We start from the raw sequence: 72,089 nt of genomic DNA, 5'->3' as shown, positions 1-72,089 counted from the left end.
GAAAGTCCAGATTTTAAGTTTTTCAAAATGAATTTAATAAGAGGTATCCTTAGGCCAAGGCAATACTACATTTATTTAAATGTAGGATCCAATACAACTAGGCATTATGTAGACTAGCACATGAATTCTTCTTTGATAACAACAACTAAATAAAATGTTTTTATTAATTTCAGAGAGAGATGAAGAGAGAGCGCGAGAGAGAAACATTGGTTGGCTGCCTCCTCCACGCCCCCTCCTGGGGACTGAGCCTGCAACCTGGGCACGAATAGAGTGGGAGACTTCTCAGTGCACTGGACGATGCTTAACCGCTGAGTCACACGGGCCAGGGCACAACATTTTTCAAATAGCCATTCAGTTAACAATGCCTGAGTTAGGACAGGAACTTCAGCCTTATTTGCTTTATCTTTGGATCCTTCTTATGGTGATCTTTGTGAGAATGATATTTGCTGCTTCTGTCTAGATTTTAATCACAGAATGACTCCAAATATTTGGTCCCACAGAAGTAAGTGGGAATGGCAAAAGTGTGAAATCATTAGAGCCATCTTAAAACAATTTTTCTTAATAATAAGAAATTGGAAGGCTAAAAGTGATCTGGAGTGGATTTTTTTCCTAGCTTTTATTATTAGTGTTTTCATTTTTTAAAGCAGTACTGCATTTCTATATTAGTTTTAGTTTTAAGAAATTTTAAATCTAATGAAAGGTGTATTGGAACAGAAAGTTAATACATTCAATCATTAATTGAGAAGTATCAGAACCTTATTTGATTCAGTGACTTCTCTATTTCACAATGTGATTAAAAGAAAAACACTGTGGCCTGGCCAGTGTGGCTCAGTGGCTGAGTGTTGACCTTTGAACCAAAAGGTCACGGTTCGATTCCTGGTCAGGGCACATGCCTGGGTTGCAGGCTCAATCCCCAGTGTAGGGCGTGCAGGAGGCAGCTGATCAATGATTCTCTCTCATCATTGATGTTTCTATCTTTCTCTCCCTCTCCCTTCCTCTCTGAAATCAATAATATCTATATCTATATCTATATCTATATCTATATCTATATCTAGATATATATAGATATATATATCTATATCTATAAAACCAAGAAAAAAACCATGCTTGACAAATGATATTTTAGCTCACATTCATCTCTGCCATTGGTAGAATTAGAACCTCATGACTACAATGTGCCTCGGACTACATTGCATATGGTGGTGTTCCATGCATGCTGGTGGCCTTGGTTTGCTGCAGAGGCACCTCAGCTGGACACCATCTACAAGGTGCTTGATCCCTGAAATGCATGCATATCTTTTTATATAGCGAGCCTGTTACGTGCATTTCGAGGTTAGTAGCCCAGAGCCCTTTAATACATTTAATTCGGGTGAGAGGCAGGTGTATATTTGATTGCATCTTATCGTTTGGGAAGCAGCAGCAAACTCATTTCTTAATTTTATTTTCAATATATTATTATTGATTTCAGAGAGGAATGGAGAGGGAGAGAGGGATAGAAACAATGATGAGAGAGAACCATTGATCGGCTGCCTCCTGCACGCCCCCCCCCTTCCCCGCCCCCGCCGCTGGGGATCGAGTCCGCAACCCAGGCATGTGCCCTTGACCAGAATCGAACACCGAACGCTTCAGTCTGCTGGCTGACACTCTATTCACAGAGCCAAACCAGCTACGGCAGAATAAATCACATTTTGTTTATCTGTTGATGAACATTTGTGTTGTTTCCACCTTTTGGTTATTGTGAATAATGCTGCTATGAACATGGGTGTGTAAATATCAGTTGAGTTCCAGCTTTCAATTCTTTATACCCAGAAGTGAAATTGCTGGATCATATTATAAATCTGTTTAACTTTTATTGAGGAACCCTATTGTCATTTTAAGCCACTAAATGTTGAAGTGGTGTGTTACATAGTAATAGGTAATATCCCGTTTATTTACATGTCTATCTTTCTTACTGGGCTGAGTTCTTCGGAAACTTCATTCTTCTGTATTATTAGCTCATAGCAGCATGCCTGGAACATAATTCTGAAATTAGTGAATGGAGACTCTTGCGATCAGATGTGATCTTAAAATATTTATCAATCTAAATGGCAGTAGTTACTGATCAGACATAATGGACAAGTGCATTGTAGGGACAGGAGTCTTGCCTGCCAGGCATCACCACTGAGTTGCTGGGTTGTGGAAATTTCAGAGATGGTGATGATGGATACTGGTCTGCCCCTTTACTAATAGGGAACTGGCTATTTATCAACTGATATGGAAGTATTTCAATATTTTAACAAGCAGAGGGTGGATGCTACACTTCAGCCCTGTCATCACCATTGCTCGGAAGGAGGTAGGGAAGCTTTATTTCCAGTTCTGTAGGTGAACAAAATTATGCAGAGGAGTTAAGTGACTTCTGTAAGGACATGAGGCTAATAACTGGCCAAATTTCTGAAGGCAGGTGCTTTGATTCCAACTTCATGTTCATCCTATATCACAGGCTGCACCTGTGGCCTGATGGTGAGGAAGGTTATAACCTCCTTGGACAGATAGGCTTATGTGTGAAAAATGCGTACTATAGAGAAGTGCAGGCTGGAGTGCCAGAGGCTGCATGGTGTAGAGACAGGAGCACCATCGTCTGAGAAGGGCTCCTAGAAGGTTGACTGTAATCAAGCCTCCAAGGCCAAGAAGGGAGAAGAAGGGAGCGTGAGCAGAGAGATGGGGTGGGGAGGTAAGACTGGGTGTTGATGGAACGGGGTCTGGCTGAGGGAGAGGCCCTCTTTGGTGGGCAGAGAGGCTACCATTGGGGGGAAGGAAAGAATACCCTGCTGTCTTCCTCCTCTGGTCACTTACCTGCATGGTCAGCAGGGAGAAGTCAGGGCACAGAGAAGTTTTAAGAGATTGGCAAGAGCAAGACAAGGGCATTTGTTGAGTAAAACTTAAGCATCCACTGGGGAGCCACATATCTAGCCCTGGTGTCAGGCCGTGGAGCCTGCATCTAAGTGCGGTTACCACCTGCTATAAACTGAGTGTTTGTGTCGCCCCCCAAAGTCAGATGTTGGAATCCTAACCCCGAAATGCAATGGTATTAGGAGGTGGGCCTTTTGAAAGGTGATTGGTCATGAAGGTGGAGCCCTGGTGGCTAGTACTGAGTGCCCTTATAAAGAGACCTCGGAGAGAGCCCCTGGCCCCGGCTGCCATGTGAGGCCCAGGGAGACGGCAGCTGTCTCGGAGTCAGGGAGCAGGCCCTCACCGGAAAAAGAACCTGCATCTTGAACTCCCAATCTCCAGAGCTGGGAGAAATACATGCTTGTTATTTGCTAGCCACTTTGCCCATGCATTTTTGTTATAGCAATCCACATTGACTCAGACACCATGCATGCTGCACGGCATGGTATCAGATTATGTAGCCTGTTGTTCATTGCCTGTCTCTCCCACTAGAATATAAACTCCAGGAGGCTGGGGACTTGGCTTCGTTCACGGCTGCATCTCCAGTGTCTGGGAGACACTTCGTATTTCAAAGAGCAGCGAGGAAGGCTGTCCTTGGAACGCCCTCCCAGCGCGGCTCCCTGGGATGGGTGGAGTCAAGATCCCAGAAGGGCTTGCTTGGCATCAGCACAGGAGCACGCTTGAACTGCAAGACCCAGTGCTCTCCACCTCTGCCTGCTGGTTGAGGCCTTGGGAGCAGGGGCCTGAGCAGCTTTAGCAGAAAGGCCCAGGCTCTCAGACAAACACCTGGCTGTCTGGTCAGCCAGCACCGAACGGGCCCCGGTGCATTTCCCTTTGGCACACTCAGTTGCCAGAAGTGGGTTTTCTCCTGTTTCCCCAAAATAAGAAGCGAGTTAAGCCTTATTTACCTTCCATGGCATCGTCGGAGCTGCTCTGCCAAATTCTCAAGGTTAAGAAGAATATTTTTCTTTTGTATTCATGTACATTTGTGTCGACTCCATTCTCTCCCACAGAACCATTGTGTGCGGATGTGCTTATGAACACAGTTTCAAAAGCACCCCGAACATCTGAATGGGGCTCCCTCTCGCACAAGGACATGTAGTTTCAAGAGGCTCCCCTCATCTTCCTGCTCCACAGTGTCTCCCATCAGCAGGCCGATTGGAGCTTTTCATCAAAGAAATTAGAAAGCTGGGTTCCATGGAAATGTTTCTAGTTAAAGTATTAAATAAATTTGCTCAGAGGTGGTTTCTGATATGAATGAGTAAGGGGTTCCCCCCCCACCCCACACACACTCCCCCCATTCTCATCCCATTTTAAATGTAACATTGAAACAAATCCGAAGGCTTTTCTTGGGCCATCTTTGTAAGTAATTTGCGGGCAGCTTCTCTTAAGGACACTGGGAAGGGACAAAAGTGACTAACAGCTTTGTTCATGGCTAAAGGGCTGTCCTATTTCAGCTCACGGCAGCTACTCTGACCCTCCATGAGGGCCCTTTGGAAAGCAATCATGACAACCGCCTGCCCCCCAGCCAGGGGCAGGACGTGTTAGGTCAGCAGAACTTCAAATCAAACACACTCAGTGCATGCACAACTTCCATTTTGAAAGTTGGGGGGGGGGGGGGGGAAATCAGGAAGCATTTCTTGGCAATTAATTTAAAATATTTCAGCCAAAACCGGTTTGGCTCAGTGGATAGAGCATCAGCCTGTGGACTCAAGGGTCCCAGGTTCGATTCCGGTCGGAGGCATGTGCCTTGGTTGCGGGTGCATCCCCAGTGTGGGGTGTGCAGGAGGCAGCTGATCGATGTTTCTCTCTCATCGATGTTTCTGACTCTCTATCTCTCTCCCTTCCTCTCTGTAAAAAAAAAAAAAAAAATCAATAAAATATATTTAAAATAAAATAAAATAAAATATTTCAAATGAAAACACATGTTCTTGAGAGTAAGGGGGAAAGTACGGGAGCGTTAAACCATGTAAACGACTCTAATAACAATGATATAGACTTCTGGGACAGACCCTCCCAATTCAAGGCTCAGGCAAGGCTGTTCTCTAAGGGTGGCCTGCACCCTTTCTGGAAGCATTCGTCACTCTGGAATCCAAACCCAAAGACAGTTCATCGCAAAAAGAGACAAACAGCCCAAGACGGAGCTTTGAGGCCAACCCTGAAGAATTTGAAATAATTTTATTTATGTGTGTACCCTACTTTAAATAAATGAAAGCTTAATATTTGGGAGCTGGACTCTGTGTGTTGGGACTCGTAGCTTTTGGTCGATGGTTGCATTTTGTACTCCTTTAGGTCAGAGCGCCATGTGCTGTCCCAGGTACAACTGCTTGACTTTCAACGATTATGGGAAAGTCCCCTTGAAAGATTCACATGTGGAACAGAATGTAGTCAGATGGCATGAGGGGCTGGAGCAGGCTGGGCACATGCCCTGTTGCTTTGATATACATTTCAATCCCTCCCATTATATATGTGCCTCACATAAACAATTTGTGAACAAATAGCAGAATCTGAATGATTTTTCAAAGTATTCTGAGGTGTGTTTTTTTTTTCCTCCTGAGAGAAAACTATTCTAAAGAACATTGCTTTAGGCAGAAACATAGGTCCTTCGAAGGGTCTTCAGCTGCTAGGACCTCTCGAAGGTTCAAGTTTACTCTGGTGATCACAAGTGAAGGATGACATTTCAAAAAAACCACGGTGGCAGCCAAGGCAGATTTTGGAGACACCACCAAGAGATGGCGAAGGTTGGAATGGAATACTTTACCATTGGTTGTGTGAAATACTGTAATTTCCAGTTTTACATGATTATAAACAAGTCCAGGCCTCTGTAGAGTAGAAGAGAGTCACTTCCTACCGTACTCGGAGCGGCAGGCTCCGCCGGAAGTAAGGCTGGCCTGCTGCCCTGCCTGGCCTGGGCTACCAAGGCCGGGACTGCAAACCCCATTCTGAAAGGACACAGACCACCTGGGAGGAATCACTCAGCTAAGGGGAACTGTAACATCGAAGTGGGCAATTAAGAGTTATTTTGGCTTCCAGACTCAAGCCTCCACAGGCAACTGTCTCTCGCAGGGAAGTCCTCTACCCTCAGGTTCTGTCCTCAGCCCTGTGGGTAAGGGTGAAGCTGCCCAAACAAAGCCAGGCAGGCCTAAGCCAGAGCCTGACGCCACGTCCTAGTGAGGAAGCCTCTGCCCCTATGTTCCCGACATCAACATCGACATCAACATCCACATCAGCAGGCCCTCCAGCTCCCACTCACCCCGGCGCAGCATGGCCTCGGCAGTGGGAGCTGTGTGTCCCAGGCCCAATGTTGCTCCCCAATGCCGTGGACTCTGCCTGAATGTGCTGTTCCTACAGGGAATGGGCCAAGGTCTCCTTACACTTTAAAAAATAACATAGAGGAGGAAAACTTCCTTCTAGCCTCTTAGGTTCTGTGGCTGGTCTAAGAATTTGACTGAAATAAGGCAGATAAATGGGAGAAAAGCACACACATTCCATATTTTTACATGTACATGGGAATCTTCAGAAGGACAATGAAGACTGCCCAGAAGCCGTCAGGCGCCAAAGCTTATAAGGGAAATCGTGGGTATGTGACCAGACAAAGGCTCTTGGGCTAGCGGCAATCCATTGTGGGGCAGTGACTGGGGAGTACATGGGCGGGCGGGGGTCACACTAATGGAAAGCCAGGGCTATTTTGGTAGGTTTGTCTGTACACGTCCGTTCCAGCGTTGGCCCCCCTCCCATCTCCGGTGATAAGAATGTTGTCTTCCTGAAGCAGGGAGGCCCCTTTGTCGGGGGAGATGTGCGGATCTGCTTTGAGGTGGAAGCAGGAGAGCAGAGAACTTCTCCCGCAGCCTCCAGCTCAAAATAGTCAATATGCCCAAGTGGAAGGTTTGGGGGCGCATGCTCTGAACCCCTTCAATAACAGTGTCCTGATTGCGTGCCTTGATGACAGAATTTAATCTCCCCACACTTCAGATGGCAAGGAACCTGAGATGTACTAAAGGCAGTCAGGTAATGGTGGGGGGAAGACCTTCTAGGCACATTTCTCCTTTAAATGATCAACCCAGACTCGGCGTGGCCCCGTGGACCCTCTTCTCACAGCGGAGACGGTCCTCGGGGAGGACACGGAGCTCCTGTTCATCTGCAATTCAGATTCCCCTGCACTCCCGCCGCTTACCAGCACGTCCTCCAGAGCATATATGTGTAGTCTGCACCTGCTGACAAAACCTGTGTGTTACAGTCCGAAGTCCCTATGGCACCAACGGCTTATTAGTCGGGGGGAAATCCAAAATAAAACACGGTCCAATCACTTACCTTAACAAAAGATTTATTTGAAACAGGTTTGTGCAGACATACACCAGTCAACAGGATTGATCAAAGCCACAAATCACTACATTTTCCAAAACCTCTAAAAATACAAGTAAATGCCCTTCATTTGTATTCACTCCAGGAGGGAACCCCGCTCCGCTATAATGTGCTGCTATAATTTAACAACCAGAGGACATTAATAGGATGTGAAAATGGTAACACTTCTAGAGGGAGGGAACAAAACCCCCACGCTCAACAGAAGAGCTCACCGCTCTGCTGGGAGCCAATTAGACGTGCCCGCACAGCCCCGCTCCTCTCTGCATAACCAGATTAAAACCTCCCCGTCACAAACAATATTTAAGCAATCCGAGCCCAGATGTGACAGCAGGCAGGAGAGCACATGGCTTCACTTGCATGAGAAAACACCACAAAGATGTTGCCTTCAAACAGGGATCCAGTGACCTGCAGGAAGGTTGATCCACGGAGGCCGGCCCTGTGGGCGCCACCCTGCAGCTGGCGTGGCTGCAGCTGCTGGCATTGCCCTTCAGAGGGAAGTTTGAAGGCAGGCAGCACCGCACACCCCCGAGTTCAGCAATCACTGGCAGCATGGGAGAGTGTCAAGCCTTGCATTGAGTTTATTAATGAAAAATCGGAACTGTATTTCCTTGCCCAGCCGTCTGTTTGGAAGGAGAAAGGCTCTATGCCAGGGCAGACTTTCCGTTGCAGTCTTTGTGTTGGTGTTTATTGACCCACCTGCACACCAAGCTACCTTAAGGAGCCTAACGGAATCCAATCCCGGCGGGAGTGGGTTCAGATCCTGGTCTTTGGGCTCTCTCCTGTCTGGCTCTCTTTCTTCCACACCCGAGAGCTTGCCCATAAAAGGCTCTTGATAAGCTCTCTTGACCCCTGAGTTTCCTGGGCAGCACTATTTGGGTAGTGCCATTACTTCAACTTTCTTCTTCCTATTTCTGTCATAAATCAAAGCTACCTGACACTTGGTTCCTGACTTTTAAAACGAACAGGACGCCTTTCTTTCTTTAGCCAGGACAGAAGAAATGCCGATAGACTAATCTTGTGTGTTTTTCTTGGTCTGATGCCTGGGAGAAAGCAGAGTAGATATCTCTAAGGCAACCAGGGCAAGAGATTGTCATTGGAAAATGAGCCAGCCTGGGTGTAAAAAGAATCATTCCTTTGTGTCCCCTAAGTCAGGGGAGCAGAGGTGTTTGTCAGACTTAGCAGCTATGCATCAGGCTGGGGGTAAGGTAACGGGTGAACTCGCCCCTCCTTTTGGCTTCCATTTCTTTTGTAGCTTCTGGCCACTTCAATTTATGTTGGTTCAGCAGCCTTTCCTTCCCACTGAACACTGCACCCCGATTCACAAGTCACCCATACCCAAAATATGAAGAGAGAGTTTCGAACAGACTACCAGTATGAGCTTTGGCATTAGATGTAGCTGCTGTGATGGAGAATGGAAATGTGTACTGTGGGGTAATTTGGGGTGCTGAGAAAAGAATACATGAAGAGCACAAACATCAGGTCTAGTATTATAGGTCTATTCCTTTTGAGAATACTTATTAACATATCATTATGGGGGGGGTCTATGACCCATGGAAACCCTTCTAATGGTTCTTCTTGCCCTTCAAGATGGACAAATGGCTGGAATGAGGCTCAGTATTCTCCCCCAAGGCTACCCTGACACAAACACAGCCCTCAGCAACAAAGCCAAGTGATGTTGCTTCCTCCTTGTGGGGGCGGGGGGAGGGGGCTGGCTTTATTTTCACTATCTCCATCACTACTGTATTTGCCAATTTAATCATTTGCATAAAGAGAGTATTTAGTGAATAAGATGGGGGATGCCACCTTTTGACTTGACCCGATAAACATATTTCTTTGCAAATTATTACTTCAGGTTCTGCTTAATCATAGCCACAGTTTCCCTATTCACATTTTTTTTTTTTTTATGGTTCCCAGGAGATGAGAGCTACATTTCAAATGCTGAGGCTAAATCACTTCTTGAATTACGTTGGGACAATGACCCTGGGCAGTAATTCAAACCCTGGCTGAAATGTGTGCAGTTTTTTCACATGTTCAAAACCAAAGACAACGTTCTATTGCAAACATTCTATTCAACTTATGGTCTAAGACATAAATCCCCAAAATCTGATAGAAAGTTCTCTTCCTATGCTTCAAAAATAAATAAATAAATAAATAAATAAATAAATAAATAAGATAAAGGGTCACTGTTATAACAAATGGAGATTATAGACTAAAGCTTTATTTTTTTAAAAAATGCAACCTTAAAGTCGGTAATATATACATCCATATGCATTTTCAGATGTTAGTTACCTACACTCACTTTTTTTTTCATTATTCACTGCTTCCTGACACGTTATTACTGATTTTCACTGCCAGCTCCCTACAGCAAGACCTGAAGCCTTGTCAAGGAAAAGGAAATGTCAACAGAGTTCTCAGTCTTGCTCTGCTGAAACCCAGGCTCCCGTTTTAGGCTATTACTCCACGAGTGTTAAAGAAACAGCACCCCCTTTATACAAACACAGGTCCTGTATGCTGTACTGATCCAGAAAAGGGCCACACACATGTGCACCTGTGTGGGAGATGAAAGAAGGTACCACTGGTTAAGAAGCCTGGAATATTCTGCCTAGAGACAGGATAGACACATCAGCTACATCTCCCAATTATTTCAAAGCCCATTCTGATCAGCAATGAAGTACTAATCCCAACAACCAAGTAGAAATGGTTGGTTTATTCTGCTCGCTCCTCCTCACTTTTCAATGTGTAGTTTCCACAGTCACCCTTGCCTGCCCATGCCCGAGTAGAGCTGAATTCAGAACCTAGTACTCCGAACCATTGGTCTCCCTCTGCAGAGTCAGCAGAACAGGACAAGGGCTCAGACGAGAGTTGGCAGTCTGTCTGTGCAACTCTAGACTAAGGCTGAGCCTGCGTGGGTTCTGCCCCTTCAGCCCAATCCAGAGACAGGCCCCGTGTGCTGCCCGAGTGTGACCTGCCATTCTGCGTGTCACTTACCCTGTGGCAGAGTGACAAGTCCCATGTGGCATTTCCACTGAGCTGACAGCCAGTGTATGCAACTTAGTCCAGTCCACCCTGCTCCCTGGGGAGGGGTTGTGTGCGACACTTTGACCTCAATTTAAAGATAGGACAAATGACACAGCCCCTGAGCCGCCCTGTCTAAATATTCTACATCACACATAGTGACAGCTGCTCCTCCTAGAAGCCCAATTTAGTCATCTGGCTACAAGATAGCTTAATTGCATAAGAGAATAAATAGAAAGGCATCACATCTACTGTATTCTGCGTGCGTATTTCATTATTGCAAAGAGTCTTTAGTCTACTTCTCAAGAAAATTAGAAAATATACTTACATCTCAGAAAATTTGAACTGTATTTAATGTGGAAAATAAAGTAAAAAACAAAAAACCCCAAACACCACACACACACACACACACATTCTAATTCACAAATCTGATTCAGAAGGTTTTCAGTTCAAGAGAGAGCTAAGTGTCTGACAAAGAATTGAGTATGAGTTGCCTCTTTCCAAACAGACTTAGTTCTAAATGAAACCAAATAGCCAGGATGCCTAATGCACATTCAATTCCCATTTTCATTTTTCCTCTGTATTGAGACCATCATCTTTATGGGTGTGCAACAAAGACATGCACCTTGGTTTGTGTTGATTATCACACTCCCCTGCTCCCTGTCATGGTAGTCCTTCAATGATTCACTTTGCTGGGTGCTGTAGTATTTAAATGTTTCATCACCTTGGGGAGGCGGAAGTGGCAATTTTCTGAGCCTCACCTGTTAATTGCACTGTCTTGCTTCCCCTCAAGCCCTGTACCCTGGTCACCTCTTAAGTGAGGGATTAGTTTTCTTAGTTGATGCAAATCATAATAATTTCAATGCCCAGTAAGATGTAGATGTTCTAAAAATAAAGGGTTCGGAAGCAAAGTGCACTATTGTTTTATTTCCTAATTTAGCACAGCCATTCCCAGAGGAACTGTGTCACTGCAGCCAGGAACAGCTGCCCACAAGTATTTATGTTAAGCTATCCAAAAATCTGGTTTGGCAACCAAAGCAGAGAGGAGAGAACGTGCCTCCAGGCTGGTCGTTTATTAAGGGCTCCCGGTGCTCACAGGACCGCCTGAAGGCACCCAGGTTCTGTCCAAATTTAGAACAAGGGACTCTGCAGTTTGGAAAGTCAATGACTTCCCTTCCGCATCTCAGACTCAGGGTGCTTCCTCCTGTGAGCGGTGCCTGTAGCTAACACTGACTGAATAAGGAAGGAAACCTTGTCGATATAAAAAAGGCTGTTGAAATGTTTGGATTTTTTTTCAATTAAAACTGCCTGTCAACATCTTGTTTAACCTCCTGAACATATTAGGCTGATCAGGACGTTTGTCTGGGCTTCAGGGCTTGATTTCAGAGTTTCTCCTCTGACTTGGTGGGAAGTGTCCTCGAGGCCCTCCTCCCTGTGTCTGTGTCCTTGCTTTTTGCTTTCTCCTTCCCTGGTCATCCTCCTTCCCGCACTCCGGGGCCCTCTCTCTCAGCTGGGCTTGCACATCCTCTCTGGTTCCAGAGCGACAGAGTGACAAGTGTGTTCCTTCACTGGGGAGACATGCTCCAAATTCATTCATTTTCCAACAATGAAAATCCAAAATGTGCTCTCAACTCCTAAGAAGACAAGCGTGAGTTCTAAGTGAAGAGGATGCTGAAAGTCCAGTGGTCTGAAGGCTGGGAAGTGCGTATTGGGAGCCTGGCTAGCAGGGTCCCCACCAGCGTCCTGACCTGCAGGCTTCCCTGTCAGCACAAAGAGGCAGGCAGGCTTTAGAACATCTGCAGAAGAGTTGCTTTTCCCCTTTAGTTACAGAAGGAGAAGGGCGGTGGGAGAAGGGACTTCTTGCATCTGTGTCTGTATCTGCGGCAGAGAAAGGACGGATGCGGACTGGGGTTGTTGCCCGCCAGTGGCCATGCACTGAGCACAGCGGCCAGCCATGCAGAAGGTGTGAGGCTGAGAGGCCTGGGTGGCTCTGGGAGGCCTGGGCCGACCCCTTGGGGAGGGTGCAGAAGATGGTGTTGGAACACAGATGGTTTGCCCCACTGGGAATGTGGCTAGGAGGGTCACATCAACATTCTCAGATTTCCCACCCAGATATATATATATATGAAACCATAATATTTGTGATTTCATTGTAATCAATAAATTTATGCCAACTTCATACAAACATAATAGGAATCAAAGCAAGACAGTAACCTGCCCAAAGTGAAGTCTCCATGCTGTCCGAGGACCTGATCTGTGAGGTGAAAGGACAGGAAGCAAGTGTGTCCGGCTCCCTGCCACGGGACGGGCTTCTCACGCAACATAAAACTCTTTTATCTTCGCTCCCACAACAACTAGTACTGATGTTTAAATATCGGTGGAACATAATGTTTTTAATTTCACACCTCACAGAGCACAGCTGAATGCTTCATAACAACGTAAACAAAAGTTAGGCCAAGCACTGCAGACAAATTGGGAGGAACGCATGGCTTCTCCCGCGGTATATACTCCAGGTTTGCGCAGGAACACATAACTAACAAACCGGTTGGCTAAGGCCACAGAAATGTGTTTTCTCAGATTTTGGCTGCTGACACCAGTCTCTTCCGACAAAGATGTGTTAACACGGGGTACAGCAATCTGCATCTCTTTCCCAGGATCAATCAGGAAAACGCGACTCTGAGTTCTTCCTCACTTTCCAGTCTTATTTCTGCCTCGATTTCTTTTTGGTGGTGTCATAAGCACGAACAACTTCTTCCTGAGAAACAGCTCCATGCTCTTCTTGAGAGAAGGCGTACCCATCTGAAAGAAGCGCACAGGAGGAAGTGGGTCAGGGCAGAACTGGGGGAGCACACGAGGTTTGGAAGGAGCTGCTTTTGAGGAGACTACAGCTGAGCTTCCACACATGGGCCTCATCACCCTGGGGTCGGTGGGAGCCTGAGACGGGGAGCCTGTGACCCAGAAGGGGAGTGTGGGCAGTGTGGGTGTGTGGTGGCAGGATGCAGCCTGGTGGGCTGGGTGCTGATGCTGGGATGGGAATGGCTCTAAGGGGCGGCCTCCCATTTAGGAGCTGCAGCTGAGCTCAGCCTGGGAAGCATAAACAGTGGGTCACTGGTCCATGTCTGCACTTTCCCACCACCAATCAAGCTGTTCTGCTCCGGAAATGTCCCAATGCGCCTGAAGCTGCAGGCCGGCCGGGTAATTTATGAAGCTGTAACGTGCCGGGGAAAACATGCACCAGCTCACAGTGAAAGCTGGTAAAGGGCACGCTCGGAGCGGTCCTGTTTCTAAATTGGGCTGGTAATAAGAAATTAAAGTGGGTAACACATCTTATTTTTGTGTAAAGAAAAAAACCACAAGATAAAGGCAAGAGGAATTTAGTGATTGGCCCTGTGGCCACAGCAAGACTGGTTCTTACAATCAGCTCCAGTAATAATAATAGAAATAATAATCATAATCCTATATAATAAAAGCCTAATAAACAAATTGACCGACAGGCGGAATGACCAGTCGGTTGGGGGTGGGGCCAGTGAGCGGGCGGTGCCAGGCCAGCCAAGGTGGGTGCCAGCGGGCAGAGGGAGGGGACAGCAATCAGGGGGCAGCGGCGACTGGCAGTGGCAGAGGGGCAATGGGGGGGGGGGCGTGGAGGGGAGGGGCTGGCTGCTCGCTGGCCAGCGTTATCCCCCAATCACCCTCCCGGGTTGCCTCCTGCAGAGGGAGCCAGACTGCAGCTTAGACCCACAGTGAGCAGGCCTAAGCCATCAGACGAACATCCCTTGAGGGCTCCTGGTCTGCGAGGGGGCGCAGGCCGGGCTGAGGGCCCCCCCCACAAGTGCACAAATTTTCATGCACTGGGCCTCTAGTAATAGTAATAATAGCAGCAGCAGCCAACAATTATTAAACACTGTGTGTACCAGGCACTGTCCTATGTACTGTGCACAAATGACTCATCTATTCCTCCCAACAGCCCTATGAGATAGATGCTAGTATTCTTCCCATTTCACAGATGGGAAAACTGAGGCATGGAGTGATTTCACTATCTGCCCAAGATCACAGACCTAGTGAGTGGCAGTTTGGAGCCAGACCCAGGCAGTGTTTCTGCAGGGCCCACACTTTCTTGCATCACCAGCTCTTTAAAAGGTTTAGCAATAGTGGGCTTTCCTTCTTAATTGGTTCTGCCCACAGATGGGACATTTATAAGACTCCCTCTCTGTTGGCTAACCCTTCTGGCTCAGCGGTGCAGAAAAGTCCCACAGCTGGATGAGACATTCTGACCAAGACAACACAGTAAAAAGCCTAACAAAGGTGACTCCCACCCACACCTATTTATGACTGATCAATAGAGCTGTTAGTTAATCATCATAGTCTTTAAAGGAGAAAAAGAAATCAGAAATTCTCCTGGATTATAATTATTCAGCTCAGACATCTGGCTTAAAAAGGGGAGTTTCTGGAGTATAAAGACATACAATCACAATGTGTAAAAGAGTCTTAGAGGGGATGGAGAAGAAGAGACTTCAAAAGATTCTCAGGTGACTTCCTGCTCTGTGTACGCCCACAGACTCAGAGCTCCGTCCCTGGGCTGGCTTCCCAGTTCTTCTGGACAGCCTGCCTCTCAGCACCTCCCGAGAAAGCCCAAGGGCAGGAGGGCCACCCTGGGAGGCCAGGGCTGGTCTCCAGAGGTGGGCTTGGGGCCTTCTGAGGACACGGCGGGGCAGCAGGGAGCGGGTGGGTGTGAAAGAACAAGCAAGCAAGCCTGACCCAGAACAGAGAGCAGTCTTCCACAGGGGACTCTTGTCTACTCGCTTCCCTCCATCTCTAACAAAATCGAACCCACAAACCCAAAACCCCACTCTGTGTGGTTGCCAGAGGAAGCAGCCACCGTCTAGGCCAGTGTGAGCAACACCTAGCTGGGCACTGAGCAGGCATGTCACATGTCTGGAGCAGAAACACAGAAGCAAGCCTGGAGAGGGGCTGCTGGCTTGTTCGGGCTCTTCTCCTGAACCCCCCCCTCCCTCCCCGCTACCTCCCCTTCCCCCCTCCCTCCTTCCTTCCCTCCCTCCCTCTTCCTCCTGATGCTGGGCTGCCAGCCTGTCCCAGGACAAGTGCTCTTTGTGCAGCGTCTTCATTGCAGTCCTAGAAGAGACATCTTTCCTAGGGATGTTTCAGAGAAAAATCTAACAAATACCACTGTCTCCTCCTGTAACGAGACTGTGTCCTGTGGTCCACTGGGACCCTGCCTTCTGCGGTCTTTGAAAGGCAATGTTTCCAGTAAACACATGACGTTTTTGGGAGGGGCCCACAGCTGTCTTTGGACCCAATGTGCTGCCAGAACGACAGTCCCGCCAGGGCTCTGTGCCCCCAGGTGGCTGCTTCTCACCTGACAGAAATGACTCTGGCCCCAAGTAATGGGAAGGCCTTGGGGGTGCTCTTCGTGAACCTGCCTGGGGCAGGCTGGGCTACTGCGTTCTCTGCCCTGCAGATGGCTTTCCCAATCGGCTCTGCTTTCACCATGGATCTGGACCTGGGGCTGAGGCACTGGGGGCAAAGGGGCTGGTTCTAATCCCTGCCCGGCAGTAGCTTGGTCACAGGACTGTGGTCTCTAAGCTTTCTGGGTCTCCTTGGTTTACGTTCCTGTAAAACAAACGGCTTGGACCATGAGGTCCAGGTTCTCACAGCTCTTGGGGCGGAGGGAAGGGAAAAAAAGGAACTTGTTGAGACAGAAACATTGTTTGGGAGAGTTCTTTTGGGAAAGGCATCATAGCATTTGGAACTGTCCACTCCCTATTAACCAGAAGGAGCAAAAATCTGGCCTTTCATTTGCTCTGCTTTTCATTCATACCCTGCCTGTGCCTACTGGGAAGCCAACCGCAGCGGTTTCTCTGCTTGTAGCTCAATGGCGCCCTCGCGTCTATCTGCCTCACTGGCATGAGGGCCTTGTAGTGCATTACTCCGCACTCAGTTTCCAGCAGAAGAGATGGCAGAGGGGGGCTCCTGGTCCAACAGCAAATCTTCTGTCGGGGTGAGCAGAGCACCCCTCGGTCACTACCTCACTACCAAGTGGTTTCTCTGCCAGTTCCTATTAGTTGCCTCTGCCATCATGTTTCCAAAATGTTGTGCACTAAGACTTTCGGAACCAGACTTTCTTAATCTCAACTGAGACTTACGGTGGACTTTGCAATTCAAGACTAAAAGGAGGATGGCCCCATAGGACTACCCCGGGGGTGGAGATAAACTATTTCCCTCTCAGAAACCAGGTCTGGTTATAGTTAGAGTCACACTGGAAGAAGTTTCAGTGGAACAATAGCATTTGTGAGCCCAAAGTGGGGCTGCACCCCTCAGCCTGACAAAGACACATCAGTTCACCAGCTTCTGTCTGATGACCATTAACCTGCCCCTGGCATCCAAACAGGAAGCTCAGAGGGAGCCCCCAGCTCTTAGCAATTCCCATGCTCGTTCATCCTTCAGGAAGTCCTGACAGCCAGAAAGTACTGATGGGACCTGGAGAAAGCGCTCAGTGGTCCAGCTCTGAGCTCTCCCTGGCTGGCCTCCTAGAGCATCTGCCTCCACAGCCAGAATCCAAGGGCAGAATGAGGTAGGTGAAAGGAGATGGAAAGGCAGGTGAATCTCTTAGTTATTTTGTCTAATAAGGACATTTGGTGAAGTCTATAAAATTATGTCTTTTTATCCCATTATTTTGGAATAAAACTCCCCGTAAGTAGCATTCTTTTGAATCTGAGCGCTGATAATATCTTTATGTAAAAAAAAATACATTTTATTGATTTTTACAGAGAGGAAGGGAAAAGGATAGAGAGTTAGAAACTTCAATGAGAGAGAAACATCGATCAGCTGCCTCCCACACAACCCCTACTGGGGATCGAGCCTGCAACCAAGGTACATGCCCTTGACTGGAATTGAATCCGGGACCCTTCAGCCCATGGGCCAACGCTCTACCCACTGAACCAAACCAGGCACTGATAATATCTTAATGAAAAGAGCAGTTTTCTGCCTGGGAAAATATTCCTAATAGCAGTAGAATTGGGGAATACCCTGGGACGATAAGGGTATTAGACCATATAGGAAACACTGATCTTGTGTGTTGGTTCATAAGGAACCAAAAGTACTGCCAAGATTAGAGTTTCCCCCCCAGTTTCCTGGGAAGACTGAGGCCCAAGACAGCTGATGGTTAGACCCAGGAGGACATGTAGGGGCCCGGACAAGCTACGCAGAACTTCTCACATCCCAGGAGCAGTTCCAACTGCTTGATAGCCTCGCATAGTTGTCAATGACAGAAACATTCTACTATCAACCAGGTCTTACTATGCATTTTGGGGTGCTTCTTAAATATGCTGTGATTTTAGAAGCTTTTTCATTTTTTTGTACTTGCTCATTAGAATTCTTTTGTCCTTCAAAATATTGGGAATTCAGCAAAATGTTTAGTTGTTGTTTTAAGACATTTTATGACTCTTCCTCAAAAGTTCTCACTTGGTCTTTGATCTACACAGTTGACTCTTGAACAACATAGGCTTGAATTGTGTGGGTCCACTGATATGGAACTTTTTTCCAATAAACCCTCTAAACATATTTTCTCTTCTTTATGGTTTTGTTAATAACATTTTCTTTCCTCTAGTTTACTTTGTTATAAGAATATAGTATCTAATACATATAACATAAACAATATGTGTTAATCAGCTGTTTGTGTTACCAGTAAGACTTCTGGTCAACAGTGTTATTAGTAGTTATGTGTTGAGGGAGTCAAAAGTTACATGCAAATTTTCACCTGGGGTCGGCACCCCTAACCTCCCACTGTTCAGGGTCGACTGCCTCTATTCTTTCTTGATTACTTTGAAGCATATGTAGTTTGGAAACCAGCATGTGTTTCTCTGTGTCTGGTATAGAGAAGGCGCTTTACATCCATCATTGGGAACCCTCACAAAGACTAAGTAAGCTCATATTATTATAACTCTGTTTTCCCCCAGAGGATAACACAGAAGTTTCGAGAAATATTTAAGTTGCCCCCAGTTACTCAACTGTGGCAGAAAAAAATAGTGAATGCCTAACATTTATTGGACTCTCTATTGTCAGGCACCATTCTAGGCACCTTATGATCTCATTTAATCCTCCCAACAACCCCAAGTAGGTTCTCATATAATCTCCATTTTACAGATGTAGAAACAGAGAGGTCAACTTGCTTACGATGACAAAAACGTTGCCCAGCCGGGACAGGACTGAAGGCAGCTCGGCTCCAGGGGGGACCTCACACGCCTCACTCCTTGGACTTCCCTACCAAGCCTCCTGACCACTCTCTCGGATCAGAAACACCACAGCTGTGATTCTGATCTCCGGGCCATGCTGGGCCAGTTACTGTACTGACCGGATCCTCTGCCAGGTGCTCTGGGGCTGACACCACCTCTCTCCAGGGGCAGTGGAGCACTAAAGGACACACCAGGCAGGTGAGGCCCATGTGGAGCTGGCCTCAGGCCCCTGTCTCTCATGTTGGTATTCCAGTGGGAGAGTGAAGAGAGGAAGTGGATTACTAAGAGGGATGCCGTTCCTCCCTTCCCTTCCCTCTCTGTATTGCCAGACACCACTAATATAGGTCCTTGAGCACCTGTCCTGTGGACGCAGTGATTATTTTCCCTAAGCTGCTCTTGGTCTACCATCGCTTCCTTCTCACCTCCTCGGGAGGAATGGGAAGCAGGAAGCGAGGCCTATGTGAAGAGATGACATGTGAACGTGTAAGAGCAAGTGCGGGCGGGAGAGATTGTCGGGTTCAGAGATGTAGGGGCCCACAGGCCTACAGGCCTCGGCACAGGAAACCTGCACTCTAATGGCACCCCTCAGCTGGGAGCCCAATGGCTGGATTGCTGAAATAAGCCCACAGCTTCCCCATGAACTCTGGCCGGGATCCCATCTGCTTTCATGGCCTCCCTTCTGCTCCTTTGGGCTCCAGTGAACCTCAGAGACCCTGTTCAGATCGGGTGCCTTCGGCAGAAACCAGACCGGGGCTTTAGTGGTCAGAGTGGGGACACCAGTGCTAGACATGGGGTGGCCTTCCTGGATAAAGCACAGAGACTTTTTTCCAGTGATTGGCATTGTTTTAATTAATATACTAATCCTATATAATAATACCCTAATATGCAAATCGACCAAACGGTGGAATGATCACGGAACAACCAGTCGCTATGATGCACACTGACCACCAGGGGGCAGACGCTCAATGCAGGAGCTGCCCTCTGGTGGTCAGTGCGCTCCCACAGAGGGAGCGCCGCTCAGCCAGAAGCTGAGCTCACAGCTGACGAGCGCAGCAGTGGTGGCGGGAGCCTCTCCCACCTCCATGGCAGGCGGGCGGTAAGGATCGAGGGGTCCCGGACTGCGAGAGGGCGCAGGCCAGGCTGAGGGACCCTCCCTCCCAGTGCACGAATTTCACACACTGGGCCTCTAGTATTAAATAAAACCCTGCATATTGCTATCTTTGGGGAAACCAATTTAAAAGTAACATCACTTCAACCTTAGAAAAAATGCTACTGGGAGGCTGACAGAGGATCTTAACCACATCAGGATTTTAAGTTTAAGAATTTTGTCATTCAGGCATTTGATTGGGTCCCAGGGAACTACCTATATGCAAGCTGTACTCGCCTCAGGCCAAACACACGAATTTCACTTCTAAACGCGGTGCTGCAGCTTGGCAGCTGTCTCCTTCCCTATTAACAATGCCCAGGCCTTCATTAAGCTTCCCACCTTCCTGCGTGGGCCAGGTCTCGCTGGCCTGCGTGGGCTGTGGTGACTACTTACGTGGGACACTCTGCTGGAGGGAACCTCCTCGGAAGAGAGTTGGGGGGGTCTTCCTGCTGAGCCTCTTTAACAAGTGGTCTCGCTCATTCATCCTGCAGGTAAATCAAACATGTCAGTCTCTAATTCACCTGGATACATCTCAAAGGTTCTGGCTGAATGACTTCCGGCTGTAAAATAAAACAAACAGTGGGGGTGGGGGAGGGGGAAGCTTCCTTCCCCACGTCAAGACAAATGCCCAGTTTTGCACGCCGCCCACTGTGGACGGTAGATGCTATCTCGACACTCGGAGCGCACAGCCCTCTCTTCTAAAAGGCGCTCTGTGTTCAGCTGTCCTGCTCACAGCGCCTCAGCACTCTGCCTCCCTCTTAATTGAAGTGCACTACAAGTGCCCTTTCATGCCGGCAAACCCCGGCTTCCCGGAACGCGTTGGAAGGAGTGATCTGTTTCTATGGTAAATGTCTTAAAAGCCTCACTCCCACCTGCAGCCTCCTTTCCTCGAGCCAGTAAATGGTACCGGGGCCAGAGCCTCTCCCCGGTGCTCCAGGACCCCCGCAGGAGACAGGCTTCTCTCCACAGAACCTGATGCTTATTATGAAACACAATAAAAATCAAGGTGAGCTTTCTTTGAAAACATAAGGATTGGGAGCTCTTCCTGCCTTTCCAGAAATGATTCCCTCTAAGGCGGCCACAGCTGTGAACAGACATGATCTATCCCAGAGGACAGCCGTCTTCCTGCCTGTCAGCCGAGTGGGTGCTTGAGAGCTGTCCAGGCGGCCAGAGTGCTCTGATTCCTTACCATCACTCTGCTTGCTCCCAAAGAGATTTCTGGTACACAGCAGTTTGCCAGTGCCCTCTATTATGGGGTGAATTGTGTCCCCCCACATTCATGGGCTCAATCCCTAACCTCCAGCACCTCAGAATGTGACTGCATTGGAAGAGGGGGTCTTTAAGAGGTGATTGTGTTAAAATGAGGTCATTAGGGTGAGGCCTTAATCCAGTGCCACTGGGGTCCTCATGAGGAGAGGAGACTAGGACACACACAGAGGAAAGACCACGTGAAGACAAAGGAAGAAGACGGACTTCTACAAGCTGAGGGGAGAGGCCTCAGGAGAAACCAAGCCTGGCCACACCCTGATCGTGGACTTGCAGCCCCAGAACTGTGAGACAATAACTTTCTTTTGTTTAAGCCCCCAGTCTGTGGTATTTTACTATGGCAGCAAATACACCCCCAATCTGCTGTCTGTGGGGACTTGAGGGTTAAGGAGCTGCAGTTGCTTGTGATCCAAAGCACCTCCCCTGGCCCTGGCCATGAGCCTCAAGCCCAAGGAGGACCTTCTCCTGACCAGAGTCCATGTCACCACTCCCCCACGGGCCTTTGAAAGAGGAGCAGGGCCCTGGGTATTCTTAGTAGTTCTATGAGCTGAAGTTCATTTTGCACTTGGGTTTCCAAAAGAGAGCATTTTCTGATTCTCTTGGTTGAAAGGACAATGTTTGACTCATCACCAATTAAGGGTGAGCCTGCGCTAGCTAAACATGTGTGCATAGGTCCCTTCCCAGTGCAGGACTGAGCCACGGTTGGAAAGTGAAGGTGAAATACCCGTCAGCTCATTCTTCCCTGTGCTACCACCTGCACAGAATCTGGGAATCACCAAGCACTGCCATCTTCATGAAGGTATTCACTGAGGTACAAAAGTTTTTCATCAAGATACATAGCTATCTGTTACGTTGATTTAAAACTTTCACATACTTAGACATGGTATGTACATTCCATCGCACTCGTGCACCAAATCCTGCAAATGTCAGGAGTGGACCTGGCTGTGAGAACTACTTCAGATTTTAACCAAATAATAAAATCTCAAATATAAAGTCCCCTTATACTCTTCTCTGATTCCATTCTTCTCCCTTCTACTATAATAAAGTTAGAAATAATATTTTGTTCATATTTCATACTTTGTTCTATATATATGCATTCACATTAATATATAATTTTGTTTTAAAATATGTCTAAATTGAATTATTTACTTTATACTTCTAGTTTATCCTATTTTTGCTTTGTTCCTTTTCTCCTTTCTTATCATCTTTGCATCATCTACTCATGTAGAGGACAAGTTAATCTCTTTTCCTTCTGGACACTTAAAACATTTTTTTTTATTGATTTCAAAGAGGAAGGGAGAGGGAGAGAGAGAGATTCGAACATCAATGATGAGAGAGAATCATTGATCAGCTGCCTCCTGCACGCCCCACACTGGGGGTAGAGACTGCAACCCCAGGCATGTGCCCTGACAGGGAATTGAACGGGGACCTCCTGGTTCATGGGTCGACACTCAACCACTGAGCCACAGCGGCTGGGTTCTTCTGGACACTTTTGTAATTCTCTTTGTTTTTGGTGTTGTACAGCTTCATAACAACACTTAGTATGACCAGGTGTAGATTTGTCTTATATTCTGCTCATTAGTCATTTGGAAAATTTAAATCAAATAGATAGCACTTAACAAATATTAGGATGGCTATAATAAAAAACAAACAAAAAGCAGAAAATAACAAATATTGGGGGGGGGGGGAATGTGGAGTAATTGGAACCCTAGCACATTACTGGTGGTACTGTAAAATGGTGTGGCCATTGTTCTTCAATTAGTTCAGCATGGAGTTACTGTATTAGCCAGAAAGTCCACTCCTAGATATACACCCAAAAGAATTATAATCAGAATCAAATAGATACTTGTACACCAGTATCTGAAGCAGTATTATTTACAACAGCTCCAAAATGGAAACAAGTTAGATATCTATTAACTGATAAACAAAAATATTGTATATCCACACAGTGGGATATTATGCAGTCATGAAAAGAAATGAAGTACTGATATATGCTACACTGGCATAAACCTTGAAAACATTATGGTAAGTAAGAGGATACAAACCAAAAAGGCTATATATTGCATGATTCCATTTATAGGAGATCTCCAGAACAGAGATTTCCTATGTAGAGACACAAAGAAGAGGAGTAGTTGCCAGGGACTGTAGGTTGGGAGTGTGGGGGAGGGGAATGGGAGTGACTGCTTAAAGCAAACAAAGTTTCCTTTTGGGGAGATGAACTATGTTCTAGGATTCGACAGTGACGATGATTCCACAACCTTGTGACTATACTAAATGCCACTGAATTGTACACTTTAAAATGGTAAATTTTATGTTATGTGAATTGTATCACTGTATTTAAAAAAGAAAGATCAATTAAAAAAGCAAAAAGGAGCCCTGACCGGTTTGGCTCAGTGGATAGAGCATCAGCCTTCGGACTGAAGGGTCCCAGGTTCGATTCCAGTCAAGGGCATGTACCTTGGTTGCGGGCACATCCCCAGTGGGGGGTGTGCAGGAGGCAGCTGATCGATGTTTCTCTCATCGATGTTTCTAACTCTCTATCCCTCTCCCTTCCTCTCTGTAAAAAAATCAATAAAATATATTAAAAAAAAAAAAAGCAAAAAGGAGGGGAAAGGGCCCTGAATTAAGGTATATTTCCTCCCATCACCTGCACTGTTGGTTTATTTCTCCAGTGGTGGAGTGAGAAGGTGCTGTCTTTGATTTTTTTTTATCCTAGCTTAGCAGGTATGCTGACCGGGACGTGCAGATAGGAAATGTGCATGTAAACAAAAATTCACCCGAGGTACATGCACTCTTAGTGCCTCCCAAACCATAGTGATGAAACTCAGTCTCACACAAGTCCGTCCACCAGGCTCTGTTTAGAAGCTGACATGAGGAGGTGGTGTGCTTCTGTCTCAAAAACTGAGCAGTGTTAAGAAGGAGCGGAGAGCTGGGAAGCCAGTGTTGGGAAATAATAAACTCTTTTGTCCACAGCTCTGTCAGGAGGCTATTCCTGCAAAAGCTGCGCACGCGTAACTGCCAAAGCTCAGGAGCATGGAGAATATAACAAATAATTGCACCTTTGTTTTTAAGTCTTGTCAGTAGTTAGAGCTGGTAGGAATTGCAGCTGACACCTCAACAAATCCAAAAACAAATAGGTATTTCTAGAAACCTACCAGTATTTTTAAATTAATGCTGAACTGCCTTCAAAACATAAATTTAATAGGTTCCTCAAGAAAAAAAGCTTGTCCAAAATTCCTTTTCCTTGAGGCAAGGCCAAACATCTACCAACTGATAAGAGTGTGGAAATTCTAACCTATTTTTAAGGATCGCTAGAAAATGAGATTTCACAGCCTCAATCGGTAACTTATTTTACTAATTATAATCTAAACATTAGGAAATGAGGACCTTTTGGGCTCATGTGTACTCCAGGCCTACCTAGGCCTTTGTAGGATCACTTCGGTCAGTACACTTATGTACAGGGTGGGTTAAAAGTAGGTGTACAGTTGTGAGTATGTGAAACAGAGTTTATTCTTGTATTATTTTTAAAATATATATTTTTATTGATTTCAGAGAGGAAGGGAAAGGGAGAGAGAGATAGAAACATCAATGATGAGAGAGAATCATTGATGGGTTGCCTCCTGCAGGTCCCACACTGGGGGTCGATTTTTATGGTTTCACATCGAGCCCACAACTCAGGCATATGCCCTGAGCAGGAATCTTATCGTGACCTCCTGGTTCATAGGGTGACGCTCAACCACTGAGCCATGCTGGCCAGGCAATTCTTGCATTATTGCTTATTAATTATTGTATTATTAATTAATTATTGTTAATTAATAATTTGTATTGTATTATTTCCCACATGAACAACTGTAAACCCACTTTTGCTCCATCCGGTAATGAGGGAAAATAACAAGAATAAAACTAAATAAAATAGGTTTTCCATGCAAACATTCCAATAAGATAGGAGTTACACCCTGGACTAGGAGCCCATCATTAATTTTCTTTTATTATATGGTAGTAAATTATTTTCCTTTTTTCTTTCTGCCAATTCATACCCAGCCCATTTTTATATTTATTTTCTTATTTTTTATTTTTGGTGGGGGTGCTTTTTGGGGTTCAAATTTCCCTACTATGTCCTTTGTACTTTTTTAAAAAAATCTTTATTGTTGAAAGTATTACCTATGTCCCCCTTTCCCCCCATTGACCTCCTCTAACCTGCCTCCACCCCTGCCCCAGGCCTTCACCACCCTATTGTCTATGTCCATGGTTTATGTATATGCGTATACAAGTTCTTTGGTTGATCTCTTGCCCTCCCTCCTTCTCCTTCCCTCTGAGATTCCACAGTCTGTTTCATGCTTCTATGTCTCTGGATCTATTTTGTTCAAGAGTTTATTTTGTTCTTTAGATTCCACATCTGAGTGAGATCATGTGATACTTGTCTTTCTCTGACTGACTTATTTCACTTAGCATAATACTCTCCAGTTCCCTCCATGCTGTCTCAAAGGTTAAGAGATCGTTCTTTTTTACTGCTGCATGTATTCCATGGTATAAATGTACCACAGCTTTTTTTATCCACCCATCTACTGATGGGAACTTGGGCTGTTTCCAGATCTTACACAAATTGTAAATTGTGCTGGTATGAACATAGGGGTGTATACATTCTTTTTGATTGCTGTTTCGGGTTTCTTAGCAGTGGGATCACTGGGTCAAATGGCAGTTCCATATTTAATTTTTGAAGAAACTCCATACTGTTTTTCAGAGTGGACGCACCAGTCTGCTTTCCCACCAGCAGTGTACTAGGGTTCCCTTTTCTCCACATCCTCGCCAGCACTTGTCATTTGTTGATTTGTTGATGGTAGCCATTCTGACAGGTGTGAGGTGATACCTCATTGTTGTTTTATTTTGCATCTCTCTGATGATCAGTGACATGGAGCATTTTTCACATGTTTCTTGGCCATCTGTATGTCCCCTTAAGAGAAGTGTCTATTTAGGTCCATTTTTTAATTGGATTGTTTATCTTCCTTTTGTTAAGTTGTATGAATTCTTTATATATTTTAGATACTAAACCTTTATCAGATGTATCATTGCCAAATATGTTCTCCCATACAGTGTGTTCTCTTTTAATTTTGTTTGTGGTTTCTGTTGCTGTGCAGGAGCTTTTTATTTTGATGTGGTCCCATTTGTTTATTTTCTCCTTAGTTTCCTTTGCCCTAGGAATATCTGCAAACATATTGCTATGAGAGGTGACTGAGATTTTGCTGCCTATGGTTTCTTCTAGAATTTTTTAGGTTTCATGACCTACATTTAAGTCTTTTATCCATTTTGAGTTTATTCTTGTGTATGGTGTACATTGGTGCTCTAATATTTTTTTTTGCATGTATCTGTCTAATTTTCTCAACACCATTTATTGAAAAGACTGTCTTGATTTCATTGTGTACTCTTGCCTCCTTTGTCAAATAAATTGAGTGTTATAGCTTGGGTCGATTTCTGGGGTCTCTGTTCTATTCAATTGATCTCAGCCTATGCATGTGCCAGTACCAGGCTGTTTTGATTACAGAGGCTTTGTAGTATTACTTGATACCTGGTCTTGATACCTCCGACTTTGTTCTTCTTTCTCAAGATTGCTGCGGTTATTTGGGGTCTTTTCTGGTTCCATATAAATTTTTGGAGTATTTGTTCTAGATCTGTGAAAGATGCCATTGGTAATTTAATAGGGATTGCATTGCATCTGTAGAATGCTTTGGGTAGTATGGACATTTCAATGATGTTAATTCTACCAATCCATGAGCACAGTATATTCTTCTACTTGTTTATATCTTTCTCTATCTCTTTGTTTCCATTGTCCTATAGTTGTCTGAATATAAGTCTTTTACCTCCTTGGTTAAATTTATTCCTAGGTATCTTAATTTTATTGTTGCAATGGTAAATGGGGTTGTTTGTTTAGTTTCTCCTTCTGAGAGTTCATTATTGGGTATAAAACTGCCATCGATTTCGGGGTATGAACTTTGTATCATGCTACATTGCTGAATTCATTTATTAAATGTAGTAGTTTTTTGGTGGAATCTTTAGGGTTTTCTATTACAACATAATCTCATCTGCAAATAATGAGAATTTTACTTCCTCCTTTCCAATTTGCATGCCTTTTATATATGTTTTTTTTTCTTACCTATCACTGTGGCTAGGGTTTCCAGTACTATGTTGAACAAGAATGGTAAAAGTGGGAATCCCTGTCTTGTTCCTGTTCTTATGGAAATGGTTTTAATTTTTGCCCCTTGAGTATGATGTTTGGTGTAGGTTTGTCATATATGGTCTATATTATATTGAGATATGATCCCTCTATTCCCAATTTGCTGAGAGATTTTATAAAAAACTAGAGGCCTGGTACATGAATTCATGCATGGGTGGGGTCCCTTGGCCTGGCCGGCGATTGAGGTCTATTGGGGGGCCAGCCGGCCAGGTGGAGGGACCCCAGGAGGTTGGCTGGCCAGCCCCGTGATCGAGGCCTATTGGGAGGGCCAGCTGGCCGGGGTGAGGGGCCGTGGGAGGTTGGCTGTGGGGTCGCACTGACCACCAAGGTGCAGCTCCTGCATTGAGCTCCTGCCCATTGGTGGTCAGTGCACGCCATAGCAACTGGTCAACCGGTCGTTCTGGTCATTTGGTCATAACGGTCGTTTAGGCTTTTATATATATAGATGGGTGTGGGATTTTGTCGAATGCTTTTTCTGTGGCTATTGATATGATCATGTGATTTTTGTCTTTCAATTTGTTTATGTCATGTATCACATTTATTGATTTGGGAATATTGTACTAGCCTTGCATCCCTGGAATAAATCCCACTTGGTCATAGTGTGTGATCTTTTTAATATATTGTTGGATCTGGTTTGCTAATATTTTGTTGAAGATTTTAGCATCCATGTTCATCAGGGGTATTGGTCTGTAATTCTCTTTCTTTGTAGAGTCTTTATCTGGTTTTGGAATTAGGATAATGCTGGCCTCATAAAAAGAGATTGGAAGTGTTCCTTCCTCTCACATTTTTTGGAATAGTTTGAGGAGGACAGGTGTTAGTTGTTTGACTTTTGGTACAACTCTCCTGTGAAGCTGTCTGGACCAGGGCTTTTATTTGCTGGGAGTTTTTTGGTTACTGCTTCTATTTCATCAGTTGTTATTAGCCTATTCAGGTTTTCTGATTCTTCCTGATTCAGTTTTGGGAGACTATATTTTTCTAGAAATTTGTCCATTTCATCCACATTGTCCAGCTTGTTGGCATATAATATTTTCTTATAGTTCCTTGTATTTCTGTGGTGACAGTTGTTACCTCACCACTTTCGTTTCTGATTTTCTTTACTTGGGTCCTTGCTCTTTGTTTCTTGATGAGCCTGGCTAAAGGGTCATCAATCTTGTTTATCTTTTCAAAGAAGCAGCTCTTGGTTTTATTGATTTTTTATTGTTTTTTTTTTAAATGTCTGTCATTTATTTCTGCTGTAATCTTTATTATTTCATTCCTTCTACTTACTCTGGGATTTTCATATTCTTCTCTAATTATTTAAGTTGCAGGGTTAAATAGTTCGTTATTAATTTTTCTTGTATTTTTTTTTTTTTTATGTAGGCCTGGTAGAACTTCCCTTTCATGAGTGCTTTTGCTGTATCCCATAGATTTTGGGTTGGTTCAAGTTCATTTTCATTTGTTTCCAGGAAGTTTTTGATTTCTTTTTTAATCTCATTTGTAACATTGTTTAACAACATGCTATTTAGCCTCCATGTGCTTGAATGTTATTGAGTGTTTTTACTGTAGTTGATTTCCAATTTCATTCCACTGTTATCTGAGAAGATGCTTGATATGATTTCAATCTTCTTGAACTTGTAGAGACTTGTTTTGCATCCTAACATGTGGTCTATATTTGAGAATGACCCATGTGCACTTGAGAAGAATGTATATTCCGCAGCGTTGGGTGAAATGTTCTATAAATGTCTATTAAATCCATCTGATCCAGTATGTCATTTAAAGTCAATGTTTCCTTGTTAAGTTTTTGTCTGGAAGATCTATCCAGTGAAGACAGTGGGATGTTAAAGTTCCCTACCATGACTATATTGCTGTTCATCTCTCCCTTAAAGTCCTTCAGAAGTGTATATATATATATATATATATATATATATATATATATATATATATGGATATATATATATATATATATATATATATATATATATATATATGCTCCTATATTGGGTGCATATATATTTGCCAGGGTTATAGCCTGTTGTTGGATTGATTCCTTTAATATTATGTAGTGACCTTTATTGTCTCTTGTGATGGGCTTCATTTTGAAGTCTATTTTGTTAGATATGCATATTGCTACCCCAGCTTTTTTTGTTTCCATTTGCATGGAAAGTTTTTTTCCCCATGCCTTCACTCTCATCCTGTATGAGTCTTTTGTTCTGAGGGGGTCCAATTAGCTACCCTATGTATTTTGATTGGAATATTTAATTCATTTACATTTAAGGTTATTATTGACTAGTGGCCCAGTGCATGAAATTTGTGCACAGGGTGTGTGTGTGTGTGTGTGTGTGTGTGTGTGTGTGTGTGTGTGTGTTCTTCAGCCCGGCCTGCACCCTCTCCAATCTGGGACCCCTCGAAGGATGTCCCACTGCTGGTTTACAGGGATCGGGCCTAAACCGGCAGTCGGACATCCCTCTCACAATCCAGGACTGCTGGCTCCAGCCGCTCACCTGCCTGCCTGCCTGATTGCCCCTAACCACTCTGCCTGCTGGCCTGCTCACCCCCAAATGCCCCCCGCCAGCCTGATCACCCACAACTGCTCCCTTGCTGGCCTGCTTGCCCCCAACTGTCCCCCCCCCTGCTGGCCTGCTCACCCCCACCTTCCCTCCCCACTGGCCTGCTCACCCCCAACTGCCCCCCCTGCTGGCCTGCTTGCCCCCAACTGCCCCCCCTGCTGGCCTGCTCGCCCCCACCTTCCCTCCCCACTGGCCTGCTCACCCACAACTGCCCCCCCTGCTGTCCTGATCACCTCCAATTGACCCCCACTGATGGCCTGCTCACCCCCAACTGGCCTCCCTGCTGGTCTGCTTACCCCCAACGGCCCCTGCCATCCCATCCTGGCCTGATCACCCCCTGGTGACTCAAGGTTCCAGCCCCTCCTTTTTTTCTTTTTCTTTTCTTTTTTTTTCAGCGCCTCCTTGAGTGGAGGCCAGGGCTGGCTGGAAGCAAGTATCTAGGATTTATTTATGTTCTATATTTGAAACTTTGTAGCCTTGAGCGGAGGCCAGGGCCGGCCAGGGCGGGCGGGAAGCTTGGCTTCCTCCATTGCCGGGGGCAACCCAAGCCTCCTGCTTGCTCCAGCTCTGTGGCCGGCCGCCATCTTGGTTGGGCTAATTTGCATACTCGCTCCTAATTGGCTGGTGGGCGTGGCTTGGTGTAGTGGAGTGATGGTTAATTTGCATGTTTCTCTTTTATTAGTGTAAATAGGTACTTATTTGTTGGCATTTTAATTATTTATGCCTATGTTTATCTCTCTCTTCCTCTCTCTCTCTCTCTCTCTCTCTCTCTCTCTTTCTCTTTCTCTTTTTCTCCCTCTCTCTTCTTCTCATTAAAGCATTCCCTTTAGCATTTCTTTCAGTGCTGGTTTCAGTGATAAACTCTTTTAGCCTTTCTTTGTCTGGAAAGCTCTTTATTCCACCCTCTATTTTGAATGATAGCCTTGCTGGATATAGAATTCTTGGTTTCAGATTCTTGCTTTTCATTACCTTGAATACTTCATGCCATTCCCTTCTGGCATGTATAGTTTCTGATAAAAAATTAGCTGACAGCCTTATGAGAGCTACGTTGTAGATAACAAAATGCTTTTCTCTTGCTGCCTTTAAGATTCTCTCTTTGTCTTTAATTTTTGGCATTTTAATTATTATGTGTCTGGGTGTGGGCCTGTTTGGGGTCTTCTTGTTTGGGACTCTCTGTGCTTCCTGAATTTGTGTGACTTTTCCCTTCACCAGGTTAGGGAATTTTTCTGCCATTATTTCTTCAAACACATTCTCTATCCCTTGTTCACTTTCTTCCCCTTCTGGCACTCCTAAGAATTGAATATTGTTACATTTCATGTTGTCCCACTGCTCCCTTAAATTGTTCTCTTGTTTTCTTTTTGGTTCTGTGACTGAGTGATTTTTTTTCTACCCTGTTTTCTAATTCACTGATCAAATCCTTGGCTTTCCTTAATTTGCTGTGTATTCCTTCAACTGTGTTCTTTCTTAGTTCTATGTCCTCCTTCATAGTTACTATATCTTCCCTCATGATGTTGAGCATCTTTGCCATCATTATTCTGAACTCTCTGTCTGATAAATCTCTTATCTCCATTTCATTTAGCTCTTCTTCTGGTGGATTTTCTTGTTCTTTCATTTGGGGCTTGTTTTTTTTCTCTCCGCATTTTGTCTGCCTGTTTGGGTTGGTGTCAGTGTATTAGGTAGGTCTGCTATGACTCATAATCTTTAGTGCAGGACAAGGTCAGACACTGTTTGTGACTGGTCTTGAGTACCCTGCTTGGAGCTATCAGCAATTGACAGCTTGTGACTCCCTCTGCTGGGGCTCGGTGCCTTTGGAAAGGAACAAGATGTGCACCAGGCTGTGCTTTTCCTAGACCAGAAGTGGATCAGGCATAGACTCCAAGCCTCCAGAGATCCTCCTCTACCTTCAGTCCAATTGTCACTCAGTCTTGATTAGCTTCAGGCTATTGACCACAGGGTGAGGGGAGAGGTCTTCCAACAGGATGGGGCAACTTCCTTCCCTCCAGACTAAAACCACCTGGATAGCAATGGTTCGCCAGAGAAAGATGCCCTCTGCAGCTTAAGGGAATGACTTAGCACAGGAAAGCTGGGTGGCTGCCCTCCGAACTCTAACCTCAGAGCCCCAATTCTGGCTTCTGCTCACACAGCAGCAGTCCACTCTGCCCTCCCTCTTCTGGAGTCCAAGGTGAGTGGCTGCACGTGAAATTTTGTGCATTGGCTCTTTAAGAAAGTGCCTGCATTTACAGCCGTCTCTCTGGAAACAACCCTTCTTCTTTTCATAGCCAGATGTTCTGTGGGCACCTTGCTTAGTTCTGGTGCTCTAGACTGGGGAGCCCAGATATCTTAGTGGGAACTCCCCACAGCTGATATATCTCTCTTGAACTTCAGCTGCTGTCTGTGGGAGCCCAGCCAGCCCTTTTGCACCTCTGCACTTCCTACCAGTCTCTATGCAGTCTCCACTTTTCATCCTTTACAAAGATAGGATATTGTATTTTGTTAAGAATTCAGCTTACATAGAACAATTAGAGAACAGCCTGGCTGAGAAAAGAATAGGATTTAAGGTTACCTAACTTAATATAAACTCCATTCCAAAATAATATAGATTCCTCTAGTTCTTCCTGGTCTCAATGACTCCTCTGACCATCAAAACTAGGAACTGGAGGGAAGAAAGGTTTGTACTAGCACAGATGTCACATTCTTACCCAGCAGGCATCAGTGGAGGCCAACTAGGGAATCTAAATTATCTAATGCTGTCAGGAGGAAGGCTTTCATAAAGTCCAGTAGTAAAATGGGAACTTCCTCAACTTGCCAAAGAACATCTACAAAAAACGTTCAACTAACACCATACTTTATGATGAAAGACTGAATGCTTTCCCTCCAATATTAGAAACAAGGCAAAAATGTCCATTCTCTTATTCAACAGAGTGCTGGAATTTCTAGCCAGTGCAACAGGCAAGAAAAGGAAATAAAAGACACATGGATCAGAAAGAGGAATAAAAGCACTCCTATTTTTAGATAAAATGATTGTCTAGAAAATACCAAGAAATATAAATATATAAATATGAAAACAACCACACATATACACGCAAAACTCCTAGACTGAATAAATGAGTTCAGCAAGGTTGCATGATGTAAGATCAACATACAGATATCTGCTACATTTCTAAGTATTAGCACATGGATCCTGAAATTAAAAATACAGTGCAATTTATGAATACTCAAAAAATGAAATACTTAGATGTAAATCTAGCAAAACATATACAGGATTTGTATGCTAAAAATTGTACAATGCTGATGAAATAAACCTAAAGGGCCTGAGTAAATAGAGAAACATACCATGTTCATGGATTGGAAGACTCTATAGTAAAGATATTAATTCTCCCCCAAATTATACATAGGTTTAATGCAATTTCTATCAAATGTCAACAAGATTTTTTTGTACATATAGACAACACTATTCTAAAAACTACATAGAAAGTCAAAGGAACTAGAATAGTTAGAATTTTGAAAAAGAATAAAATGGAAGAAATCATTCTAGCTGATTTTAAGACTTACGATATACTAATCAAGACAGTAGGACATTGGTTGAGGAATAGATAGACAAATACCCAGAACAGAATAGAGAACCCAGAAATAAACTCATCAAAGCAAACCCATCTAATTTTTGACACCGGTAAAAAGCAATTCAATGAAAGAAACGTTCTCTTTACAACAAATGGTGCTGGAGGAACTATGCATCCATAGGCCAGAAAAACCTCAAAACAAACCTCTATCCAAGTGTCACACCTTATACTGGTACAAATAGTAATTCACAGACTTAAAAGTAAAACATAAAACTATACAACCACTAGAAAAAAAAACAGAAAAATATCATTGGGATCTAGGACTATGCAAAGAGTTCTTAGACTTTACATGAAAAGCATAGTCCATAAAGAAAAACTGATTAATTTTGCTTCTGAGAAAGAGGCTGAAAGAACAAGCTACAGAGTGGGAGAAAATATTTGTCAACCACATATCTGACAAAGGACTAATGTCTAGAATATATAAAGAACTTGAAACTCAACAGAAAAAATCCATAGAATCCAATTAAAAATGGGCAACAGGTATGGAGATGTTTTACTAGAAAGGATGTACATATGGCCATAAGCACATGGAAAGATGTTCAACATTGTTAGCAAGTAGGGAAATGCAAATTAAAACCACAACGAGCTATTGCCACATACCTATCACAAACACTAACAACAAAAAAAGTGACACCACCAAATGCTGGCAAGGGTATGGAAAAACTAGATCACTTATACATTGCTGGTGGCAATGTAAAATGGCATGCATGGCCACTCTACAAAATAGTTTGGCAATCCCTTAAAAAAACAAATACCACATCTGTGTGGCTATATTAACAACCACTGAATTATATATTTTGAAAAGGTGAAGATTATTTGAATCTAAAAAAAAAAAATCAGATAAACCTGGATTAATGTGTAGCCAACCGACAGAATTGTAAGCTAAATAAATGGTTATTCTTTTTAAAGGAAAAATCGCACACCTAAATATGCAACTACCACAAACCCAGCGGTTCTACTCCTAGACATTTACCCTAGGGAAATGAAGACTATGTTCACACAGAAACCTATATACAAATATTTATAAGAGCTTTATTCATAATAGCCCCAAACTAGAAACCCAGATATCCTTCAACAGGTGAATGGTTTAACATAATGTGGTCTATCTGTACCATGAAATACTACTCAGCAAGAAAGAGGAAGAGCCAAGCCGGCATGGCTCAGTGGTTGAGCTTCAATTTATGAAGCAAGTCACAGTTTGATTCCTGGTTAGGGCACATGCCTGTGTTGTGGGCTTGATCCCCAGTAGGGGATGTGCAGGGGGCAGCCGATCAATGATTCTCTCTCATCATTGGTGTTTCTATCTCTCCTTCTTCCTTTCTGAAATATCTATATACTAGAAGCCTTGTGCACGAAATTCGTGCACGGGGGGTGGGGGGCGGTGTCCCTCAGCCCAGCCTGCACCCTCTCCAAATTGGGACCCCTTGATGGATGTCTGACTGCCGGTTTAACGGGTGGTCGGACATCCCTCTCACAATCCAGGACTGCTGGCTCCCAACTGCCCTCCCCTGCAGACCTGGTCTCCCCCAACTGCCCTCCCCTGCAGACCTGGTCTCCCCCAACTGCCCTCCCCTGCAGTCCCGATCACCCCTAACTGCCCTCCCTGCTGGCCTGATTGCCTACAACTGTCCTCCACTGCAGGCCTGGTCCCCCCCAACTGCCCTCCCCTGCAGTCCTGGTCCCCCCCAACTGCCCTCCCCTGCTGACCTGTTCTCCCCCAACTGCCCTCCTCTGCTGGCCCAGTCAACCTTGACTGCCCTCCTGGCTTGCCTGATTGCCCCCAACTGCCCTTCCCTGCAGGCCTGGGTCCCCCCCAACTGCCCTTCCCTGCAGGCCTGGGTCCCCCCCAACTGCCCTCCCTTGCTGGCCTGGTCTCCCTCAACTGCCCTCCTCTGCCGACCTGGTCACCCCCAACTGCCCTCCTCTGATGGCCTGGTCACCCCTTACTTCCCACTACTGCCCTCCCCTGCAGGCCATCTTGTGGTGGCCATCTTGTGTCCACATGGGGGCAGCCATCTTTGACCACATGGGGGCAGCCATCCTGTGTCTTGGTGTGACGGTCAATTTGCATATTACTCTTTTATTAGATAGGAAGGAGGATAGAAAAGCGTAATATGCAAATTGATCAAATGGCGGAACGACCGGTTGCTATGATGCGCACTGACCACCAGGGGTCAGATGCTCCATGCAGGAGCCAACCTCTTGGTCCCTCCCACCCCCCGGCTGGCAGGCTCTGATCGTCCAATGGGGAATGGGGAACCGGGGGTGGGTGGCGGTGGATGTGGATGTGGGCATGGCGGGGGTTGGGGGGACAGGGCTGGCTGCTGGCTGCCCGTAGCCGGGGAAGATCGACCCTGAGTGCAGGCCAGGCCTAGGGACCCTACCTGTGCATGAATTTCATGCGCCGGCCTCTAGTTTGTATGAGAAACTATTGATGTATACAACAATCTGGATGGATCTCCAGAGAATTTTGCCAAGTGAAAAAAGGTCACTACCCTAAGTTTCCATATGGTAGGATTCATTCATATAACATTCTTGAAATGACAAAATTATAGAAATAGGGAACAGATTAACAGTTGCCAGGGGTTAAGGAGAAGGCCGAAAGTCACTGTGGCTATAAAAAGACACGAGGGATCCTTGTGATGCTGGACATGTTTTGTATTTTGACTGCCTTAATGTCAATGTTGGGGTTTTAATACTGTACTGTAGTTTTGCAAGATGTTACTATTGGGGGAAACTGAGTAAAGGGCACATGGAATCTCTCTATTATTTCTTTCAACGCCTGTGAACTTGCAATTATCGCAAAATAGAAAGTTTAAATAAAAAAAGATCCCTCTCAGTTTTTATGCATTCCCTCTATTTCATGTTTCTTTGAAGTCATCCTTTTTAAGCAGTGTGAAGAAATGCTACATCACCGAGCTGCGTTTAACAGGGGGCGGGAGACCTCATCCATCTCCTGCAGGTACCCTACCCGAGGGAGATGCTGTCCACCACAGGCAGAGCCGTCTGACCTCATTAGCCAAGCAGGCAAAGTCAAAATTGAATGACAGCCCTGGCACATGTGGAAACCATTACCCCATTCCATGACTTTGCAATGAGATGGTGAGATTCCTCTTAAACAGGCTGAGTTCTCTGGTCCAGTGCGTGAGCCTACGAAAGGTCAGGTCAGAGTCACGGGGCTGTTAGGAACAAATAAATTAGCAGGGCACCTGGCTGACCCAGAGAGGCCTCTGGGCGGTGCTGTGTGGGGCTGAGAAGCCCCAGGTGCAATGGAGGACTAGTTAAGGCTCTGTGCGTCTCCTGATAGGGGCATTTGGGAAAGGACAAGACAAAACAACACCACAGTGGTGACGCACCACGCTAACCTGGGAGATGCAGCTCAGCAAACAGAGAAGTCTACTGAAGTGTTTCCACCCATTGGACTGTGCTCAAAATCATATGCTTATTGCAAGACGCTCTCAAGCCCAGGTTCCCACGGTGCTCCCCTCCCTCCCTCTGCCCCAGACACATGGCTTTCCTTGCCATTCCGAGAATACTCGTTTCCCACCTTTGCACTTGCTTGCTCTCTGCCTGAGACGTTCTTCCCATGGGGCTCTCTCCCTGAGTTCTCTCAAAGCAGCCTCCTCTGTCCAGCTTACTGTATAACCTCTTCTCCTCACTGTCTATCCCTGTACCTTGCTTCTTCTTTTTTTTTTTAATCCCACTTTTCACTACCAGAGTCTACTGTCTGTGTTCCCCACTAACATGTAAGTTCTACGAGGGCCAGAATTTTGTTTTTTGTTCACGGTTATAGATGCAGAACCAAAAATTGGTGCCTAGTACACAGTAGATGCTCAAGAACTATTTATTGAAGGACTGAAGAAATGAAGAGATGAATAATGAGTGCAGGTGGGGCTAAAGTTCAAAAGCAAAGACAAAGATGGAAAGGACAAGGCCATGGGGCCCTTCTCTTTCTTTTTCCAGAGGCCACTGTGAGCACCCCTCTGGCTGAGGGAGAGAGGAGCTAGCCTCATCTCCCAAGATCTTGTCAAAAGGAGCTTCTTTTTAAAAAGCAGAATTCCCAGGGCCACAGGACTGCCAAGTCTGCATTCTAATTTTGCCAAAAAAAGAGTTGACACTTGTCAGACAGATGCAGTCTGGCTAAGAGTGACTTTCTAATACCATGCACGGGAAATGCGCACTTCAGCCCAGGTGCATCAAAGCTCACCATCATGTGAAGCTTGAGCACAATAGCCTGTTAAATTAATAAAGCAAGAAGGCCCTTTAGACTGAGGTGGCTCTAAGTCCACAGCAACTTACATAAGCACCCCAAAATGTAAGCCTGCAAAATGCCTCAACTTTACAAATTTGAAACCTATGGACAACCAATCACAGATAGCCAGTTGGGCTTTAAGACACACACACACACACACACACACACACACACACACACACACGCACACACACACACTCTCAATAATTTCCTTACTGTGTTTCTCCCTTTTCTCTGTAAAAGTCCTTCCTGAGCTCCTGTCCCGGGAGTGCTCTGGCCCACTTCCGGTTTCGTGCTGCCTGGCTCCAATTGATTTTTGCTCACATAAGCTCTTAAATATTTGAATATGCCTCAGTTTATCTTCTAACAAGAGACAAGTGTGTGAATATAATGAAGGAGTGATGAAAAAACTCAGAAGAGTGGAAAGGTCACTTATACAAAGGCTATTTAAAGTATTTGATGGTTACAGATAATAACTGGAGGAGAGAAATGGCACAGGGTGCTCAAAAGAAGCAAAGGGGAATTTAAGCCAGGTATTAAGAACAGTTTTTGAACAGTGAAGCATACTGGGCTGGAATGTAATTTCCCGACGTTAGCTGACAGCTTTATCATGTAAAGTACTGAAAATTAAAATGTTGGAAAAGCATCTCATATATGATGGTAAGGATATACAGATAATGATTGAATTTTATTTCTTAATCAATTAAATTCCATTAATGTGAAGTTGCCCTTATATATAAAAAATAAAACAAATTTGCCTAGTAGAGCATAAGAAGATTTGGATCAAGTTTGAAACCATTGTTATTTCTTTTCAAATAACAAACTTTCTGGTAGGCCCATTCTGCAAATTAAGTACAATAAAAGTAACTTTCCTGGTACTATTTCTCTTCTTTTCCTTACAGTTCTCTAACACACAGGGTCTGGGTAATAAACATCTGACTTTACAAATTCAAAATAGGCATCCAAACAAACTGAATAATTCAAAGCTGGACACAAGCCCCCCCTGACTCAATTGTTGAAGTAATTAAAGAAAGATGAACTTCATTACCAATTAACCTCCTAAACACTAATTAAAGATAATGAGGGATCAAGGTGCCTGGTACAGCCCTACCTCTGTGTTCTCCGAGTTCATATGTGGGCTGGTGGCCCATGTAGGATGCACTGAGGAAAGGGATAAAGTGGATGCAGGTGCTTGCTTCATGCTGTCTTCCTGGGAAAATGCATGGCCCAGTTGAGGGAATACAATAAACGCTCTTGATAAGAATGACATAGAGGAAATCTTGCAGATCTCAGCCTAGTGTATTTGTTTATAGGACTTCAGATCATGAGTGAGTCACTCAAAGTTCAGCCCAGCTCATGGAGGAAGCTAGAGGACTTCAAGAAATTGTTTTTTAAACTATAGACTTCAGTCATGTTTTTGAGTTGCTTAAGCCCATTCTAGAACCAGGTGTGTGTGTAAATAAGACATTATAAAGGGCTGAATGGACTCACGATCCCGAGTACTCTGGAGTCTAGCCATGCCACCGCCAGCATTTGGAAGTGTTTTCCTCTCATTCTTCTCTACCTCCTCCCACGTGGAGGGACGTGATATTAACAATGAAGTCCTAGGCAGACTCAGAAAAGGCCATAGGAACAAGTAATTTGTGTGCACTTGAGCTTCCCTCCCTTTCCTGGTGAATGCGTTGTAAGTAGGATGTGGCATGGGGCCGAGACATTCCTACAGTTACTGCAGTAACTGCAGATTGGTGGCTGAGCTGAATGAGTAAAAAGTGTGCGGCTGCCACTCTCATCACATGTGAGTCAAGGCCTCTCCTGGGTTTCACATGCCGGTGCTGGGGCCCAGTGTCCTCACTCTCAGGTCAGAGAAGGCATCTGAGTGTGTGATGCTACAGGGCAGGCTGTGAACACGTCCAGCGGAGCTGATGCCCATACGTAGTGAGCCAGGGCTGGCTGGTCACCTAGGTGCTTGAGCTGGACCCTCCTCAGTCACTAACCTGTGACAGGTCTCCATTAACTAGCTGAGCTGCTTTGGAGTTGGAGTTAAAATTTCATTTTTCATCCAAAATCCTGTATAGATACATACACAACTTTGTTTCCTGTGGCCAAGCAGCTTCGCTAAATATCTGAAAATGTCCCTGGGTTAAAAATTAACCCATACTCCTCAGTAGAAGATGACTATAAACAGTGGGTTTTCAAATCAGCAATGCGAAGAGAGCAAGTGTGGAGTAATTTTAAATTGAGGCCACACCTGAGGTAAAGTTCAATGTGGAACAAGCAAGAACCATACCACAGATGCCTTTTTTATGCTGATTTTTGAGAGTTGAGGTAAATGAAAAGGGAAAATTAACATTCTGGTGCCATTTGAGGGCTGATCAGATGGAGACCCGGATCGACAGCCTGGATTGCAGGGGGCTAAGAAATGTAACCCCGACTCCACTTGGCTGGTGGCCATGGTGGTCTTGGCAACACCTCAGACCCTCTCAGGTCCCCACCATGAAGGAAGTGCTGTCCAGGTGGAGATGGGGAGTGAGGTGATGCCGCGACTTCTCCAGGGCCTTCTCTCATTCTTTTAAAGCAGAGTTTAGAGAACACTGATAAGCACATGGATAGCCAAGAGCTAAGCTCTTCAGAGGTCAGGCCCTTGCCTTCTTCCAGGTAGAATAGCTGTTAAACCTGCCCACTATTTCTGGCAAACCATTTATTTTAAAATTGCAAAATAAGATGATTGTCCACATCATTGCTTGCTCATGTTTTCCAGTTTGAAGAAGAGCCCTCATTGAAAAGACTAACCTGGATTCCACAATGCGAGGCTGTCCTGACAGGTCTGGCTAGATTACTTTACACTTGTTACCTAGCAGTCTGAGGAAAGATTCATTGCAACTGATGTGGGGATAGCGTTGTGAAAGACATGGTAAAAAATAAAAAATACACAGGGCACAGGAGGGGGAACCCTCCCCCCGCTTAACTTTCCCAATGGGGGAAAAAAACCTTTGTATTACAATTAAAAAAAAAGAATTGAATGTTTGAAGTTATTTATATATTATTACTTAGCCTCTCCTTGGGTCATCCATAAAAATTATGAAATAGCAACTAAAAGACACAATTTATCCCCAGTGTTTGACCACTGTTCTTCCTGAAGAAGTACACAGTACAGGAAAGTGCTGAAATCTAAGGGCAAGATGCATTTCTGCTCCGAGAAGAGTGTTCTTTTTCTAAGATAAAGAATGACAGTTGTTAGGGGGTTGGCGGATCCTTTAAAAATCTAATGCAAAGTTGACATGGAGGGATGTGGGGCATCGCTCTCATCAGGTTTGGCTCAGGATGGTCCCATCAAGGAAAACAGGAACTTGTTAACTGCTTATCAGGGGCAAACTCCCCCTCCATTGGTTTCGAACAAGGTTGCACATGGGGTGACCTCCCTGTAATCAGAACAGGGGTGTGGGGCAAAATGATTATAACATGTTGGAGCAAAATGAAAAGATGGAAAAAAAAAACTGGGTCCTTGATAACATTCCTGCTAGGGACCACAGCCATGACTGCCCTACAGCAGTATGAGCCAGCGACTTCTTGCATCCTGAAGGGCATTTTGAATTAGGGCCTCTGCTATTTGCAACTGAAAGCATTCTACCTGGATACAGGAGTTCTTTTTCCAAAATAATGAAGAAGCATTGGCCCAAGGACAGACTTTAAGGAACCAAGACTGTATGCTCAGGACAGAGAGCAGGAGAGTGAATGGAAAAGATATAGAGTGGAAGAGAAACAGAATGTGACCTTGGCCTTGTGACCTTGAGATATGCCTAGTGGGTATTTTTTAAAGTACACTTTTTAGATGTAATTCATAGCAATAATATGAATTGTATCAGCTTTTTATTCTTGTAACCAGCACACATTATTTCCACAGAAGGAGGAGGTCTTGCATGAGGAACTGAATCCCACATATTAGCAGTGTCATGAACTCCAGCGCTGGAGAGGGGTTTATGATCAGCCCAAGGGGCATCATTCTAAATTTGCACTTTTGGTTACTTAGTGCTTATCTGCCAGGCCCTATAATGTCCTTTTATCCTCAAAAAGGGTGTGGGGCCACTATAAGAAAACTTTTCCTCAATTGTAAGTTGTTTTAGAGTAGAGGTGAGAGGTAACTTCCAAACACTTTCAGATGAAGTATGCACGTCCCAATACAAACCTGCATGTGGGAGAGGAGTCCCGGGACATATAAACCTTGCAGTCGCAAGGACAAACTGTAGAGACCTTGGTGAAGACAGGTCAAGTGGCTCTTTTTTCATATTTTCTATTCAAAGATCTCATTCTAGAGTTATTTCTTATGTGAGACTTTGGATAGCTCCCGGTGGCTTTCAGAATAAAGCCCCAACCTCATCACAGACCATATGATTTTGCTCTTACCTACTTATCCAACCTAACTTCCCACCATCCTGAACGCTTGTCCTATCAGACTGAGCTTTTCATTGTGCCTGGAAAACTCTTTACATCTGCCCAGTCATCCCCTGCAGCTCAATTCCCTTCCCCTGCTGGACTCCCTGATAAATTCTATTTTACCCTGGGCTCTGATGGTAGTTTCTCCATCACTCTATCAAAACACTTTTCACACTGTATTCCTGGCTCTACCTATGCATCTGTCATCATTACTTGATTCTTTTTCTATTTTTTTATTGTCTAGCATGATCTCTGGAAAAATGCAAGGATTCAATACATGCTCATGCCTGAATTAGCATCACCATGAAGGATGACAATACTGGCATCTTTGAGTTAGCGAATACATATGAGCAACCACGTGTAGAAAATTCTCAAAAGATCTACTTTTATCCGAGCTGACCCCTGATGATTTGGAGAAAAATGCACCAAGTTTCTGTCAGAGAAACCTATTTAAAACTTCAACAACGGGATATTATCTACTCACAGGCCTTAAAAAAAAATCATGATCCTACTTGCTCAGTGGATGTTTTGTGAAAATAGTTTGTAAGAGTTTAGACCTAAATAGGTAATGGTTCATAGAAGAACATAAAAATTAAAAGCACACTGTGTCCTGCGCTGCTTACAGATGGGTGGACAAAATGTTGGGAGAACAGATTATAAATTCTATGATCAGGTTTTTCTTTTGTTGTTGTTACTTCATTTTCTTTTATTTTTGTAAATGGTAGAAGTAGATGGGAAATGCTGCTCACTCACACACACATCTCAGTTGTCAGAAATGTAAAAATATTTACTGCTGACACTAACATGAACAGCAGCACAGAAAATCAGAATGGCTAAACAGAAGGTGCATCTGAGCCTGTACAACATTTCTAATGATGTCATAGGTTGGACGTGCTCCAGCAGAGCTATAAAAGAACAAAAGTCTGAAAAATGAAACCTAGGCATGGTATAAGCTGCTGTATTCAGGAAAGGAATCAATGCAAGGAACACAGCAGTGACACAATGATGAGGTCAACTTGAAGGAATGATGTGGTTATGTCCTCTGAGAATATTATATAAAAGGGAAGAAGAAAAAGTCACCTGTAAGAAACAATAAGAACCTAGGATCTAAAGTACATAAATGAGGATGTCTGCTGGGCCTGATGGGAGAAGTTCCTGAAGGTCTTCAGAAAAGTTCTTTCTCTGGGATCACACAGTGTACTTTGCCTGTGGACATTCCTTACAAAACAGCACAGATACAAATTAGTTGTTTTTGAGGATAAAAGTATATTTTCATTTTCAAATACTGAAGAAACTAAAGTCAAAAACTTTTGAGGAGCAGCAGAAATGTGGTCTTCAGCCAGCTGAATTGGGGCAGCATGATTATGGATACAAGAAGAGGCCATAATGGAGCAGAACCGTGTAGCTGCCACATTTCTCTGGGTTATCAAAGGCATTGTGTCTCAAATGCTCCATATACAGAATATCTGTAGATGTCTTGGCAAAGAATACAATTGATTTGTCCAGCAACATGGCAGTAGCAAGGCTTGCACACAGCGCACGGACACCTCTGTGCCTTTGAGTGCTGTGGTGTCTGTCATCTCTGCCGCGCATAAAAGACGGCATGAACTAGGAGCATGCCAAGGATGCTGTCTCTGGCCTGTGGCAACTGGGGTAGTTCTTCACTTTTCAACAGATTTATGAAGATGGAGAAATATGAGAGCTTGAACAATGGGCCAATGAGCCCAAGTTCCGCATAATAAAAGTACTTTCAGCAAGTTCCTATCCTCCCTTCTTTTTAAAATAAATTTTTATTGATTTCAGAGAGGGAGAGAGAGATAGAAACATTAATGATCAGAGAGAATCCATTGATCGGAACAATCCCCACTGGGGATCGAGCCTGTGCCCTGAATGGGAATCGAACCATGATCTCCTGGTTCATAGGTTGACGCTCAACCACTGAGCCTTGCTGGCTGGGCCTCCCTTCTTTTTAAAAAAGCAAGTGCTTTTCTGAGTAGGTAGGACATAGCCAGGAGGACAAAAGATCTTGGTAATATGCCAATGCTTTAATAAACAAAACAACTATCATTCTAGTAATACACTGAATAGCTAAAATTTCTTCCATCTGAAATCCTCACTATTTCTTTTCTTTTTTCTTTTCTTTTCTTTTCTTTTCTTTTCTTTTCTTTTCTTTTCTTTTCTTTTCTTTTCTTTTCTTTTCTTTTCTTTTCTTTTCTCTCTCTCTCTCTCTTTCTTTTCTTTCTTTCTTTCCTTTCTTTCTCTTCCTTCCTTCCCTCCTTCCTTCCTTCCCTCCTTCCTTCCTTCCTTCCTTCCTTCCTTCCTTCCTTCCTTCCTTCCTTCCTTCCTTCCCTCCCTCCTTCCTTCCTTCCTTCCTTTCTGTTGCAAGGCAAATATCTTTACTTCTGCAGAAGGTTGCACAAACACATGGTCTGGGAGCACACACACTGAGGGGGCTGTCTGCTCACGTTTTTATTTCTGACACACGTGATCTATCCCTCACTCTTGATTGGAACAGCTTAGGCTCACACTCTTGTGAGATTGGTTAATTTAAAGGAAGGAGTTGACCTTTGCCATTTCAAAATGGCAAGTCACATGAGCCAAAATGGCAGCTGCCTAAACTCCTTTCTTTGACAGAAAAGATTATTTGTTTATTCTCACAATTCCCCCCTTTTCTTTACTTAATTCTTTTTCTTCAAACTCTGCTAACATTCCTTTACTTTCATGCTCTGCAGTGTCTAGGAGAAGATTATTTTGCTGTTGGTGAATGTTGTTTCAATTAACCTTTGCATAAGATCTCTCATACATGGGATGATAGATATAACAATCCCATTAATGTAACTCCTAATCAAAGGGGTGACTATGGATCCCACCATTCCCTTCCACTTTCCTAACCATTGCTCTAGTGAGCTAGAGAAAGGATCCTCAATCCTAGGATTCTCAGCTGACTCATTAGCCAGAGTTGTTAATCCCTGTGGGGCCTTAGTGATGGTCCATTTGGCTGTGTTGTTGGGGATGAATGTACAACACTGGCCCCCCAACATTACACAACTCCTCCTTTTTCTGTCAGAATCCTTTCCTAGGCCAGCCCATTCTCCTACATCATCCTGCTGGTGGTATCTAGTTTTTCAGCTATACCTTTAACTGCATCTCAAGTATAGTTAACAATCCTTTGCTGGTTATTGTCAATATAATTAATACAATCCACATTCTTGTTTACAGTGGGCCACCAGACAGGACAGATTCAAATCCTGCAGCAATCTGATGAAATACTCACTATTTCTGATTCTGATGAACTGGCTGAAGACCACATTTGTGCTGCTCCTCAAAGTTTTTGACTTTAGTTTCTTCAGTATTTTATTTTTTATTTTTTTTGTTGTTGTTGTTAATCCTCACCAGAGAATATTTTTTTGCATTGATTTTTAGAGAGAGTGTAGGGAGGGGGAGAGAGAGAGAAACATCAATCTGAGAGAGACATATCAATTCAATGCCTCCTACATGCACCCCTACCGGGGCCAGGATCGAGCCTGCAACCAAGGTGCATGCCCTTGACTAGAATCAAACCCAGGACCCTTCAGTCCATGGGCCGATACTCTAACCATAAAGCCAAATCGGCTAGGGCTCTTCAGTATTTTAAAACTGATGGCTTTAATTTTTTTTTATCCATTAGTAATAAAAAGTTATATTTATCAGTAAATTCAATGAGTATATATATAATTCTTGTCTAAATGATACTTTTTAATTTAAATACCAAAATTCTTCATTTTATATTCCTCAACTAGATGCATAAGTAATATTAAAATAATTGTGCTATTTCCTCTCTCTAAGGTGTATACTCTTTCCAAAGACTTCAAAGCTTTTGAAGAATGTGTGTGACTGAACTTTGCAACTAAATTGAAATACAAGGATAACATATGCTTTAAAGATTACAGCACTACTTACATTCTTTCAAACAATAGTTTTTAAACCACATTCTATATATATTAAGTATTTTTAAAATATTTAACTAAAATATGAATATATAAATATTTCACATAATTCAGATTAAATCTGAATTTTAAAGTTTTAAAGTTAACTTGTTTCTGTAAAGATTTCAGATTAAGGTTCCTATATTTGATCTTAGGAATAGGCTTATTACAAAGGTTATATTAGGTATTGCTTTTTCTAAGAAAGCATTTTTATGTGTTCACTCAAATAAAATAATACTGACAATGCACTGCTTGACCTATGCTCCAATCTGAATATGTCAGTCGAGTAAGAGGAGAATAATCCATTTATTACATGATGCTATTTTAGGGAGTTTTAGTGCTTACATGAATGTTGATCACGTCTTCATATGACTCACATATTTATGATAAGAAATTTAAGCAAATTTATAAATTATTTATGTATTATTTATATTTATATATTAATAATTATAAGATGATTATTTAATATTATTTACACGTTATATTATTTTACATTTGAAATATAATCAAGAATAAAAAATAAATTTTCTGAGATTACAAAGTGAACTGTGAAACTGTTAAAACTGGCAACTAATCTTGGTACATCAGGATTTTTCTCAATACAACCCAATAGAAAATAGAAAAAAAATAGATATAGATGACATCTGTCCTCCATAACACTTATTTCAAATTTTTGACATTCTGAAAATCATTTGTTACCACTGGCTTTAAAACAAAGAAATGTGTTAATTTGATCTTTTATAATAAATTTATACTAATAAATATTTTCTGTTTTATATGTTGGGATTTTACTTAACTTTAAAAAATATTTTTATTAATTTCAGAGAGGAAGGGAGAGGGAGAGAGTGATAGAAATGTCAATGATAGGAGAGAATCACTGATCAGCTGCCTCTTGCATGCCCCCCACTGGGGATTGAGCCCGCAACCCAGGCATGTGCCCTGACCAGGACCTTGACCAGGAATCAAACTGTGACCTCCTGGTTCATAGGTCGACGCTCAGCCACTGAACCATGCAGGTTGGGCTTTACTTAACTTTTTAATTTGAGAATGGGATTCTATGGCTTTAATATGGCATGGGAATCACATCTTCTAGAAAACAAGGTCATACATTTCCCTTGCTTAAACCCTTTCCATGGCTCCTGGTGGCTGACATCTGGATTCCAGTCCTGCCCACAAACCCCCCAGTGTCTGCCCCTGCAGCTTCTTAGATGATTTTGCCCCATACTTTGTAGGCACCAGTCAAATAGTGTGTGCTCCCGCCTTGGGCCTTCCCACCAGCTCTTCCTCGGCCCGCCGTGCTTCTTCCCCCGATCTCCAAGGAGCGGGCAATGCCTTCTATTTGGGTCTCAGTGTAAGTGTCACCTTGAGAAACGTTCCTGACCTCTAAACACTGTCATCCATTCTCCCTTAGAAACCCCTTTAATTTTCCTCCTAACAGTCATCACTGACTCTCGTGTATTCACTTGTTTGTTCATTGTCTGTTACTCCCACTAGAATATAAGCTCTAACAAAGTGGGAACCTGTCTGTCTCATTCTCTGCCACACCCGGGACTGGCATGTCCTCAGTTTTCAATACATGTCTGTGGTGTGGTTGAATAAATGAGTTGTCCCGTATAAGTCAACCACTGATTCTATTTGCTAGGAAGCCAACGTGTTTACCCATCAGTAAGTGTGAATTACCAATTACCACCACCTAAGGTGCCTTGAGCCAATCCTAATTGCTAGAGAAAGAGAAAAAACATTGACAAACTGTACTATCACTGCCTTGTTAGAAAGGGCAGACTTAACTGGTACTCACTGAGTGGCTAAAGAACAGGCTTTATGATAAGTATTCCTGTGTTCTAGTCTCAAGAAGGATTTAATCCTAGGTGCACTACTGGAGACACACCAATTTTTTTCTGCTTTTATTAAAAGAGAAATCTCTCGGACTTGCATTACCACCATTTGTCCACCATCCAGAGCTGAAAAATCAGTGCCGACATGTACACATAAGGAACTGGTGGACATTGAAATTGGGTCTCAAAAGAACTGTTGGTCCAGAAAGAAACTCACTACAGACTGATTCATTTGCCTGTCAGCATAACTATTATTGCTCGTCTCACATTCGGTTCTTATAAGTATATTTCTAGTAACACATGATCTCACTCATCTAGGGGAAATGATGAACAACATAGACTGATGAACAAGAACAGACCCAGAAACAAGGAGGCATCGATCGGGCCTCAGAGGGAGGGTAGGGGAAGGTGGGGGTAGGGGGGAGAGATCAACCAAAGGACTTGTGTGCATGCATATGAGCCTAACCAATGGTTAAGGACAACAGGGGGGTGGGGGCATCCATGGGGAGGGGTGTGGGATGGGAATGAAGGGATGAGGACAAATATGTGACACCTTAATCAATAAAGAAATTAAAAAAAAAAGCAGACCAAGCAAAGAAATAGTAGGCTGAATAGAATTAATAGCATCATGCTCTTCAGTTTATTTATTATTAACAAATAATGCAATAGTAGGATGGAGAGAGGAGTTTGAAATTATATTCTATCAAACTGTAAGAACAGGCAGTTCTTTGTCACTTTTTTAACCAAAGAGTAAAAGAAAAATAAATTAATATGCAAGCGAAAAAAAATAAAAATAAAAATCGCATTATCTTCCAAAAAAAAGAAAAAAGAGAAATCTCTCCAAAAGTCCAATAAACCTATTATTGCTAAGTACAGTGATTCCCACTGCAATGACCATCTCCTAGCTATAACTTTTACATTTTCTTTATGTTCATCTCAACCACGAGGTCAAAGATATATTCACCTGTGACCAAATGGGTCTTAATTAGCTTTCCCAGTGGCAGACACAGGGATGGGGACCACCGTGCCTTACAACAATGACCACGCCCGGGACTGGGGTCCGCATGTTCAGAGTAGTGTCGGTGCAAAAGCAGACACCAACTGTAAATGAAAAGTGGCTAGCACCGATTCTTGGGTTCCTTTTCCTTCTGAGTCCAGTACATCCAAGAGATTCCATAATTCTCTTAAACAAACTACAAAAACAACTTTGAACCTGTGCTTTCAGGGTGCCAGAAAGTCTACACTTTGCTCTTTAGCTTCCTCAAGGATTTAGGCGTAGCCCACTGAGAAATGAGCAGTAGAATCTGGTTATTCCTGGGTTAGGTATAAACTGTAACTCAGTTTCAGAATGGCTGTACCTGGTCACCTGTTTTCAGCTGCTTTAAAGGGAGGGGAGGAAGGGAAGTCAAACTGAAAAGCAAACAGGTCACTGATAATGAAGTAGAAAAGTGCTTAACCAAGATCCTCTAAGAATCTCTTGAAGAACTAATCCCTGCTTGGCATGTGGCATATCAGTATTCAAGTCATAGGACCTATACAAGGAAAAAAAAATTTAATCTACCTTTGACTATTTCTATTATTGCTCATATGGGTTAAATAAAAACAAATTCCAAAAAAAGGACTGAAATATTTCATATTACTTTCAAAGGGACATAATGAGCCATCAGTACTAGTTAGTTACTGACATTAACTTCATGAGTAAAAATAATTTTTGAAAAGGGGTCTTATTGGCAAATAGAGAAAGTGGACATTAACTTAGGTTTTAATCCAAAAATAAATTTCTTCAAGGCATCCTAAAATACAGTCTGAGGACGTGTTATCAGTGCAGCGTTGAGTAACAGCGCACCAGCTCCCCTCCCCCTCTCACAAGGAAGCGCTGTTTCTCCCAGTTCCTCTCCAGACATTCGATAAAGATGCTGTAATCCTTTTATTACAGCACTGGGCAGTGGCTAAGCTCCCGGGCAGATGCCTAGTACCGTCAGCAGCACCACTTAAAGGTGCACAAGACATTCTTTTATTACGTCACAACAAAGAACACATGGTATTTATAAAAGTTTAAATTATTAAACACTAGCCTATAACAACAACGATGAGGACAAAGGCACTTGGGATTTAACAACCATAAAATAAGAGAGGATCGGTTATTTTTAGTTGACACAGGCAGCGTAAGCATTAACTAAATGCTAATTAGGCGTTTTGCTTCCTTAACAGTTCATTTTCCTCACCCTCTCCTGGTGCCCAGGGTGCAGTCACCAGAAACCACCCTTTGGTGACCAGTCAGCCTTTCTGTAATTTCTCGGATCATTTACTCCCTTTGTCCACCAACGCATTTCCTCCTCTGTTCTGCGCACTTGGCAGCAAGGCTAGACTAAGATATTTGCTGGCATCGGGCCTTGCCCAAGGGTCTTCCCTACTCAAGGTGAAACACATTCAATTCATTTCTTTTATGGACCGCACCAGTCCCCATGAAGGTGATTCTGGCCAGAGATCACCTTTCTCTGTATGTCTTCTCCTTTCTGAGCTGCACGGAGGCAGTCACAGCGTTCACAAACCCCTTTGCTCTGAAGTTGTCAGATTGTTTGACGTCTGTATTCCTCCAGAGGAGGGTGTGGTTTCTATGTCTGCTCCATGCTCTTTCTACATAGAGGGATCTGAAAGGCAACAGCATTCAACTACCATTCTCTAGCTTCCTTGGAGTTTTGCACACGATGTTGTCAAATTAGCAGACTTTGACATTTTCCCTGCCTGGTCCCTCTAGGACTCCACTGCTTTCCACGCACTCTAATAAAGATGACATTGAAAATGGAAGCACCGGGTGACTCTCAGTACCTTGGCTTTATGGAAAGAGGCCTGGCATTCGAAGATGGAGGTCCAGCCTCTGTCTTCAGCTGGGGGGCACTGGGAAGGTCCCTGAGACCGCACTCCCTTTTCCATGTGGGAGGAAATGCATGAGCAGGACATGCTAATAAGCATTAGGAGAAACAGAAAATGAGGCATGATTTCTGTTAAGCCCGTGGCATTGAAAACAAGAACAGCCAACCAAATTTGGATCTTTCCTAGATCCTAATACAAACCTAATAAAACCCTAAAAATATAGGATTGAGACAATCCAGAAAATCTACTTTATAAGCTAAATATTAGTTAATACCAATAAATTACTGTTAGTATTTCATATGATAATAGGCATTGGAGTTATAGTGTTTACATGTAATAACACAGACAAATATAATATGTACTAGCGTTCCCGTTGTAGGAAAAATCCTGCAATAGGGTTTCCTGCTGCACTCTACCCCACCCTGCCTGCTCTCCTCCCTTGTCCCCCGCCCCGCCTTCTCCACCAGCCCGCCTGCTTTTCTCCCTTCTCCAACAGCCCGCCCGCTCTTCTTCCTTCTCCCCCGGCCCCGCCTCCGCTCCTCCCTTCTCCCCAGGCCCCGCCTCTGCTCCTCCCTTCTCCCCCACCCCGCCTTCTCCGCCAGCCAGCCTGCTTTTCCCTTCTCCCCCGGCCCCGCCTCTGCTCCTCCCTTCTCCCCCGCCCTGCCTTCTCCGCCAGCCTGCCTGCTTTTCTCCCTTCTCCCCCACCCCGCCTTCTCCGCCAGCCTGCCTGCTTTTCCCTTCTCCCCCGGCCCCGCCTCTGCTCCTCCCTTCTCCCCCGCCCTGCCTTATCCGCCAGCCCACCTGCTTTTCTCCCTTCTCCCCCTGCCCCGTCTCTGCTCCTCCCTTCTCCCCCCCCCCCGGCTTGGCTTGCTTCTCCAAAGCTTTGCTCCCTTCTGCAGCTCTTGGCTTCTTTCTATGCTGTCTTGATATGCAAATTAGCCGCCATCTTTGTTGGGGTAATTTGCATACTTGTCCTGATTGGTTGGTGGGCGTGGCTTGGCTGGTGGGCGTAGCGAAGGTGCGGTCAATTTGCATATTTGTCTATTATTAGGTAGGATTAGTTATAATACATGTTAAAATACTTCATGTGATATTTAGAGCTATATCCTGCAGTGTGTAAGGGTAAACTGCTGTAATGTCTAGGATTTGCTTTATATGCTACAGCAAAGAAAAAACAGGAGCAAAACGAGGCTAGATGAAGCAATTATGGCAAAATCTTGGTAAGTGTTCAATCTGGGCAATGAGTATATGTCAATTCATTGTGTCTCTCTGCTATTGTGTATGTTGAATATTTGAATAACTTAAAAAATGCTTTTTAGAGGAATGTATTGAGGGAAGTCCAGGCTGACACTACCATGGTGGGAAAAGCCAGACACAGTGGAGTGATGTCAGAGAGCAGGCCTGGAGCTGGAAGCATCTGCTCCAGGACAGGGTCTGTCTCCTCTGTCCCCAAGGACCCAGAGCTCGGCCCAGCACCGACAGAGCGGTGTAAAAGCAGTCCACAGAGAAGGGCCGAGGACAGCATAAGGCACAGAGGAGTAAGGGCCAGCTTGGTGCGGGGAGCTAGGGAGGGCAGGGAGGCAGGAGGCTAAGGTGCACACCGGTAAAAAGAGGGAGAGGAGGCAGAAACCATTCTGCAGCCCTGGTCTGTGCTTGATTCAACAGGGAGTGGGAAGCCATCAAAGGTTTCAGACCAGAAAGTATCATGGCTAGGGCTGTGCTTGGGAAACAAGGTCTTCAGCTGTGTGGGGGATGGAGCGAAGAGGGAAAGGTGTCCCAATGGCAGACCAGCTGGGATCACAGCATGGGATCAGTAACTGACCTACAAAACAGGGCTGTGGACAAGTGGGTGGAAAGCCACCCATTTATGGGAAGGCACATGAGACTGATGTCCCTCAGGATGCAAAGATGAAGAGGAAACAACATGAGGCCGAGAGGGAACGACCTGTCATCGCAGGGGCTGAGAACCACAATGAAAGGGCTGGTTCTGAGGGGAGAAGGTGAGTTTTGGTGATGCCCTGCATTTCAGGTGGATGTCCTGAGAGCAGTTCAGCAGGAGATTCTGGACTGGGGGAGGCGGCCTGACTGGTACACCCTCCTCTTTGCAAACAGGGTGACTTGGGAAATGGCCAGGATTTTGAACTCTCCCCAATCCCACAATCCCAAAGCTCACGGCTCACAGGCTTGCCCACACTGCTCTGATATGCCTGGGATTCAGCTGATCTCTGCCTGCTCCCTTAGCCTGAGGTGTACCCCAAAGATGTACCCCAGAGAATCTGCTATTCTCACACTCTGTCTGTGTGCTCTGGGTAAACCCATCTGAATTAAAATGGCCAGTGAAACTTAATTTTGACTCAGCTTCTAAGTCAGCAGATGGACATATGAGTATTAACACTTTCTGAATGTCTACATATGCTATCGATTTAATATGTTCTATTTCATTTAAACCTTAAATCAAATGAATAATGAGAATACTAAAATTCGGAGAAGTTAATAACCCAGCCAAGGTCACGCGGCTAAGTGAGTGGCAGGGCTTGGACTCCAACTCAGGTCCGTGTGCCTTTACAGTCTGTGCTCTTTTCTCTACGTCATGACCCAGCCACGGGAAAAATGCAGCTGGAAGTGAAATAAATCTTAACCAGGTGTTGGAAGCAGACATTTGCCACCTGGCCTGGAGAGATTTGCCAAAATGACACCATAATTTCCTACCCTTTTAGCTAATTAAAAAAATAAGAGAGTCCTGGCCTGTGTGGCTCAGTTAGTTGAGCACTGTTCCATGCACCAAGAGGTTGCTGGCTCAATTCTGGGTCAGGGCACAAGCCCGGGGTGCCAGCTTGATCCCCAGTAGGGGGCGTGCAGGAGGCAGCTGATTAATGTTTCTCTCCCTCTCCCTTCCTCTCTCTCTAAAATCAATAAAAACGTATTTTATTTTGTAAAATCTTTATTGTTGAAAATATTACATATATCCTCCTCCCCCCTATTGACACCTTCTAGGCCACCCCTGTCCCCAGCCCCAGGCCTTCACCACCCTATTGTCTGTGTCCATGGGTTATGCATATCTGCATTCAAGTTCTTTGGTTGATCTCTTCCCACCCACCCACCTTTTCCTTCCTCCCCTCTGAGATTTGCCAGTCTGTTCCACGCTTCTATGTCTCTAGATCTATTTTGTAAAAACATATTTTAAAAAAAATAGATATTTTAGGGGAAATAAGTGTGGGAAGCAGTGAGAGGAAAGCAAAGGGAAGACAGAAACTTGCATTGCCAGTGCCAATATGTTAAGAAAAAGATTTTGTCCCTGAAATAATATAAAGTTTATATTGGAGAAATACTACACAATAAAGCTGGTGTACCTCCTATTTGGGGGTGAGCTTATATCTATTTTTGACCAGGCAGTTGTACAAATTTTGACTTGTAGTTGTGACAACACCAAGAAGCTCTTTAAACATTAGTTTAAAGAACAAAGGATTTCCGCTTAAACGTCAAAGCATATTGGATATATTTTAGGTGAGTACTCACTCCAAATGTTTGGGGAGGGGGTTGTTTGTAATATAATTGGTTTTAGGAAGAGCACGAGGAGAGTGCTGCCCAGAGTGAGGGATAAGCTCTCATTGGTTTGAGATCTTGCTGATGTGTGGCAGGCTCTGTCCTGTATCAGGATTCCCAGGTCACCAGCGTGGACCGGCGCCCTGCCTCTGCAGCAGGAGTCGTGATGAAATGGAAGCCGGGTGAGCACAGGCTCCCAGACAGAGGAGTGACTCAGATTTCTTTCCTGAATTTCCAAGAGGCGGATGGGCTGTGTACATTACACTGTGTGCGCCAGCTCAGCCCTGGGGTCAGGAGCCCATGTATCAGCGTTCAGGGAGAACATAAAACCAAAGGGGAGATTCAGTGATCGCTCACCATAAAGTGGTGACCTTGACCAAAGGCAAAGAGTAAGCTATACTCAGGCAGGGAAAGCACTTAAGGAAAGAGAATCCCACCACCTTGCTGGCAAAAAGCAGGGGCAGCAACCAGAATTCCTTGACCTTGAAACTGGAGAAAATCAGCCCAGTGCCTCCCCCCCCACCTCCCGTCAACTATGGTGAATAGAAGGAAGGTCTACAACAAAACAAGCGTGTCCTTGTTGTTTATTCAAACTAAGTATAAGTGAAAAACTAGATGTTTTCATCAAATGTATTCACCTTGCTTCTTGCTTGACAAAATACCTAAAACTCAGAATACTCCCTCCCCCACACCAAGAAAGAAAAGCAATTCGAGGAGGAAAAATGCTCGTTTGTCCTCTTACCTGACATTTTAGGCATTTATTTAAATGCTATTTTTAAAGGTAAATGGCCACTAATGGGTCTTCTTCCACCAGAAAAAAAAAAAAATTGCATATGTTGCACTTTAGGAATATAGAGGGGGGAAAAATGACCTAAACATTGAAAAAAGGAATTCTTCTAATTAGCTCCTCATTTTTTAGACATGTGCAAAGTAAGGACATGCATGATAGACTGTTCCACACAGAGAGCAGCGGGGTGACCTCTGGATAAAGGTTACTGGGACGATGCTCTGGGGAAAGGCCTTCCACACAGTTCACATGTAGAAATGGGTCTGGCCACAAACAGCACAGCCCAAAAAAGGCTCCACCAAAAACAGACACACTAAAACCAAGAAAAACACTGTTGTCATTACCTTTAGCATTTTTGTACTTTACTATACTTTCTAGTATAGAAAATATAGTTTTATCTAAGTCATGAGAACAGGCTTATTTATGCATAAATTATGCAGGTTAATTTCAGAAGACAAGATTCATCAATGCGACCGTGCAGAAGCATTTAATAAAATTTTAATGCTTACCAAAATAGTGCAAAAGTTTGGGGCTTAGACAAGATCGATAAAATATTCAAGTATTTTACTGAGTAAATAATGGGCCTAGAGGGATGCATAGACTGCCTAGCTACCATTTCAAATTGTAATTGTAAATCTGGCACACGAGGGTTTCTTAAAAGACTTTTGTTGTATTTCTTGTGAGTACATTCCTGAGAAAAACTGCTAGTATATTTGCCAGTGACTTGGACCTGGGTTTTCTGACTTGGCAGAATGTCTTAGAGGATTTCAGAATTGAGCTGAGTAACCCTGGGATGGCGGGGATGCTCAGAACACCTGAGGTGGAGAGGCTTTGCTGGCACCCAAGGCAGGATGGCCGTGGGCTGTTGGGAGGACCCACCCCACGACTGTTCAACTTTGCTAGCACTAAACGTCTCTCCGTCTGTGAGCTTTTGTTAGCTTTATTCTTAAGCCATGAGATAAGTGTCTCTCTCACTGGAGCCAAGTGACCACCTGCAAATCTCTTAGCATCTCTCTGGGGACACTTTCAACATGAGCTAACACACCCAGCACCGCAGCTCTGCACAGATAATGCAGCTCAGCCTTCTTTTCCTCAGCGCCACCTGACCAGACTTGTGTGTTTCCTTCCAGTCAGCCAGTTAACAAATGTTCGTGGTGCTTCTACCACGTCAGACTAACAGCTAGAGAGAGATGCAAAGTAAATGGAAACATCAGGTAGGGAATCAGGAATAAGGAATGGGGAGTGTGAAAAGAGACCAGAATACTCAAGATCTCTCAAGGAGGGAGTCTATAAATCTTAGAAGAACAGAGCTGAAGAAATCGCAACTCTCCCCCCCACCCCCAGGGTGCTCCCTCCCGCACCAGCACCAGAGGTGCACAGGACTCCAACCAGGTGTGAAAGGAGCAAAAGATGGTGATAAAGGAACAATTGTGAGGCAGCTCTGGAGAGGCTCGGCGGGACAAAATCTCTGGCAGAGAGCAGCACATGGCCATTCTCTAGTTTGCAGATGGGACACCCAGAAAACCTGGGAGCAATTAGGAGGGAGAAAAACCAATGGGGGGCTGCTGAGGATGATGTGAGGGATGGAGTCCCAAACTACCTTCTGCTGGGAACTCAAAAGCGAGGCAAGGCACCGGGACCAGAGGAAAAGGAAACCATCATTACCACGTGGGGCTGGCACAATGACGTTCACCCACAATCACTGCAGCCAGGGGAGTGACGACATTTACAAAGCGACCAGGAGACAGACGTTGAAATGCAGGAGGTAGGAAACCACATCTAAACTCCAATTATCTTCTGATCTCCATTGGAACATTTAAAAGTGAATTCTGAACAGGACACTGAATTGTACAGTTCTTTTTATCAACAACAAGCAGAGATGGGCTCACACTCTCTTTCAAGGCTCCCTGCAACAGCATGACGCCCCGGCCAATCTGAAGACCCGCGGCTGGTGTTCTGGTTCCTGCTATGGGTCAGGCAGCACGCTGTGTTGTCCATATTGTTTCATAAATCATAACTCCTCTTCCCCTCAAAATATTAGTTGTCTTCTCTAACAGATGAAGGCTACTCCTTTTGCCAGAAACATACCGTATTTTCCGGCGTATAAGACGACTGGGCGTATAAGATTTTCCTGGGTTAAAAAGTTGTCTTATACGCCAGAAAATACGGTGTGTGTGTGTGTGTGTGTGTGTGTACCGTATTTTCCGGCGTATAAGACAACTTTTTAACCCAGGAAAATCTTATACGCCCAGTCGTCTTATACGCCGGAAAATACGGTACTTTCATCATTTTTGTCTTTTCAAGTTCTTTACATCCTCCAAGCCCTGTTTTCCATCCTATCTTGGACATGAAGCCTTTCTGAATCTCTTAAGCCAGAGCCTCCTGGATTGCTGCCTCTTCTGAGGGCCCTCCGTGCTGCTGACCTCATGGCCCGGCCAGCAAAAGACCCTGCCGCACATCAGCTCCAGCACGTTGAAGTGCATTCTCATGCCACATTATATGTAATGTTTTCCTGTCCGATGTTTGAAAGGAGTTTTAGAATTTTGCTTTGAAACTCTTTTACTTAGAATTACTTATGACCTCTCAGCAACCCTGTGTACACATTTGTTAATTTCAATTTGCAGAGGCTTTCCCTTATTTTTAGAGCCTATGAAGATGTTTCTTTTTAGATCTCAAAGAATTTTGTAGGCCCTTGAAAATCTAGTAGGAGCTAAGCATTGTGCCTAATAAGGGCAGGGCAGCCCTGCTCACACCTGAGCCACGTGCTATCTCACCTACGGTTGTAGATAGATCTGCTGTGAGCCTAGCCCTGCCCGGGGCCTCAGGATTGTAAGCTTCCTGAAGACAGATTTTTGTCTTATTGGCTGACTTTTTTAGAGTGACTAGCACAATTGCCATAAATGAATGCTATGGACTCACTTATTAAAAAATAAGTCCTAAATGAACACAAAACCCACAACTTCAACTACATATTATACAATCCCATTCCTAAAATAGTGACCATTATTGGAAATTATCTCCTCATACTTTTCAAAATGTTTGGTTCTCTGTCCTTTGAAAACATACTTTTTCTTTATTGCTTTGAAAGATGGTACAAATAAACAGACTATGAATAAGACACGTAGTAGGAATCTCTGGAAGTATTCAACTTCTAGATTTTTTTTTCATTGGCAGTTAGCTACAGACTTCTTTCTAAGCATTTGTTTACAAAAGAGCATAATTTTCCAGACGTCACATGTCTCTAATACAGGAGTGCCTCTTCATGACACTCACATTGCTCTTGGGCCCAGGTAAACTTCTTTGGTAGTATTTGGGTTTTAACTAAATTTAATCTAATAACATTTTAGCATATGCGATTAAATAGAAACTATGCACATGCTCAACTATGACGTGTGGGGAAGAGAAGGCTGATGCTCAATGAGAAATAAGGACAGGGAGCAATGGTATTTGTCTCCATGAACCAGCCAGTAAGATACTATACTTTCTCCACACCAGTAGGAAATAATAATTCATTAAAAACAAAGCCACAGTTACACATGAAGGAAACTGTAACAAGATTTGTATGAATAATATGCATTTACATGAATGGCATACAAACTTTCATGGTAGATACTCATCCTTTAGTGTAATAATTGGGCCTGATATCCAAAGGCCTAGCTACTAAACTTTCCCACCTTAAGGTAATATTGCTACTAATTTGTATTTTCTGCATCGGACTTGCTTTGCTTAAGTCCAGACGCAGTCAAAATTCCAGTTGAACTTGTGGTCAGGCTCAGTGAGCCAGAAAGTCAGGTTTTATGTTGTCATTGGGAGAGTGTGACTTAAGTCTCACCATGATGACATTCTTAGAAAATAACCAAAATGCTTAAAACAGAGCACCCCAGGCTCACATTGAAAACTGAGAAGGGAGAAACACAGAAACAGTAGAGAAAAGGGCTGGAGGACACGTGTTCTTCAAATAGTTAGATGGAGATGCCCACCTCTTTCCATTACTGTCCCGAAGCATTGCTTTTCCCATCTTCGTTTCCAGCTCCTGCACCTCCTCCAGCAATGTTTTATGACAGGTATGCTTGACCCTGTATCACAAGGAAAAGACAGTAAGAACATGACACTTGAACTTTACACAGCTGTGGAGATTGGGTATTCTCCTATTGGGCCACATCTGGATGCCCTTTGACCGACGGCTGCTGAGGTTTGGGGCATTAGGGAGCGCTCTCAGTCTCGTGCATGGCAAGGACTCTACCTGGGGAGAATCAGGAGTCAGCCCCCTAAAGACTCCTGCTTTTTTTTGCTGAAAGCCTGCAGATCTGAGGGTCACAGCCATTCAGAACAAAGACTGGGGTTCCTGGAAACACGTGTATCTGTCTAAAGCTTTTCACCGCATGATCTAATAACTCAGAAGATGCTTTAAATACCCACCCTATGGACGTGTGCTGGTCCCTTGCCCTGTCCTCTATGGTGACCAGAAAGTCCAGGGTAAGCAGCTTCCCCTCCTTCTTTAGTGTGAAAAGAGCCACTGCCATTATAGTGCTAGAGTTCATGCTCTTCATGCCAAACCCTTGACGTGAGACTTGGGCTTGACACAAATACCCAGGTACCGCTCCTCTTGCACAGCCTTGCCGCGAGGGCCTGCAGGTGTAGGTCTCGATGGTGTCAACTGGGGCAAGCTGGGCCTTTCCACCACAGCTCAAACCTCAGCCTAGACACATCCCTCTTCTGGAATTTAAGGGAGAGTTACTTGCACCCTCTTTCTGATTAAACTGAGAAGAATACCTTACCATGTTCAAGTAAGTTCAAGATCCTGACCTGAGGGTCCTAAGATTGAGACTAAGCAGAAAGCTACTGGTTGGAAACAATGCAAGTGAAGAAAAGCATTTTACAAGATGCAAGTTAGAAATACGGGGGGAAAAGCTGTAGAAAGAAAAGCACTAATGACTTAGCAATGCAAGGCAGGCTTACATACAGGGTGGAGCAACAGTAGGTTTACGGTTGTTCATATGGAAAATAACACGATAAATAATAAATAATAATACAAGAGCCAACTCTGTGTTTCGTGTACTCACAACGGTGAACCCACTTTTGCACCACCCTGTATTATGAAAAGCTTTTCATTAAATTCAGTATAAAGGAGTATGAGGACCCTGCTAAACACCAGAGCTCGAAGACAGAATAAGGACAAAGACGGAGCATATATCTGCAAAGAAGTGAAAAGTGTAACGGGGACATTCTGAAGACGTGAGCTGCTTTATTTAGTGGAATCACACACTCCCGCCCAGCCTCCACCTTCAAGGAAAGAAAGTCTATTGAGATAATGCCCAGTCATCCCCTAACACTCTGAGTTAATCTCTAATGGAGTATTAGTACTAAGACACTGTATATGTGCCTGTCATTCCTTTTCCCAAAGTAAACAAGAGAACTAAACCACACAGGTTTTAACACATAATACCTTAATTACATCAAGCAGTGTCCTGAGACTCAGTAGTGATAAAATACTGCAGTTCAAAGCAGAAACCGTGGAATTTTAATTTAAACAACAATTGAGAAAATGTTTAACATTTTGCTGTGAAGAAGGCAGTCAAAAAGAAGGTTAACGTTTACACTGTTCAATATTATTAAACATGCTGTGCCTCAAACGTTCCCTTTTATCTCATGGGCTTACAGGGATATACTGATAACAAGCCAACTGAGTGGCGACCCCCACCACACTTGGATTCACCCCAGACATGCAGGGCCCATGAGAACGTGTCTGGTCAGTGCTCAAGGATGCGCACGCTCTCTCACCGTTTCAGGATTGTCCTCACTCCACATCATCCTCCCTTCCTCCTTCCCTGATGCCCCACACAGAGCCAGCGGGGTTCATCACCTCTAGACCAGCCCCCAGTGTTATCTCTTGGGCTGCAAGAGAAGGGCAACTCTAAGAAGCAGGCTTGGAATAGGAAGACTGGGCCACTGGGCGCAGGACACTGGATGTCAGAGCTTAGGCCAAGAATAAAAGGAATCTGCCCCAGCTTTCACTCATTCACAGAGGGAAATGATCTACATATCTTGAAGCTACCAGGCATTGTGCAGGTTCTCAGTGGATGTAACTGCATCCATGTTCAAGAGTCACGTGGCAATCCGAGAGCTAGCCTGGGAACCTATCAGTGTTTAAGAACATGAATGGCGACATTGGGGAGGATTCTGCTATTCTCTTCACATGTAGCACTGGAAGAGAAGGGATGCTAGCAACTTAAAAGTGTTTTCTCAAGAACGTTTACCCAATAAGGCCTTAATTAGGCAGACAAATCTAAAATCTCCCCTGTCAAAGTCTGCATGTGAAATGACTAAAACCTAACACATGAAGGTTTAAGAAGCCAATCTTGAAGTATTAACCCCTGGCGTGTAATTGAGGTCTCTTCAGGAACTGGAGTCTGGCTTGTTATGAATCACAGCTTGGACACAGTGAGCCCCATTATCTTTGAACAGCTAATCCCCAGTGGTCCAGGGCTTGCTTCATTTAACCCCATATCAAGAGACCAGATGATCACAAAAGGGGAGGGTGGGGTACTTAGTCACTGTCAGAGGGTGTGAGATTCATCTGTGAGCCCTCAGATAGTGCTAAAGGTATCTCCAGGTTATTAAGGAATTTTTAAATAAATAGATTGGCTTAGAATCTTGAACTTCCATTTCTTTGTTTCTAAAAGTTTTTCCTGAACTGTTCTTTTGCATGGAAGGATAACAAGTTAAAAGGAAATGTTAATTTCTAAATGTGGATGAAAATGTATACACAATGTGCTTCAAAAGAAATTAGTGTAGTTAGAAAGTTTTAGAAAAACCAAGGCCCAATTGTATACAGAAATTTCTTATTACCTTTTATTTCCACTTAACTGCCTATCTGGGATTATAATAAGGAAATGAAGTCATTCTGGAATTGCTGAATGCATTGTGTGCTGACTGGTAGACTATAGGAGATACAAGTTAGGTTAAAGAGACTGATTCCGTGTTCAGTGGCCTTGAGCTTTATGTTATTTTTAGAAAGCAATCCTGACAAATTTCTCCTAGAGGAGAATAAGTACATGGCTGCTAACCTAAGAATGTTGTCATAGGTAAACATTTTGGAAGAGTGTAAGCTAAAGGATATTAAAATAGTTCTGGGCAATTTAAACTTCATGCTTCTAATAAAAATAGTCATTAGCCAGGTATCACATATAATCAATCAATTATTTTAATAAAAAATGTATTAGTTTGGTCCCTTATGAAAATTCTGGTGAACAGGATAACAGAGTAGGTATCTTACGGCATCCAAATCTGACTTAAGATAGTCTAACAATGGATCTTCATCCAGAAAATTGACAGACTTCATGGGAAAAATGACTGAATTACCTCATGATGTTTTTTTTCTTAATCTTAACACTCCAAGTCCCAAAACAGAAGAGAGAGACTAGGGCAAAGAAGGGGGAAAATGCAGAAAAAATAACTTACTTTCTTAAGCACTCATAGAAATATATGGGGAAAGGCAGGCCTACCTTGTGCTGGAACTTAAAAGCTCTTTTGAAATAGTTAACCACCAAAATTCAAAACAAAACAAAAAAATCCTGAAGATTGGTCCTCGGCAAGATTGAAGGACAGTAACAAAACCGAATTAGATCCCCGCCCTTGCCATCTGCCCTCACAGCACTCTCTGCAGTTGCGCCTCAGTTCCGACTCAGTTCATTGAAAACTCTTCTTGTCCAAGGTGCATCATAGCACATCATGTTTCAATAAATATTTGACAATTTGAACCAAATGATGGGTGGACTTGGACATTCAGGATTAATATTTTAGTTCAGCGTGCAGGAAGGAAAAACAGAGTTTATAAAGCTGAGGTTCAGAAAGACAACTGAGAGTTCAGTGATACAGCAGCTCAGGCAGGGCTTTCTCTTCCTGGGAGAAGTCTCCAAATTTACTTGACTCAACAACAAATATCTCAGTCTGGGGGTATAATATGAGATAAAACCTGGGCCTTGTGGTCAGAGGAAAAGTGCTCAAATAAACTTGCAGAATTATTGTTTATGAGGAGAGAGGGGACTGTAGTTTAGACATTAAATATATATTATAAACTGAGCATATACTTTGGGCAACTCCTCCAGATGAGCGCCAATATATGCCATCCTCCCACTCCCCCAAATAAACCAAGGCAAAAAATGCATTTCTGGAAGTGCCTCTGGAACTCAGGAGGGGCCGTTCAGGCTCAGCCCAAAGCACGGGTGCTGTGCTCCTGGGAGGGCTGACCTGGGCCTGCGGTGCAGGGCAGTGGGCAGGACAACACTGGTGGTCAGCCTCTGCTCAGGCTTCCCTCCCCTCCAGCGGGCCTTCTTTCAGGGCCCCTAGCCTGCTGCAAGCTTCTTGGGAAGAAAGCGACTTTTACTCTTTTTGTTTGGTGGAGCTGGAGGCAGGCACATTTGCTTTATCCTTTAAAACATATAAGTGGTGCTAATTTTACAGTGCCAGGAGTCAGGAATAGGTAATATTCCTGCTTGAAGGAATAGGTAATTTGCTTCCTGATTGATGAGGAACTTTTACTTGGAATGTATTGGAAAATATTTAAAAAAAAAATAGAGAGAGAAAGAGGCAGACAATCTGAAAACATTCTCTTTGAAATGGTAGAAAGATACTTCTGCTAAAGTCTCACTTGGCAAATATACAGTCTCACAAACATTTTTTTTCATGATATTCATTTAAGATAGTTGAATAAAATGCCCTAAGATTAATTTACAGTCAAATCACTATTGTCAGTCACTATAAATTTAAAAGTCATTGATGTAGCAAAGACCTAAAACTAACTTGATTATCTTGCAAAATTGACAAAATTCGGTAAGGTAATATATTTTGCCACAATTAAGCTATGTGCACGATAAAACTACCATTTTCTTTTAGTGCACTTAATAGATTGAGAAAACATCTTTTCTGACTATAATTCATTTCCAAAGATTCTGATTCTACTATTTATAAAGCACAGTTTCAGTAGGTAACATGGAAACAGTGGTAAATTGGAACATTTAAGAAATTAGAATTATTTAATTTTTACTAACAGTTGTAAAACTTAGTGAACAGAAAGAGAAAAAAAAAACCCACCAAAATATGTGCTATAAAATTGTCTCTCCTCCTCCCTCTCTCTGCATTAGGTGCCATCGGCTGTCAAAATAATGCCAAAATGAAGACTCTTTTAAAAGATATCCATAACTGTCAGGCAAGAACATTCTCATTGAGTGTGGGAGGAAGTGAGAGAGAGAGATGAAATCTGATGTCTTTTCCTGGAAGGTTTGGATTAAAGTCTCAATTCTCTACCTCAGGGCCCCCAGATAATTATGCTTTGCCCAAAGTAAAGCCAATGCAAGAGTCTCAATTTTCAGGGAAGTTGGCAACTATTTGTAGGAGGGAGGAACCAGGCCTACCCAACTCAAAAATCAATATTATCTCATTTCAGTATTCTATCTTTTGCTTACAGAATTAAAATTTACATTACCTTGTTGCTTCTTTTATATTGTGTACAAGATATTTCAAAAAGGATATATTTTAAAACATATAAACAAAATTTAAGCATGAATTATTTCCTGTTTAGCCTACATTATGATTTCATCTTTGTGGTTAATTTCTCATAGACCTGTAAACTGACGCTCTGGAAGAATTATATTTGAAGGATTCCTATAGTGAATTATTTGTAAAAATAAAGAATACTTAATGCCAAGTATTTTGCAATTTGAAATGAATTATATAGACACAATTTTCCTTAAAGACAGGCTATATTTGTGATCACATAGCAATAACTCTTAGACATAAGGAAAATGAATTTTGAGTCATACTTCCTAAACCTGGTGGAATTGGGTCTGTACTTAGAAACTCCCCCTTATAATCAAGTATAAGGAACATCCCTCTTGACCTTCACACAATCGTCTTGGACTCCCTTTTGTCTAAGGTGAAGCACAGGTTAAAAGGAAGAAAACCAAACACAACATCCTTTACATCCTTTGCTGGCAGGTGGCAGGAGACCGGTTTCTCCAGAAGTCTCAGCATTTCATATCCTATGCCAATGCTGTGGAAGACAACTGCAGGGACAGATGAGTAAGACTTAGGGTTATTCCTTCAGTTTCCACTTACGCTCTCCATGCCACATCTTCGATCAAACATGCAGTAGGAACCAGAAATAATCCCAACCAGAAGTGTGCGGAGCTCAGGACCATAGCTGCCTGCAAGAAGCAGAAATGATGGGCGTCTTTAATACTTTTTCTTTCAAAAACATCAAGATATAATTTAATCAAGGCAAAACATTCCCTAACACAAGGAAGGATGTCAGGGGGCCTGATGGGACAAGCTCTTCTCCATGATCATCCGCTCTTGTCTCACTCTTTTATGAAGTGTTTGAAGCCCCTTTCCAATCAGAATACTGTCCTAAATCCCTCCTATGAGGAATGGGGGCCACCAGACTCCTATGGAATAAACCTTTACCCAGTAGGCTCCTTTCATCCACTTCACCTACCTATCAGCTCACGTTCCTTCACTGCTCATTCATTCATGGAACCAATATCTTGGAGTAAAGCACAGTGATTCTCAATACTCAGAAGAGGAGGATAAACAGATAATACAGGCTTTGCCTTCAAGGAACTTAAAGTCATGTGGCACACACACACAATCACACACAACTGTGTGGTGCCATTTACATGACACAGTGGAATGTATACGTCGTGATCATATTCTATGGAGCTTTAGGGGAAGGCTATTAGGCTAGAAGGCTGGAAGACTTCTTGGAGAAGACAGCATATGGGATGCGCCTGGAAAGATACAGGATTGGACCTGCTGGAGAAGGGTACAGGGAGAGTGAGTCCAGTTGGAAGGGTGGACGACAGGGGGACAGCCAGGAGCACTACCTTTGAGGACACTGTTCCTGGCATACTGAGACAGCTTGTTCGGGAGGAGCAGGTAGAGAGGGTTTGACAGGAGAGTTGCAGGGCCAAATTTGATGTCAGTGAGGCGAGGAACTTAGAGCAAATGGGGGCTGGGGAGTACAGAGTCCTTAGATTTTGGGTTTTGAGTGAGATTTTGGTTTTGGTGGCAAGGAACATGGAGCTGGCTGGCCATTGACAAGCTGGCCTAGAAGGATGGGCTACTTGGAACAAGAAGCCAGAATAAAGTGTGACAGACCCTTCCTGTTCATCAGGGTTTTTTTTAAAAATCTGGAGTTCTCACCAGTGATTCTGCTGGAATAGGTATTTTGCCACAACTCATTGCAAAGTGGAGTGAGGCTTAGAAGTGAAGGGGAGTGGAGGAGATGTGGCAAGATTAACGTCAGGGACTCTTGCTGGAAATCGGTTGGGATGAGAATCAAAGGTGTCCCAGAGCAGCCTTCCTCATACTGCTCTTCTCTTCACACAGAGAAGGTGTGGCCTCTGAGCCCCTCTCCTGGCCCTGTCTGCGGGACTCGGGATCTGGGACTGTGAAACAGAAGCCTCACTCCAGCCCCAGCACGGAGGATTCTCCTTTCTGAAAACAGGAGGGCCGTCTTTCAGAAAGAACAGTTCAACCTTACAAATAGGCGAGTACCTTTTGCCCCATCCATCACAGCTTAGAATTCATTGCAAGGAAACAAGTAAGGAAATGTGTAAAGAAGCAGGTACCAGAATATTCACCATGGTATGCACTATCAAGGAAAGTGAAGGATAAATGTCCAAGAAGAGGACTTAATGCATTGTGGTCCATCCAATGGGCTGCTATGCAGAAATTAAAGTGATATAGAATTACATGTGTTGACAGAGATGCCATGCTACATTCCTAGTGAAAACCTGGGTTCGGAGACAACCTCTTACAGGAGCCCTACATGGAAATGGGTGTGTGGGAAGGAAGGTGATTGGCCCAAGCCTCAGAATTACACTTGAGATGCAGTCCACCCACACGTCATGCCTTCTTTTTTTGTTGTTGTTACACATATGTCAATATACATCAATATACATCATACTTTTTGTAGTCCTGTTTCGGTATTTCCTCACCTTTAAAAAGTACATTTTAGGATTTCAAAAACAGTGGAGTGGCCAGGCCTTGATGGACTTGAGACTACTAACCCCTTTGCAAATGTGAGTGCTTATATGTTCAGGAGAAATGCATGGCATGGGATATCAGAAGGACTGTCTGGGTAGGAGAATTGCTGACTTTTATTTTCAGAGATCTTTAGCTAGTTCTACTTCCTGCATTTTCTATAGAGAACATATATTACTTACATGAAAGAAAAAGTTATTCTCCCCGCCCCCCCCCCCCCGCCCCCACTCCCAAGCAAACTTCCGGAAGGAGTTGGATGGTTACCAGTCCCCATTCTGCAGTCCAGCCTTCCACCTCCAATACTCTGGTCTCCCGGCTGACAGGGTCCCCAGGAGCCCAGCTGAGGGGACCCCTTGGGTTTTGCTCTTGCTACAAATGCCTAGGGTGGTGCTTGGCCCATGGAAGGCAGTCTTGTTCAGCCATATTTATCAAAGAATCCAATTATTGAAAAATAACATTTTACAACCATAATGTAATATTTTAAATACATTATGAATCTTAGAACTTTTCATTGCTGAGGGAAATAAAGAAAACGAACTTTGAACTGCCCTGTTTGAAATATGAAGACCCTCCTAAATTAACAAAGATAAATTGGAGATTTGAAAGTATTGTTGTTTTGTAGTTGGTTTCTAAAACCTGGAGCTGTGAAGGTATCGTGTATATATAACTAATTTTAACACTGTGTCTCCAGGAAGGTTTCTACCATCCTGATTTTCAGATTGACCAGATTCCTGAAGTATTTGCTAAAGCCACAGCCTTAGTCATTTAAATTTTGTTAGATTGTTCTTGTTTCTTAGCATAACAAAAAATGTTTATTGAGCTGAGCTAGGTGACAAATGGCTCTTAATTACTCTCCCCTCCCCTCCACATACACTATTGAGTGAGGTTTTAAAAACATCCTTTTGATGTGCTAACAGTCCCATTGGGAAGAATGCACCTCTAGGTTAACAAGTCCTCAGCTAGCAATCATTATTAACCAGTGAGGTGCCAAATGCATAGGAACCACTCTGGTCAATTAGAGGAAAGTGAGGCTCAGGTGGGTGCAATTATTTGAGAAATTAGGATAAAAACTGGTGAGGGCTGGAAGGGATCCGAGGCTTGTCTAATTGTAATGCTGCACAGCACCACCTCGAGTCATGCAAGCACTTCTTAAACAGGGACACCCACAGAACCAGTAACAGGGGACCAGTGCACGCCTTAGCTTCAGTGTGCTACTCATCACACCACATGCCCACAGTGCCCAGGGCCAGCCCTCTGTGAACACGGCGACAGCGGGGGGGGGGGGGGGGGGAAAGGGTTTAAAAAGGAGGCTGGAGTGACCCAAGCTAGGGAAGGTCACTTTGTGTTCCCCAGTGTGGGGCAAATTTGAAAGGATGGGATAGAGATGGAGAAGGCAGTGGCTCACGTGTGAGAAGGAAGCTAAGATTCTTGGCACATCATGATGTGCCAGACTTCCCATAGAGAACTTCGTCGAGTCCTCCATAGCCCTCATTTTACAAAGAAGCATTAACTCTGCAACTTCCCCCAGGACCTGAAGCCAGAGAGTAGGGTCAGCAAGTTTCAAACTGAAGTTCAAACCCAAGTCCTCCTCCCTCCCCGCAGCCTGAGGAATGAACCCCCCCACCCCCTCCCGCATCTCCCACCTGCCTGTCCAGGGCAGAAGAGACATCCCTAAGTTTAGAGAGAGCACAACACTCAAGGCACAAGTCTGACATCAATTTTACACCAGAAGCACGAGACACCAAATTCAAAATGTAAGTAGGAGAAACACTGCAGAATGTGCAAAGTTACGAAAACAAAAAGAAACACGGGAAGAAAAATTTCCCCAATCCCTCTACTCCCACTGAGCAACAACAACAAAATAAAACCCAAACATAACGATGGGCTCCAAGAATACATGTACTTGTAATCCCTTTTCTCCTCAGCAGAAAAGAAAATGGCATGGCCACGCAAAGCACTCAGCGAGACCACATTTACTTGCCACAGGAGGGAGGAAGCAAATTCCAGGCTGAAATCCAGTCCTTCATTTCCTGTAATCATTCTTCCCCGTACAAAACGCCTAGAGCCTGGTGCCAATTTTAAGTTTCGATTTACTGAAAAGGGGGAAGACATCTCAGTTCAATACTGTGCAACATCTTCTGAAGCACGCAGGTCAGAGGCCTGGTGTGAATGCAAATGAATTTTCAGAAAAACTATCAAGTGATCCCCAAACCACTGGACATACCTCTGATAGGTCAAAAAACTAGCCAGTACACTCCATCCTGATACCTTGTCCACCTGCACGAAAGGGGATTTGAGCCTACAGCCTCCAACACAAAAATCTGCCTCCTCAGCCTCTCTATTATCGGCACCTGACGACGGGAGAGATTAAGCAACCATCTAAAAGTTCCTACAAATGCAATCTTATTAAAGACAAAAGATACAACCAGTACAGTCTTTTCAACATTAACGTTTTTATCACAAAGCGTAAGGTAGCTTTATCAGTGGATGCATTTTGAAACCCTCAAATGTTAGCGATGGTTCATTAACATCATCCTCTGAAAAGGGTTTCTCAAAAGTAACACTATGTTCTTACCAAGCAAATTTACCCACCAAGAGGTTAAAGCAGTGCTCGTGGAGGTTACAATGTAAGTACAACAGGTTGTCGAATATTGTAGCTTTGTTCAACTTTATTTCATTATACTGTTGATGAGATGCTGTAGGAACTTCACTCTTGTTTATATCAATTAGCCGATGGTCAAATTGGTTTTGTTATATGTCAGTTCCTGTAAGTGAGAACTATCCTACCTAATAATAGACAAATATGCAAATTGACCGTACCTTCGCTATGCCCGCGATTGGCCAGGAGGCGTGGGGGGACGGGACTCGGGGTGGCCGGGGTGGCCAATTGGGCCGGCGGGATGCTGAGCTTGCGTCGCCAGCGGCGGCTCGAGCTCAGCGTCTGCGCCATGGCTGTGCTGAGGCACAGAAGGGGCCTCTGGGGCAGCGAGCTCACGTCCCATCGCGGACCATCAAAAGTGGGGGAGCTGGGTGCCTCTCCGCTCAGGCACCAGGCCTTTCAGAAGCCTTCACCGCGCCGGAGGCTTCTGAAAGGCCTGGTGCACCAGTGGACAGGCACCCAGCTCCCCCGCGATCGAAAGCAAAAGCGTGGGAGCTGGGTGCCTGTCCGCTTAGGCACCAGCGGACAGGCACCCAGCTCCCCTGTGATTGAAAGCGAAAGCGTGTAGGGGACCCTACACGTGCATGATTCAATCATGCACTGGGCCTCTAGTCCTATATAATAAAAGCCTAATATGCAAATCGACCAAACGGCAGAATGACCAGTGGAACGACCGCTCTCTATGACCCGCACTGACCACCAGGAGGCAGATGCTCAATCCAGGAGCTGCCCCCAGCCTGCAGGCCCCAGGCCAACCAAGGTAGGTTCTAGTGGGGCCCCCTGATTGCCCCGCTGGTCTCCCCACACATCAGCCCTGATCGCCAGCCAGGCCTAGGGACCCTACCTGTGCACTAACTTTGTGCACCGGGCCTCTAGTACACTACTATGCACAAACCTTAAGGACTTAGTTATAAGACTTTTGACAACTGCCTACATCTGTGTAACTACCACTCAAAACAAGATATGACATTTATTTCATTCACCCCAAAGAGTCTGCTGTGCCCTCTCCAAACAATCTCCACATCCAACTGGCAATCACTGCCCTGCTTGCTGTCACTACAGCTGTTTTACCTTTCTAGAATATCACAAAACTGGAAAGACAGAGTGCTCATTCTTTTGCATTTGGCTTCTTTCACCCAACACAATGTCTCTGAGAGTCATTGATATTATTCCATCCATGTATCTGTAACTTGTTCTTTTTATTTTTTTGAATAGTATTCCATTGTATGAATATATCACAATTTGTTTATTCTGTGGATAAACGTTTGAGTTATTTCCAGTCTTTGGCCTATTATAAGAATAGGCTGGTCTGCATATGCCTATACAGTCCTTTATTGTGTACATATGTTTCCCTTTCCTTTGGGTAAACACCTGGGAGTGGGGTTGCTCTGCATATGGGAAGTATATGATCAACTTTATAAGAAACTGCTAGAGTTCTCTAAAGGGGTTGAGTGAAGTGAGTGTATGAGCATTCCAGCTGTGCCACATCCTCACCAACATTTGGTAGAGTCAATATTTTTTATTTTAGCCATTCTAGTGGCTCTCTGTGGTGGTGGGGTTGTGTGTGTGTGGGTTACTCTGACAAACAATGTCACCATCCCATGGAAGCCACGTGAGAAGAGGGGCCCTTCTCCAATGACTGGCAGGGCAGCTCGAAGTTAAAAGCTACTGGAAGCAAACCCTGAAGCTAACGAAGACTGCCCCCCACCCCTGCCCTCCAAGGGCGCGGATCCCTGCCTCAGAGCATATAGAGTGTGATGAATTTTTAAAAATTGGTGGTAACATTCAAATTATTCATTATTCCCAGCCTGTGAAAAGAAGGTATTTCCAATTTCCCCAAACAGGCTGTGAAGAGGTAGAATGTGGTCACTGCAATTTGCCTACTTATCAGAGAGAAAGATGAGTCTTCAAATCCCTTGAATTATTAACTTATTTTCTTTTTCATGTAATGGTCATTTTGATTTCCTATTTTCTCTTTAGTGCCCCATTTTATTTTATTTATTTCTTTTAAATATTTTTATTGATTTCAGAGAGGAAGGGAGAGGGAGAGAGAGGAACATCAATGATGAGAGAGAATCACTGACTGGCTGCCTCAGGGATCCAAGCCTGCACCCCAGGGGCATGTATCCCGACCGGGAATCGAACCCTGACCTCCTGGTTCATAGGTCAATGCTCAACCACTGAGTCACGCCAGCTGGGAAAGTGCCCCATTTTAGAGACCAAATGGTTGGTCTAACCCCGTGGTCGGAAAACTGTGGCTCGCGAGCCACATGAGGCTCTTTGGCCCCTTGAGTGTGGTTCTTCCACAAAATACCACAGTCTGGGTGAGTCTATCT

The 72,089-nt window shown here is 44.0% G+C and overlaps 1 protein-coding gene across 1 annotated transcript; it reads right to left on the bottom strand.

Annotated features, from left to right (window-relative positions):
- Nucleotides 1–12,974: 12,974 nt before the first annotated feature.
- ATP8A2 (ATPase phospholipid transporting 8A2) lies at nt 12,975–59,114 on the bottom strand. Its single transcript, XM_079775756.1, has 3 exons — nt 59,030–59,114; nt 20,095–20,186; nt 12,975–13,104 (listed from the first exon to the last, which is right to left on the bottom strand). The coding sequence occupies exons 1-3, from the start codon at nt 59,065–59,067 to the stop codon at nt 13,007–13,009; spliced, it is 228 nt and encodes a 75-aa protein (XP_079631882.1). The 5' UTR covers nt 59,068–59,114; the 3' UTR covers nt 12,975–13,006.
- Nucleotides 59,115–72,089: the final 12,975 nt, after the last annotated feature.

The sequence above is a fragment of the Cnephaeus nilssonii genome (assembly GCF_951640355.1).
Source record: "Cnephaeus nilssonii genome assembly, chromosome: 6".
NCBI lineage: Eukaryota > Metazoa > Chordata > Mammalia > Chiroptera > Vespertilionidae > Cnephaeus > Cnephaeus nilssonii.
This window is presented reverse-complemented; position numbering and strand designations above follow the sequence as displayed.

Coding starts and splice junctions, on each gene's coding strand:
- ATP8A2 (XM_079775756.1), bottom strand. CDS start 59,067: ATGGGAAAAGCAATGCTTCGGGACAGTAATGGAAAGAG. Junction 20,187..59,029: donor CGGGACAGTAATGGAAAGAG/GTGGGCATCTCC, acceptor ATTTACCTGCAG/GATGAATGAGCGAGACCACT. Junction 13,105..20,094: donor CCTCCAGCAGAGTGTCCCAC/GTAAGTAGTCAC, acceptor CGCTTCTTTCAG/ATGGGTACGCCTTCTCTCAA.